The sequence below is a fragment of the Nelumbo nucifera genome, chromosome 3, assembly GCF_055504915.1.
Source record: "Nelumbo nucifera cultivar China Antique chromosome 3, China Antique-T2T, whole genome shotgun sequence".
NCBI lineage: Eukaryota > Viridiplantae > Streptophyta > Magnoliopsida > Proteales > Nelumbonaceae > Nelumbo > Nelumbo nucifera.
In genome coordinates this window covers 14,598,775-14,662,450 of record NC_142651.1, presented here as the reverse complement: position 1 = coordinate 14,662,450, position 63,676 = coordinate 14,598,775, and the positions used below count along the sequence as shown (strand labels likewise).

The following is a 63,676-nucleotide window of genomic DNA, read 5'->3' as shown; positions in this document are numbered from 1 at the left end:
CTCGGGGCCTAAGGGAGAGTTCGGGCTCCTCATAGGGAGTTCGAGCTCTTAGTAGGGAGGTCGGGCTCCTCGTAGGGAGTTCGGACTGCTGGTTTCTTCCCTTTGGTGCTTGCGCCCTGGGTACGCTGCTTTAAGTGCCGAGCTATTTGTTTTTGCCACGTGGAGTGATTGCGAGGTCGGGCCAAATCTTCCTTCATCAATTGCCCCCCACTCCACGTGCTAAGGGTCTTGCCCTGCCGCGGGGAGTTCGCAAGGTGTCAGGTAGATTTGCCCTGTACTTTGAATCTTGGTTCTGACGGCGCGAGGTGCGTTGTCAGGGTTCCTTGGGTTTCTTCGAGCGCCCAAAAAGCGGGAAACGTGCCGACCTGCCTAAACGCTGATAGATGCGACGACGCGCGCTTTATTTCGAAATTTCAAAAAAGCGCGCCACTTGGGAGGCGCGATAGCAGGTGTCTTTTCAAATTTGAAAAAACGTGCCGCTGCCGCTTTTATTGAGGAGACGTGCGTTGGCGTTCCGTCGGTTTCAAAAAGACGTGCGCCGGCACTCTGTCAGTTTCAGGAAGACGTGCGCCAATCACGTCTCGGTCTTAGGGGACGTGCAGTCAGTGTGGCTGTGGGCTGTCGGATTGGCTTTGATTTAAGCCGTCGCTTTTCGATCACTGTGAGTATAAATAGCGGGGGGGGGGGGACCCCAGTCGCTGTCACTTCTGTATTTCTCTCGAGCTCTTGTCCGAGTTTCAGCTCGCATCCAGTTCGCGTCCAGGTTTTTCCAGTTCGCGTTCAAGGTCTTTTGCTCGTCCAAGCTCTTGTGGTCTACAGCCTTTTTCCGGGTGAGTACTTTCCTGGAATCCATCTTACTGCCCGATGTCTAGCTTGGATAGCTTAGATAGTCCTTCCAGCGGGTCTGATGCAGGTTCTACGAACCAAGTTGCATCCCCTGATAGCCTTGGATAGCTCAGATAGTCCTTCCAGCGGGTCTGATGCAGGTTCTACGAACCAAGTTGCATCCCCTGATAGCCCTAGCGAGCCGGAGGTAGAGCTCGAGAAAGAGTTCAAACTCGTAGGCCGAGGCGCTTCGGGTAGTTTGGCGTCAACCTCTCGTCGGGGTCGGATGTTAGATAAGTTTGGCCCTTCGACCATGACGCCCGAGGGGCTCCAATCCCTCATTACCTATTATAACTTGTCCGGGGAGTACGCTTATTTCATACCTTCGGGTAGCTTTCCTTGGGAACACGGTCCTGATGAGATCATGATATTCCGGGAGCAGCTCGCCGCGGGGCTGCGATTGCCTTTCCATCCCCTCCTTGTCGAAGTCTTGAACCACTTCGGCGTGACGATCGGCCAGCTTCACCCGAACTCCATTCGAAATTTGGTGGGGACAATCTCCTTATTTTGCGAAGAGAGCATTCCTTTGGACTTGGAGATTTTTTCTTCAATCTTGATGCTTTAGAAGCAAGCGGGTCTCCTCCCCGGGCGTAGGCGGGCATACTACCTGTCTCCTCACCCGGGCTTTAAGCTTTTACATGAACTCCCCAACAAGGTCCCAGCATGGAAGCGGGACTATTTCGGGGTGCGAAGTGTGCTGGGGTGGCCGTTTTAGACCGAGTGGGGGATGGCCGCTCCTGACTTCGGGGTCACGCTTGACAAAGAGACGGCGAAGGGCCTCCAGCAATGGGCGCGGCTTGGGCTGAAGTGCCAACAGTATCTGACGGAGGCCAAGCTCATTGCGGCCGGCCTGAGCTCAGGTAGGTTCTTCACTTAGAGATTCTGTCTTGCTATCTTTCTTGCTTTTTACTGGTGGCGAACTTCTTTTCGCAGGTGTGATGGACTCTCGAGGGACCTGTGGTGGACACTTGTTCCAAGGCATGAAGAGGAGGAAGTGGGTTGCCAAGCGAACTCGCGCCGAGATGCCCCGGGATGCGGAGCCCGAGGTGCCGGACTATCCGTCAGAAAATCTGCCCAGGGAGCCCGAGATGGTTTCTCCAATGCAGGAGTCGGCAGGGGTCCTTTATGCTGAGACTGCTTACACAGGGGCTCCTACATACTCCGGTGCTCCTGCTAATTCCGGGTCTGCTCATACGCGAGCTGGGCCCTCAGGCTCGGGGGCCCCGGGGGATTTCAGGAGTGTGCTGTCGCCGACCCATGCTCTTCAAAAGAGTAAGGAGGCCATTTTCCCCGAGGAGGTCGCGGCGTGGACTGATCTCCCTCTGCATCAAGTTGCCTGTCGTGCCGTTACCCATGCCATGGTGGTAAGTGTTCTCCCTTTTTTAGAGCTCTTTGGCTTTCGTTTTGTTGGTTCTTCTGATCACTCGGTTCTTTTTGGTAGGTGAATTCTTCTATTCACGCCTTGGCGGCTCAGGTGGAGAGGAGCTCGAGGCAGGCGCGAGCTGCCGAAGAAGCTCTTCGCGCTGCTGAGACGACTTCGCGAGCTGCTGAAGCGGCTTCTTGTGCTGCCGAGGAGGCTGCTCGTTTTTCACGGATCAGGCAGGCGAGGTCTCAGAGAGATACCGAGGCCATGGGAGTGGTGATGAAGCACATGACGGACTTGAGGCTGGATCTGCAACATCAGGTTGAGTACCTTCAGGAGGACATCAGGGAGAGGACGCAGATCTTTTCTCAAGGTATCGAAGATGCCAAGAAGAAGGTTGTCGATGAGTACATTGCTTCGCCGGGCTTTGATGATCTGATGGTGGATTCATACAGGAGGGGTTTTAAACTAAGCTGGTGGATGATTCGGAATATGTATCCCGAGCTCGATATTAGCACCATATCCACTTCGCGCATAACTCAGGAGATGGCCAATGCTGCTGATGGTGAGCCAGACTCCGAGGGCGAGGCGGGGCCTATGGGTATTGTTGAAGTGCCTTCTGATAATGAAGAAATAGCTCCGGGCTTGTAATTTTTTTTTTTATGTACTACCTTACTTTTGAAATGAAATGACTCTTTTGGTTAAGTGTTGGTTGTTCTTTCTCCCGAACTGAGCATATTTTCTGATCTAATCATACGTCCGATCTGTTTCCTGTCCGGGCTACCGCACTCGCGCGGCCTGTTTTGGTGGTGATTTTATCCACTTTGCTTGGCGGTCTATAGGTAGTATAGCCTTAGGTTGACAATGTTCCATGCTCGGGGTACTTGCTTACCCTCTAAGGTTTCGAGCTCGTATGCCCCCCCGAGTGCTTTCTTTACTCTGTAGGGTCCTTCCCAATTTGGTTCGAGTTTGCCCACGCCGTGTTCGGGTACCATGATCTTACGGAGAACCAGGTCACCGACGCGGAAGCTCCTATTCTTTACTCTGGCGTTATAGTACCGAGCTACCTTTTGCTGGTAGGCCGCAGTTCGGATGTACGCGAGGTCTCTTACCTCATCCAGTAGGTCGAGGTTGGTGCGTAACTCGTCTCTGTTTGTCTGCTCGTTGTATGCTTCTAGTCGCAGTGTAGGTACTTTGATTTCCGCCGGGATAACCGCTTCGGTGCCGTAGGTGAGGTTAAAGGGGGTCTCTCCCGTAGCGGTTTTTTTTCGTGGTTCGGTGATCCCACATGACACTTGGTAGCTCGTCCGCCCACAACCCTTTAGCTCGGTCTAGTCGTGCTTTAAGTCCGCGGAGGATGGCTCTGTTCATTACTTCTATCTGACCGTTTGCCTGCGGGTGTGCGACCGACGTGAAGTTCTGACGAATTCCCATATTTTGGCACCATTCTTGGAACTTGATATCCTCGAACTGTTTGCCGTTGTCGGAAATCAGTACCCGAGGTAGCCCGAAGCGACATACTATGTTCTTCCAAAAGAAGTTCTGTATTTTTCGGGTTGTAACTGTTGCCAGAGGTTCAGCTTCTATCCACTTTGTGAAGTAATTTACTGCCACCACTATGAACTTTCTCCCACCTGTTGCTAGCGGGAATGGCCCCAGAAGGTCGATGCCCCATTGTGCAAAGGGCCATGGACTGGTGAGGTACTTGAGGTCGGCAGCAGGCTGATGGTGGATATTGGCATGCTTCTAACACTTGTCGCATTTTCTGACGAGCTCGACGGCTTCTGCGTTCATCGTTGGCCAGTAGTATCCTTGTTGAAGTGCCTTTTGAGCGAGGGCTCTGCCCCCCAGGTGTCCTCCGCACAGACCTTCATGAGTGTCACGGAGTACGATCTCGGCATCGGCAGGTCGCAAGCAACGCAGGTAGGGGAGCGTGTAGGATCGCCAGTACAACCGTTCGTCTATTATGACGTATTTGGCTGCCTGGCGCTGCACCCTCTTGGCTGCATTGCGGTTCGCAGGGAGGGTTCCTTCTAGCAGGAAGTTCGCGAGTGGGTCGATCCAGCTCGGCTCTGCTTCAAGAACGGGAGCGACCTCTTCTGCCCCATCGAGAATGCTGGGCCGAGGTAAGTCCTCTATGTACACAGTTCTCATGGCGTTGTGACTCGTGCTGGCTAACCGGGACAGGGCGTCGGCCTCAGTGTTCTTTGACCTCGGGATTTTCCTAATGAAGTGTGACTGGAAGTTGAGCAGAGCCTCCTTTACTTTTGCCAAGTACGCAATCATAGTGAGCTCGCGTGCTTCGTACTCGCCTGTAACTTGGTTGACCACGAGCTAGGAATCACTGCAGATAACTACGTGCTTTGCTCCGACCTTGTGCGCTAGGTTCAGCCTGGCTATTAGTGCCTCGTACTCCACCTCGTTGTTGGATGCCGTGAACTCAAAGCGTAGTGCGTATTCCAATTTTGTTCCGCTCGGGCCGCGTAGCACTATTCCAGCCCCGCTGCCCTGCTGGTTCGAGGAGCCATCTATGTGAAGGATCCAGGGCTCCTCGTCCCAGTTCGCGTTTGGCCTAACCAGGAGAGATGCTACACTGGCTGCTACTTCACGGGGTTCGGACTCTATTGGCCTGGGAGCTCCGAGCTCGCTCGAACTGGGGATCTCGGGCTCGACCGGCTCAGGGGCTTCGAGGGTAAACGTGCACTCGGTGATAAAATCTGCCAAGACTTGGGCCTTAATAGCAGTTCTTGGCTTGTACTGGAGGTCGTACTCGCTGAGTTCGATGGTCCATTTCGTCAGTCGACCAGAAACCTTGGGCTTGAGTAAAACTTGCCTCAGAGGTTTGTCAGTCAGGACGATGACGGTGTGAGCCTGGAAGTACGGGCAGAGTTTTCGAGCTGCTATCACCAGTGCGTATGCTAACTTTTCTATCTGCGGGTACCTTGTCTTTGCTCCCTGCAAAATTTTACTAACATAATAGATGGGTCGCTGGACCCGGTCTGCTTCTTTTATTAGTACCGAACTGACCACCTCGTCGCTTGCCGAGATGTACAGTTCTAAGACTTCGCCCTCCTCGGGCCGGGCTAAGGTTGGCACACTAGCGAGGTAACTTTTTAGCTCGTCAAACGCGAGCCGAAAGCCTTGGGTCCATTCGAACCCTTTGCCTTTGATTGCTTTGAAGAAGGGCAGGCAGCGGTCTGCTGATTTGGACATGAAGCGGCTTAGAGCGGCTATGCAGCCGTTTAGCCTCTGAACTTCTTTTACTTTCCGGGGTGGTCTCATATCTAGGATGGCTTTTATCTTGTCTGGGTTGGCCTCAATACCGCGCCGATTGACAATGTACCCTAGGAACTTACCCGTGGTGACACCGAAGACACATTTGTTAGGTTTCAGCTTCATGCTAAATTGACGCAAGATTTGGAAGACAGAATCTAAGTCTTGTAATAATTCTTGTGAAAACTGTGTCTTGACGACCATGTCGTCTAAATAACATTCTATCTTCGTGCCAATCAAGGGCCGAAATAGCCTATTTACAAGTCTTTGGAAGGTTGCCCTGGCATTTTTTAATCCGAAGGGCATGACCTTGTAGCAGTACAGGCCGAACTCGGTTATGAAGCTGGTTTTTTCCTCATCGGACTGGTCCATCCTGATTTGGTTGTAGCACGAGTAGGCGTCCAGGAAGCTTAGCAACTCATGTCTCGAGGTCGCGTCCACTAGGCGGTCAATTCTGGGGAGGGGTAAGCAATCTTTCGGGCAAGCTCGGTTCAGGTCGGTGTAGTCGACGGACATGCGCCACTTGCCGCTTGCCTTTTTCACCAGCACTGGGTTGGCTACCCAGCTCGGGTAATGGACTTCCCATATGAAGTCTGCTGCGAGGAGCTTCTCGACCTCCTCGTCGACCGCCCTCCAGCGCTCTGGGGCTAAGTTGCGTTTTTTTTTGTCTAACGGGTCTGACTACAGGGTCAGTATTAAGTTTGTGAGTTATCAGGCTGGGGATAATACCGGGCATGTCGGCCGCGGACTAGGCAAAAATATCTAAATTTTGAAGTAAAAAACTCACCAGTTTGGTTCGTAGTGGTTCCTTGACGGAAGCACCGATCTGTAGTGTGCGAGTTGGGTCTGTAGCCGAAGTCGGGACTGCGACTGTTTCCTCTGTGGGCGAAGCTCGTTCCTCGCCTTGCTCCGCAGGCCGCTCCAGTTCAAGGTCGTCGGCCACCTGGGTTTTTCCCTTTGGGGCAGCAACATAACACTTGTGGGACTCGAGCTGGTCGCCCCGCGCTACCCCTACACCGAAGTCTGTAGGGAACTTCATGGCCAAATAGTAGGTGGAGACCACTGCCCGTAGGATATGCGTGATTGGCCGCCCTATTATGGCATTGTATGGGGAGGGGATCGCAACCACCAGGAAATCATGGTTGAGTTTGACCGCACAAGGCCATGTGCCGACTTTCACAGGTACTGTTATTTTTCCGAGGGGCTTGACTTCCTCTCCGCTGAAACCCACCAGAGGAGTGTTTGTGGGCTTCAGCTCGCTCCTCTGTAACTGTACCTGGTCAAATGCTGATTTGAAGAGGATGTCCGCTGAGCTGCCCGAATCTACGAGTACGCGTCTGACCTCGAAGTCGCTGATCCTTAGTTTAATGACAAGCGCGTCATCGGGGTGGTAGTGGACCCCTCGCGCGTCGTCTTCCGTGAAGAAGATCGGTTCTTCAGTCTTTGGTCTTTTTGGGGGGTTTCGTTCCTCGAGGGTTGCTTCGCGAACTGACGTCCGGGCTGCTGCCGAGGTACACCCTGCTACCACCGAACCTCCCACAATTACATGGATGGTTCCCCGAACTGGCCTCTCTTCCGGAGGCCGTCGTTGCAACGGTTCAGCTGGTCTGCTGCTAGATTCGGGGGCATCCTTTCCTTGCTCCCCTTGCCAACCTGCCTTATTGTTATTATTGTCATGCTGTACAAAATTTCTCAAGTATCCGCGACGGATGAGTCCCTCTATCTCGTCCCGGAGATTATTACACTGTTCGGTACTATGACCGTGGTCTCTATGGAAACTACAGTACAAATTCTTATTTCTCTCGTTCGGATTTCCCTTTAGGCGAGGTAACCACTTTATGTATGGGGCATCCTTGATCGTCATTAAGATCTCGGTCCGCCTCGTGTTTAACGGCGTGTAATCCGTCCGAACTGCTAGGGGAGCTCGGAACGACTGGTTCGGCTTTGGCTCTCGGGCCGGGTTTTTTCTGTCGACTGGGTTGGAGGGCTCGCCTTCCCTCTTTCTTTTCTCGTTCCCGCTTTCGGTTCGTTGGTTGATTTCTTCCTCTGTTCTCATGAACTTGTCAGCGAGCTTGAGGAATTCGGCCACAGTTGCGGGCTGGTTAGCTACCATGTGCCATTTGAACTCTTTGTGCGTTACTCCTCTCTTGGCCACCGCGAGCTGCATCGCGGGGTCTAACCGCGGTATCTGTAAGCATACTTCATTGAACCGCTTGATGTAGCCCCGGATGGATTCTCCTTCCCTCTGGACTACTCCGAAGATGCTTTCCTCTGTTCTGGGGCACCGCTTGCTGGTGACAAAGTGTGCGGTGAAGACCTGCACAAACTGGGCCCAACATTTTATCGACCCGGGGGCCAGGTTCCTGTACCAAGTGCGGGCTACCCCCCTGAAGGTGGTGGTGAAGGCCACGCACATGCATGATTCACTGGCCCTGACGAGGTGCATTTGGGACTGAAAAAGCGTCAACGTGGTCGTTAGGATCGAAGGACCCATCATACTTTTCCAAAGGTGGGAGCTTGAAATCTCTGGGCAAGGGGACCGCTAGGAGTTCTGATGCGAGGGAGGAAGGAACTGAGAGAATCGGGGCAGCCCCTACCTCGTCCGAGCTCGTCTCTTCCTTGCCTCTGAGCTCTGGCAGGACACGGGTGGCAGTTCGGCGACTTCGCCGGCGCCTTCGTTGTTGAGTGGGCCTGATACTAGAGCTGCTGGCCTCTGTGTTGCCGAGCTCGATGGGCCCGGAATGCTGGTAGTCTGCTGCCAGGGCGCCGAATCGGTTTTTCGTGAGTGGGAACTCGGGCCTGGAGCGCCGAGGTGCCGACCTTGCGGGCGAGGTTCTTGACCCGCCTACGAGCTGCGAGGCGGGGATGATTTTTCTCTCTCTTCGGCCGGGGGACGAGGCTTGGCTATTAGGGGGGTTCTGGGGCCGGGAGGCCTTTCCCTGGTGGGGGCGTCCATCCTGTGGGGAGGCCTTAACCGGCCTCGGAGCGGGGTGCCGAGGTGAAAGTAGTAGTTGGTTCAGCGGCAGTTGGGGGAACTGTTGTTGATAGTGATACTGGGAAATGTTGTGCAGTACTTGGTGCTGGTGGAGCTGGTGTTGCTGGAACTGTTGCATTTGGGCTTGCATTGCCCGCATGCACTGCATCAGGTCGTCCAACCGGTTTTGGTTGGCTGCCAGGGGGACGGCAGTTGGTTCAGTAAAGGTTGTCTCGATAGGGGGAGGAAAGGGGATGCTCATGGCAAGAAGGTTTGCGGGCGCCACTGCTTGTGGCGTATTCAAGCTGGGGATCCCATTAACCGAAAGGGGGATGGTGAACGGTCCAATGCACACCACGGGGACTTGAAGTTGTTCCCCGGTGGTGTTTGTCTCCGTGCCACGTCCGGCGTTGCTGGAAGAAGCCATGAGTGTTGGATTTTTTGAAGAAAGGGGGTTATGAGAGTTTGGAGGGAGGCTTTTTGAAGCGTTCCCACAGACTGCGCCAATTGATGGTGCGCAATCCGATAGGTCTTAGCTGTCAACGACCTTGCCTCTGAACTGAATTGCAGGGAACCTGAAACGGAGAAGATGAGGAAGCTCCGGGGGGAACCCGGTGTAAAGGCTCCGAAGCTCAAGTTAGAATCCTTCAAAGGCAAGATAAAACCAGATAGCGCAAAGTTTGCATACCTTGTTCTTGGGGGGTAGAGAGCCTTTTATAACCACCTCGCGCACTCACTCCTAAGCTTCTATCAGGTCGGGTATGATTACTTCTGTGCTTCTACCAGTTCGGGTGTCATCACCTCTGTTGGGGCAGAATCGTCACTGCTCTTTTTGTTGGAGCCGTCTCTGTAACTGGAGATGGCGGTGGCAGGTGGTCGTTGAAATGCGGCTGTCAAGCGTCAGATCCCAAGTCAGTCAGGTGTGCCACCCCTGGATACGGACTCCTCCGGTGTCAGGTACGGTACGGTCTGTCTAGTTCGGCGTCCTGGAGGCGAAGTGCTGAAGTGGTGTGCGAGGTGAAGTCTTGAGTTCGGATAGGGGAGAGTCCCAAACTGCCATGAGGTGGGCCAGTTCGGGTCATTGCTTTGTGTGGCTCGGGGCCTAAGGGAGAGTTCGGGCTCCTCGTAGGGAGTTCGAGCTCTTAGTAGGGAGGTCGGGCTCCTCGTAGGGAGTTCAGGCTCCTCGAATGGAGTTCGGACTCCTCGAAGGAAGTTCGGATTGCTGGTTTCTTCCCTTTGGTGCTTGCGCCCTGGGTACGCTGCTTTAAGTGCCGAACTATTTGTTTTTGCCACGTGGAGTGATTGCAAGGTCGGGCCAAATCTTCCTTCATCAAATTTGATGGAAATTTAACCCCTTCCAATCTAATTAAGATCTAGGTCTAATAAATTATGTATATATGGAATTATGGACATTAAGTATAATTATATAAAGTTTATAAATGATAAGTTTAAAGTTTTATGTTTACATATATTTATTATACATATAAAAGCTAAAAATAATTATATGTTCTTTTAATTTTGTGGTCATTTTAAACACAACAAAATAATTGTAGGTTAAATTTGAATATGGTCCAAAATCCTACATAATAATCGGATTCGGATGTACATGTTGATCTAGAGGCTTCATAATCAAATATAGATGTAGATGCAATTGAAACCGATCCAAATCCAATCCTTTAAATTGAACAAATAAGAATAAAATCCACAATCATCTACAAAAGCCAAGCCTAGAGTTATTTATGCTCTTCAAGTACTCCAAGCCATCAAAAATAAAACCAGGGTTTTGTTTGAAGAGAAACATAGCATTATGGAAACAATTAATGAAGATGACAATCTTACTTTGATAACTAATTTCCAAGGACCTAATGGATATTAGTTTTCTTGCTTTTCCAGATCAATGGATGGTCTTATATTTTTTTAGTTTGTAGAAGTGAAAATACAAGGTAAAAATAAAATGTTAAATGCATCTCTTTCTTTCTTTCTTTCCGCCTTGTGTCTTTCAGGAAGTTCTGAACCTTTTTAGCATAATTTCCTTTTAGCTAAAACAAAAGGTTTTTGCCATGGCTGGACCACCTGCCATGGAAATTCAGACCAAGGGTCACTAGGTAAGGAAACCCCCGTAACATCGAATCGTTCAAAGATGCAAGAGTAATAAGAAACCTAAGCAGTACTACCATGATCTTGGTAACAAACAATACTAGAGTTATTCTTCTATTTTTGCCCCTTGTGAATTTCAAGTTCAATGTATCAATAGAGTACAAATCAAAGTTTTGTTTTGGAACATCCAAAAAATGTCATTTTACTTCATTACAACTACCAACAGATCAAGAAAGCTAGGGATTCAATATAAATTTCCTTGGGTACACGAAGCCTGCTGACCTCCAATGAAACTGATAATTAAAAGCTATCGCTTGGGTTTTAACCTCCAAAATGAACTGATAATCAAAAGTTGCCGCTTGGGTTTTAATTAGACACGATGGCCTTTGCAATTAGCCTGAAATTCTCTGAAAGTGCTTAAAATCTTAATTTATTGAACAACCATAATGCTACTTCAGCGTCTGAGTAGGTGTTTCCTCAATCTCGCTACCTTGAACCAGCTGGCAGATCAAAGAACAGGAAGATTGCATTACTTGAATCTAAAGTGTTTAGTTTCAAGCTTCAACAGAACCCGTTAGTAATAAAATTGCTATGAGAAAATGAGAGAACAGAGTTGAAAAGAAGTGCCTGACAGTAGTGATGTAGGACCAGGTTGCTCCTAAGGTCAATTTTGCTAAAAAATAAGATCCATTTGGTCAAATCACCTAGTCATGTTATCTGAGTCTCCCCTCCCCATCAGGTTATAATCTTGAGCCAGACCTTGAATGTCGAACTTGACATGCTAATTGCAAGAGCATAACCTCGTCAACAGGGGACTCAGCTAGAAACCGTAACGGTTTTGTAAACAAATTATAGTCATAGTTTTTGATAAGCAAATTAGTCATATCTCCAACTTAGGTGCCTTTTAAGTTCTACAAAACCAAGTAAATTTCAACCTGGCCCATCTTAATTGTTCTGCCAGACTGGCTGAGTAATCAACCATTTGGTTGGGCTTTAAAAGGTTTTCAAAGAAAAGAAAAAGAAAGGGGGCGTTCAATACCAAGGAGCCAATTTGCTCATATGCTTCCATTACTTTGGGGTCCTCCTCATCTTCATACCCAACCTGCAGTATACGTGGACCATTCACAGACCATAGAGCTCGTCGACCTGCCTCCTGGAAGGAATTAATATGGAGAAATGTGAGTCAAAACACTTAAAGAGTAACAGATTTCATGAGGTGAAAACCGCACTGAAAAGGATAGGAAAATAGAGAAATCTAATTAATCCATCCATCAGGAAATATAACATGCAATGCTTTTATCTTTCCAAAATCTATTCATTCTCTTTATTGTACTAATATCCAAAAAGAGATTTGTTTGTTTTTTTTAATAGATAAAAAGAGATTGTTTTCTTGAATTAGCAAAGCCAAGTGACTTCCAATATAAGCATTTACAAACAAGACCTGAAAGTTTACCGGAAAGGCCAGTTTGCTTCCATTTCTTTCAAGTTAGTTCCCATTACCTGGCAAAGTTACCATTTTGCCCTTGATCACTTAAAAAGCAAGTAATCATGTAAACTAAATTATCACTTTACGTGCTACAAATTTTTGGGAAAATTAAAACTAAAATCCTGAAAGTTGGAAGTGCCAACTAATAGAAACTCTAATGGAAAGAAGCCCCATGTATTCATCCTGTAGAAACCAAGGTAGTAAATGCATTTCTGTTAAACTTATGTTCTATAAGATTCTAGTCAAATGGAACTTCAAATATCACCAAAGGAACAGTTCTATTGGATATCAAAAGTACGAAACATGATCCATGGGAAATAGTAAATTGGACAACAATAAGTACAGATGGACTGATATTACTATCTCACCTGCAAAGCAATCAAATAAATAGCTTCTAGTGCTTGGACCCTGAGATCTGGATCATCCACTGCCTCTCGTTCGATTGAAAGTGCACTCCCAAGCTCAAGTGGCATTTTTGATGTGTCCTTATAAACCTGAATACAGCTCATCAGATAAAGTACAAAATTACAATTGGAGCACTTAAAATGTGTGCAACACGTAATAAGTAAAGTGAGCATGTATAGAAACTGGAAAATAAGAAGCAAAGAAAACTGGAAAGTAGATCAATAATTATGAATTCCGTTAAAGTATAACAAGATGCCTGGTTTAGCTTTCAAACAAAATTAAGGAAAACCAACTTTAATACAAGAGAAAGAGATGCTCAAACAGCTAAAAGTGAACAAGTATAGACCATTAAATATTAGTAACCCAAACATAATGCAATGTTGACTAGATTCCTACCAACAAAGTAGAATTACTTGGAAGGGCAAAAAATATCATGCCATAAGTCGATAGAGAGAGGGTGTCTCACATATCATGCACAAATGGCTGAAAGTGAACAAGTAAACCATGGAAATGTATCAATTTATGTTCCAGGTATATTTCATGTTTAGGACCCGTGAAAATGGAAAGCTTCAGGGAAAATATTAACAAGGGAAAAGTGTTGGATGAAACTGATTGCATGTTGTGCTCAGTATGTCTAGAGATAGCCAACCATTTATTTATTCATTGCAATCTCCCCATATAGAGCAAAAGGCAAAGTTGCTTGGAACTTTGGAATGAAAGTATACTTCTCAGCTACCATTAAAGCTCTTTTTCATTAATGGCATTTGAAAGGTTCTAGAAAATGAGATAAGTAATATGAAACACAATACCTTTTTCAATTTTTTGGACCATTTGGGGACAGAAATTCTCACATCTTTGAAAACAAGAGCACATAGCAGAAGTGATTGAAAGGAAGGCTGTGGGCACTCTAGGTTCTTAGCTGTCTGTCTATAAGGCCTTCAGAGGACTAGATACAATTCATTTTCGAACTTCAAATAATATATTCACGAGCTCTAACTCTTGAATATATGCTGTTATTACTTGTACATTCCCAATGTATAGTGCCTTGCTGTACATGGGTACTAATCTTTTCTTTTTTTTTTCTCTCTCTTCTGGCTAAGAAACAGGAGACCAGAATGTTGGGTGAAGAGCCTCACATATGCAGCAATATCTTATCCTTTTTCTTCTTTAGCAATAAGGCAATAACTAGATAATTTTATTACAAGAGTGCAGCAAACTTTATTTTAAATAATCATTTCCAAGGTTAGAAGCAAAGTAAGTCATTAACTAATGGGTGCGAGAGCATGTCCACAACCGTCAACAGTGCATTCCTGCTACCATGCTATGATAGAAGTCTGTCCTGCACAAGGTCTATTTCCAAAAAAAAAAAAAAGATTGATTTCAGTCTTTGATGACGGGTTTGAATTTCTGTATCAAACTCCATTAAAAGTTCCTTTACTACCCAAATATTTAACTAAACTTTTCTAGGTTTTAGACACAAGCAACATAAAGTTGAATTGGATGGAAGAAGGTGGGCAAAAGCAATATTAATTTTCGGAATAAAGGAAATGAATCATAACACTAAGGACGTTCAAACAACAAGCTATGGCTTTACTGAAGTTCAATAACAAGTCGAATCACATAAAGTTCAACAGCAGCTGCCAATGGGGAAGAACCTTCTTTCCAGCAACAGGCAGAAGCAGAGCTGGCCAGAGAAATTCTGACATCAAAAGCAAATTTTGTAGCTGCTTCTCAGCTTCAAAACAGCAATTGCGAATGGTCCCAGAAACCTGGAGAAAATGTGCTTCCATCAAAACCAATAACATATACCAAAAATTAGAAGGAAAAGAATATATGTCTCACACTTCATAGTTAGAAGAGAATATTCATGAGAGATCAATAAGTACTAGGAATAGCAGTATATAATATGCAGAAATTTGAAAGTCACCCACATTAACCGAAAATGAGCAGAATGGGGTCTCAGATCACGTGACCATAATTTGACAATAGATATGGCACTGAACAGAACGATATAGTGAAACAGGATTCAAGTAGCCAACCCAATATAGTTGGGACAAAATAAGACATAGATTTGGGGAGAAGTAGGACACCTATATCATATATTGGGCTTTTCTGTAGTCACCATATAATGTAAATTAAACGTATTATTTACACAGCTTCTCATGTAAACCCGTCTTACGAGAATTGTGGATGCCTTCAGGTGTTACTAAAGTAAGAGTTTAGAGGTTTGGTTTAGCCATATCAGAGTTAAAGGCTTCAATCAATGAGGAGAGAGACGTCTTGTTATAAGTAACTGTAACTGATTGTATTAAAGAGAGGATAATATGTAATCATAAGAGTGTAAACCAAAAATGCAAAGGTGTTGAATGGGGATCTATCCTAAAAAAGTATTAGACATAGTTATAAGTACTAAGAAAAGAAACTCCCCACATCCACTCTAATTTATGCATCAACAATTGGACCGGGTTCTATAGAAACCCACTAAATTTGTACTGGCATCTATGATATATTATCTCTAATTTTGTTAAGGTAAAGGATAGGCCTCAAAGAGTTCTCAAGCAGTCCTTTTTCTTATCTAATGGCATGAGCTGAATCTCCTTCAAAAATCAAGGTACAGGAATGCAATCTAAAGTGATCTCAACCTACAATTAGGATAGAGTTTCTAAAAGTGCAGGTTATAATACAAAACTAAACATTTTGAACAAGCACTAATATTACACCAACGAAGTGTTGGATCCTTTATACCTCTTCCTTCATTTTGTATAGGTAAAAAAATAAAAAAGAAAAGAAAAGAGAAGAAAAATGAAAGGAAAGGAGAACACCAGACCTTCAGCAAAAAAGGCTAAAAAGGTTTCCACTCGATAAACCTTTATGTTTCTATAAACTTTTACTTTGTACTTCTATACAACTACACAAAGAAAATAACACAAAAAATGGCTACTAGTTGTATGTACCCAGAAATAGAAACACAGAATGATAACAAGCAAAGTCAAAGAATTTAAAGGCAAATTAGTTTGTGATATCCTGCCACCAGAAGATACTTCTCAAACATACCCCCTTTCTCCGCAATGGACTTGCTGAATCAAACTGTCGAATAATTTGTTTTAAAAGTCCTCTCTTAGGGTCCAATAGAATTTTCCTTCCTACTTCCATCTTTGAGATGTTCACAAGTATGGAAGCAACATGTTCAAAGGGATCTTCTGAAACATATGCAATAGAAGGAAACAGAAGGTCAGACCTTAAAAATAGGGGACATAATTACAGTAATAACAATACATTATGAATATTATGTGAAGGTGTTACTATTTTCCTCTTTTTGGCCACCTGGTGGTGGGGGCTTCAATTGTGGCATCACCTCCTCACCTATGTTAGGTATGATAGATCCCAAATATTGCCAAAAATTTAATAATACGAGCAACAAAAACAAGAACGGGAAAGAAAATAACCAAAAAAGCAGAGCAAGAATTCAACCAGGCATATTAAACTAATTATTAGTTCAAGGTAGAATAACTTGAGCCCCAGTCCGAAGTATGAATCCTTCTTGAGACAACGAATGCAAAACTAATTATTGTTAAAATATTACAAGCACTAAAATAAATAGAGGGGTTATCAATCAAAAATAGGAAAAAGTAAGGTGTCATTAAATATACCTCTCATTTCACTTGATGAAGAACAGAATGATCTCACAAGCTTCATAACATATAATCCTTGTATTTTGTCATCTCCAGTCTGAAAAGCATGAAATCATAATACAGCATGTTCCCAATTAAAAGAAATAAAAAAAAAATGCATATTGTAGATAACAAGAGCATTCTCCTGCTGCTGTCAAAATTCAAAACATATTCATACTCATTTCTTATCTTGGCTTATAAGGTAAGGAGCATTGAATACTGTACTTGTTAATGTATTAAATTTTAAACATGCTTCTGGTACTAATTACATGAACGTTGGCAACATAGCATGAACTTCGGGAAATCAATAACAACACCTGAAGCAAAGATGCAATACCCGCATCCGACTGTGTAAGATTAACTAGAAGCATAATCAATAATCGAGCAATGCTGCAATCTTGTTTATATAGCATCTCCATAGCTGTTTTAATCATCCCCATTGCAACCATCTTTGCTGATAGTTCTGAAATTTGTGAAAGATTTATAAGAGCTTCAGCTGCCCGCTCTGAAACATCCTGAAAGGTTGGCAACAAAAATTAACCCTTGTAGGTTAAAATATTATTTTGACAGTCCTTAAAAATATAAGCAATGGAACGTTCATGTAATGTTAGTTTCCTGCACCATGGCTCACTAATAGTGACTTTATGATTAGGTGGGTTGGCGCAGTGGCTTTCTATCTTGTAAATCTTATTCTTCAGTTATATGAATATGTTGTCTTTAACCTAAAATTGCAACGCTTTGAAGTTCAGTTAACATTTTCTCAATATAAAAGAACCTCACAATTCCTTTTGGAAATGAAACAGGAAGCAGCTCAAAGCACCTTCTTTTCACCTAATAGACGGGAGAGTGAAGGTAGCAGAATCTCCGAGTAGCGTGAAAGAGACAGCATGCCATCATCGGAACCAGTTAAATCCCGAACTATATCAACAGCTGTTTTTTTTATCTGTACATCCTTTTACAATTAGTGCAGTAAAAAAGAAAGCCCTACAATCATAAATCGATCATATGAAAAATGAATCATATAGAGATTCGTCCGCCTGTTCAGAGATACAAAATGAATATATCCACTTCAATGAGCAAGCCATTCAAATATGATTTTTTGACGATTAACGTTCATCTAGAACAGGTTCAGCGGTTCACATAAGCCTTCTCAAATGAAACATAGCGGCTAAGTAAAGACGAGAACTGCTTAACTTCAAAATTTCCATAGATGTTGAAAACATAAGCCTCAATATAAACCAGAACCGGTTCCAGCTTCTATCTAGTGGATTCGATGAACATAAGCTTCAACGTTCGTGTCTGGACTATCAGGGTAAGCTAGGCAGTCTCAAAGTCAGCCTAATGTGCTTATGTGGTGGACATTTCATTCCAAATGCAACCTAACTTGTATGGGTTCTCTCCAATAACTGGTTAAAACCGGGAGGAGTTCTAATTAAATGGATTTAGATTCTGTAATTTTTTTACTTAAACCATGAAAGAGATTGGTCGGAGAAGAATCAAGAAAACACAACGGAACTCTCATGGAATTAATTGATAAACTCTTGAGTAACAGAAGCTTACCTGTGGGGAAGGACATGATAGAAAGCCTAACAATTCCTCGAGCTCCGTCGCCATTGCTGTTACAGTGTTCTTTCGGTAATAGCAGTATTTAACATTTTAGTCCCTTGGAACATCGGTTTTGAAGTGGCCGAAAAGACGAAAAGATTAAAAGATATTATATCATAATATTTATATGTTGTTGCTCATATCTCCGTTGTCGTCCAGCCTGGTTAGGATATCTGGCTTTCACCCAGGAGACCCGGGTTCAAATCCCGGCAACGGAATGTGTTGATAATTTATATTTTTGATTCCCATGACTCGAATACCCTGCCACTGTGCGACAGTGCGAGTGCCGGAGTGTCACGGTCTGACACAAACTACCCCCGTGACAGGAGTGCGACACAAATTTTCGGGTTGTGGAAGGATATTATTAATAATGTAGTTTGAAAACGTTTTATTTTTGAGACTCCCTGCGCTAGGTGTGTAAATGATCCGATCCTATTTGGTCGAATTCGGATCATCCTGTTCGGATTTTCGGAACGGATCGAATAATAGGATCCGCTTAAAAATCGGGTGGGGTTCGGATAATTTCTATCTGATGTATATTATATTTATATATATATATATAATACATATATACGTTATTTTTTTATTTATAAATTTATTATATTATTTATTTTTTTATAAAAACATGTATATATATGATGAAAATAATTTAAAAAATATTTGTATTTTTGTTTTTGTGTTATTTAAATTAGTATATTTAATTTTTCTTTTAATAATTTATTGATTTTTAAAGAAAAACAAGTTGGATTGGATTAGATTCGAAGACCTGACTTATTGATGGGATTCAAATCCAAATCGAGTCCTACCAGATCTGATCATATTGGATCCGACATGGACAATGTCAGATCGAATTCGAATGTACCCTAATTCAAATCTGATTGATCTGTTTGCATCCCTCGCCACGACTACAACCCAAACTTGTTGTTAGGGCCTTAGGCTGTATTTGATAGTGGAGTAAATGCAAATATGTACCATGGAAATCAATCACACGTAGCGGTGATCATTCAGTTTGTTCGGTTAAAAACCGAACTGAATAAATCGAAATTAAAAAATGAAAACCGAGTTACAATAAAACCAAGATAACCGAACTGAAATTTTTGGTTTGGTTTTTAGTTAAAGACCGAATTTAATTAATATATAATATTATATATTATACCTATAATATATATTATGACATTTAATTTCATTATAATATATTAAAATATAAATATATAACATATTATATATTACATACTGTTGGTTAACCGGATTTCTAAATCTGAAACTCAAACTGAATTACCCAACACCGAAAAACCAAAACTGAAATTTTCGATTAGATAATATGATTTTAACCGAATAATGCTCACCCCTAAATCACACGCCTGTTTAGGTGAATGCAAACGGAGACCGGATTAGCATACCCATTTGTATCCATTTCATTTGATAATCAACAAAAGGTTCATACTGGGCATCGCGGAAGAACAATTGCAGATTATCAGACACATTTTTGTTGTAGGTAGAGTCGCAAGAGATCGACTGACGATAGGGAAGGTAGATGTGAGGTGACCGTTGTATTATATCCGGTGAGAAGAAGAGAGGAGATGAAACAAGTTTTTATTTCGATAGAGAAGAAGGGAAAGTTTTACATAAATTTTATTGATGTAAACTTTTCATGATTTATATTAACACCTCTACCAAATGCCTGCAAAACCAGAGAAGAGTGCAATATTACATTGGTCCAAAGTTCACAATCGCAAAAAAAAAAAAAAAAAAAAGCCTTAGGGGTGCAAGTTCAGTGGGCCGATTTTTACCTCAATCCAGCTCCAATCATAAGAATTGGGCCTGAAGCCCAAGCCGAGCCCATGTCCGAGATCAGGTCTGAAGTATTCAATCTAAACTTGGTCCACAGTAAAATTTGATGCATTCAAGTTAGGCCCAGCTCTAGGTCAGGTTTGGGTTAATCAATCAGCCCACACTAAAAATTGATAATGTATGTTCATATATATATATATATCATTGACTTAGAAATTACCTTATTAATTGTTTTTTTTTTCTTTTTTATTATTTAATAACATCACAATAAATTGACTTGTTAGATTACGAAGAAAACGCGATTCCAATTGCTTTTTTCTTGTCAGCGATTTGAAAATGCTAAAGGTTGATCAGCAGAACCTATATATAAAACCATGTTTGCAATGATTAAGGAGATTAAACATAGAGCTTTTTTGGTACGATGTATGAAGTTTTGAATTTTCTCAAAAAAAAGGGTTTTCTCTTTACTCGAAGAAATAATTAGGGTTTTTTCTTTAATGTTTTCTTTTGTTTCTTTTGTCCTCTTTGTCGAACTGATCAGCCAAATCTATTTTTATATATTTTTTTAATTTTTATATTATATAAATAAAAGTATAACGGGAGGGGCAATCAGCCGTTTAATGGCTTCACCCGTATGCGACTTGACTGTTGTAGATAAATAACGTGTAAAACAGTGAATGGAAGAGCACCCCATCCCACACTAACACTATGTTTGGTTTGAAGGAAAGAGTAGGAAAAGGAAGGAAGATGCAGGAAAACCTATACCAGATTTGTAAAGGTTTCCCTTTCCTTTTCCTACTTTTTTCTTTAAATCAAACATAGCCTAAGAGAATGGAGGAACAGGCAAGTTGTTTATTGTATAGCTTATGTGAATACCAAAATCACTGGAGATAGAAAGTGATTGTTGTGTGTTTTGGGTTGATGATCTGATCAATCTTCAAGAATACATCATGGACAATAGCCAAGATCTATACGTGAGGGTGGCAGCTTTAGATGCTTCGGCATAGTGGAGAAGAAAGTGGGGACTTCGTTTATAAGCTAAGAGTAAATAATAATATGAGTAAAATTATCATAAGGGCAATTTAGGAATTACAAAATATAATAACTGCAACAATAAAATCTTTTTCAAATATATTTGATGAATGCTGACGAAGAGCGATCTTTGTCTAGCAACCAAAGTTTAAGGGGTATTTATCACAGAAAAAAGTATTGGGGGATCTTAGTCACTGACCTCATAATAGAAGGTCTTTATAATTTACCTAAGAAAGAAATAGTGAAAAGATACACTTGACCCTAGGCTGCCTAGCTCAAATCATCACTGAATTGGCTACTTGGCCTCGATCAGACTCCGGATCCACTGGTTGGTTCTAAATGACGACCAATATACCCCATTTCTTTTCTTTTCCACCACGTGTAAAAAGATTAAATATTTGATATTTCTGACTATCTTACAAGTATTGTAAAAGTAAGCATGTCAAATATTTTACTCAGAGCGAATGCGGTAGAGATCGTGCTTTTGGGACACGGTTACGAGTAGAGGTTTCAACTTTATTAAGGATAGGATTTGAACTTGGGACACCACCTAAAAGATTCCCAGTTCTCATAGGTGGGACTCAAATCAGGTGGGGAGTTTTTTTGAAATGTGTATATATCCCTTCCCCCCACCCCCCCAAAAGGGCCAAAGATCTATGATCTGCATGTTTTTTCTGAGTCTGGATTTTTTGTTCACACAAACTTTGCCCACGTTTATCTACATAAAATCGCAGTCACATGTGGAAAACATCTCATTCTCCTACATAGTATTATGTATGGAGAGATATTCTCATTTCACGGGGGTAGTGTATTATAGGTAGATGTGGGCAGAGTTCTTGTGGACAGGTGATCCTGAGTTGTTTTTTCTCAACCTAAAAAAATCTATTTCGTTGTTTTGTAATATCTTTTCACTTAAATTTCTGTTCCTCTCTTATTTTTTATTTTTCTGATAACCAAACACAGTTCGTTTCTACTATGAGAAGGAATTTAATCGCCTCTAACAACTCAACATCTTCTTAATTAAAACCCAAGGGCTAAAACCCTAATTGTTGTTGTTTTGTAAAAACAAAACCATACATGCACACACGGTTCAAAATATCTATACACCCTAATATGTGTTAGTTTAGAAGGGGTGTATCAATACTTTAAACCTTGCATTATTTATTTATTTTTTATTTTTTAAGTTTCAGCTGGGCTTTTTTATACGTTTTAGTTTTTCTAAAAAAAGTTTATTGAAAACACCCTTTCAATAAGTGTATAGAACCAAAAAGATACTGGATATTAGGCATACTGTATCTAAATTTTGAACCTTGCATAAACATTGACTTATACCTTCTTGGGAATATAATCAGGAAACCTGTAGAATATAATTATGTCTTCCGTGTTTCAATTGTCTATGCTTACTTCTTAATTTGTTATTGATTCATTATTTTAGCAATATAGCTGGTATGATAATTTTGCATTTCCTATATATACATTGTTCTTTCATATTATCTCATTTTGACTAGTCTTCAAGTTATTATTCTTGGCTTCCGCCATAATAAAAATAATCAAAACAATCAATTATAACTAAAAGCTAGAAGAGTGAATGAACTTGCTTTTAATTAACTTGTCCTCTTCAAAATACAATCGACTCAGTTAATTTACATCTTAGGCCTTGTTTGTTTCCAGTGGAATGTCATTTTCATTGGTTCAAAAATATTGAAGTGCAAATGAATTAAGAACCCAATTTTGGTTTAGTTTTGTTATGGATTTCGCTTTATTCTGTTTATTTGGCATTTGGAGTGCAATGAACTAAAATGAAAAATTAAAGCAGAATAATGTAAAAGTTGAAGAAAAAAAACCCAAATTTTGCAAAATTCTCATTTGCACATTGCACTCCCATCCATTTGTATTAGTACATGCAAATGAAATTGCATTGCAAACAGACAGTGCCATAATAATCATCACTAAACGTACAAACACCAGTCTTTTCAAGCCACGACTTTACATTCTACTTTGTCACCATTCTCAGTCCCTGCTATGCCTACCTTAGCTCTATTCACAACCTTTCTTCTCAACAACCAAGCTCCCAGAACAAGCCCACTAAGACAAGCAACTCCAACAAACCATCCCCAAGCTACTTTGACTTTAAGACCCTGCCAACCATTACCGTTTTCACTCTCATCATAACTCACGATTCCTGACCAACCACCGGAATCTGACCCACCGGCATAAAACATTTGACCTGAGAAGAACTGGTACGTCTCAAATCGAATTACACAATCCCCAGCTACAACAACCCCTCCCTCCCTACCACCACAGCACTCATAAAGCTTTTCTATTCCCTTATCCATACAGACTTCACACTCCTTCAGCGGCACTGACCGAATGCATTCCGCAAGCGCGTAGACCCTACTGCTGTTGGCTCCATATAGAATCTTTCCATTGAAAAACCCAAGATGCGAGGGAAGACTGATTCCAGCTCTAAGCTGCAAGAGGAGAGTCTGAAGGGCAAGTTGAAACTTAGCCCTGTCCATGACATAAATCTGGCTCGACTGGGTCGACACTGGAATGCCAATCCGGCGAGAGAACTTGTAATGGTTGTAGTAGTGAAGGTAGCAACCGTCAAACCAAGCGGTGACAGCCTCGGAGCTCGGGCATACCCCGGAGATGGAGCGTTTAGCGAATCGAACACAGAGGGCGCAAGCTGTTGGGGAGAGATCGAGTCGGCACTGCATGATCCCGTCAAATCGGTTTGCATTGAGACTCACAGTGGAGATCGCGAACGACGTCTTTGTTACTTGAGTGGTTAGATTATGGAGGAGGGCTTCGATGGCTTTATTGTCTGTTGAGGTGTTGTTGGTAGGTGGTGGGTTGCAGTTCAGAGCAAGAAGAGAAGGGAGAGGGGAGGCTGGTGAGTTGCAGCAGTAGAGGAAGAGGAATAATGAGAGAACAAGTGAATCGAGAGAATGAACAGAATCCATGTACACTCCTCTACTCTCACGGCACACCAGCGTGCGTCTGTGTTTTTATTGGAAAATTTATGTTTTGACTTTTATATTTTCCGTCTTCTGTTGGTGGACAAAATTACCCCTGTATTAATGATGGGTAGTCCTGAAATTTCTACTGCATCTCCATCACTTATGCTTTTATTTTATTCTATCTCGTTTGCACTCTAGCTAAGCTGAATGAATGATTTCGTTTTCATCTCATGTTAATGCTTCGATGATGTGGCTGAAAAATATATTCTACTTATAAGATGACTGATGAGCGATGACTTAATAGCAGATCTGAACCAAAACACGGATCCACATGACACGTGTTTTTAACAAGAGTATAAATAAGAAATCGGATTCGGTCCTCACTCCTCGCAAAACCATCCTCTCACGATTGCAGCTGTATTGGGAACATCTGCCTTTGAGAAAAACAAACAAGTATCGAGATATTTTAAATGCACTGATGCAAAAGGCTGTGATGACGGTGTGAACGATGGTTCTGTGAGGATCAAATCCAAACTCGGTAAAAGTGGGCCATTCTATTTGAAGGGTAATGTAGTTATCCTCAATCACTCTTAGGTTTACTCTATTTCTAGCTAGCCCTTCTCCTTAGCTGAATGATTTGGTTTTCAATGATTGTATCTTGGAATTGGGATCTGCGCCTCACAGCCACATCCCACTGCCCATGAATAATAAATACAAATATGGGAGATGTTTCTGATGTGCGGTCAGAATATACTATGAGGTTGGTGTGAGGCATGTACTATATGAAAGAGCAGATTTAGATTATGTATCTTGTATCTCATGTTAATTTTGCTGTAGTTAAAGAGAGAATGACAATTTCTATCCTATCTGGTGGGTATATCATATATGTTTTTATTCAAATGGCGGGGTGGTGTTTTTGATTGAAAGACAGATTTTGGTGTGGGATGAATGGGTTTTGGGGTTCTACATTCCATATGGGTACATGTACCGCTATGCTACGATATTAAAGCCTAACCCTCATTGACCTTACAGTTGGAAAGAATATGAATTTTATTTATTAGGTGTTAAATTTAATAATATTTTAAATTTTATATGGAATATAATTGATAGTTTATATATTTTTTACATATAATTGAAAATTTTCATATCTATTCATGTTATTTTATTTATTTATTATTTATATATAAAAAATAAATAATAGGAAATTAAGAGTTAACTTTGGCTGTTGGGGCCCAACAGCATAGGCTGTTGAGACAGTTTCAGGGCTGGGCACCTTCTGGACAATTCACCTATTTACGCCTATAGTTTGGTTTTTAGTAAAAAAAAAAAATTAAAATGTAATTATTAATTTATCCAATTCTCATAGTAACATAGCGTTTTCAGAAATCCTCTCAACATCATACTGTTGCCCCCAACAACTAAAGTTTTTCCAGAAGTTAGATATAGATTTTAAACCTAATCCACCGTAATCTTAAATACGACGAAAATGAAAATTGGAAAGGGTTTTGCGTTTTCATTTCGAAGGGTTTAGTGAGGTTGATAGACTTTAAAATTTACAAAACCCTCTTCGAACCTGCACTAAGGCCCATATAAGATGAGCGGTGACGTTGACTTAATATTGCAGCTGGACCTATTTTAAGAGCTTCTTTAACACTCACCCCACATGGCCACATGAAGTGTTTGTAAAAGGGAGTTAAATGAAGAGGGCCATGGCGCCATGCTCAGGCCCATATTCCACGTGTTGAGACATTGAGACGTCGTCGTCCTTTTAAGGATGGTAACGTAGTTATCGTGAATATGAGAGGGCAGTATAGAACTTTCGAAGGTTTGGCTTTTAGTCCAGATGGAGCAATCTAGGCTAGAAGAATGCAGAAACAGTGTCAGAGTCCACTTCTAAGCAAAACGTGCATATGTGTATATGTATAGTGTCAAGTGGTGGCATCTGCCTGCCATGATAATCCATTTCCGTTATCACCAGCTGTGGCCTGTAGCCTATAGCGAGTCTGCGTCTATCTTAGCTGCTAGCTACTGCAGGAGTACAGTGTACAGACTAACAAGTAATAGAATCTTTCTTTCTTTTCCTCTTCTTCTTCTAAATTTTGATAGGCGACTAAACAATATATAATCTGATGTACAGAGTACAGACTAGTCACGGGCTTGAGGCTTTATTACGAGGCAAAGATTCTTCTTTACAAGACAAGCTCGTAACCTCATCCAAACGAGCCCCGATCTGCTAATGACAATACATTGTTGATTATGTTCATCCAGTCGTACATCAGGAATATAAATGATATAAAACATAATTAATATTTCTAATAGGTAGTTAGGTGAATGTAACCAGCAATGCATTATGATCAGTAGATCAGAATTTCATCCAAATGGCTATGTTGGACTCCAGTCTAGGGTTAGGGCTTCAAATGGATGGGATCCCATCCAAAATTTGATTTGTTAATATTCAAAATCTTATCCGTAATATATTGGACTCCGAAGATATTAGATATTCAATAACAATAATAAATTGTATTAAAAATAATCAAATATTATATTTTACTGATAAACGACTTTGATATCGAATAAATGGAAGATAACTTGTGAAAAGTTGGAGTAAAAACAGATCATTCAAATCGATTTTACTGAAAGATGCAAATAAAAAGTATATAAGCATTTCTGGTTAAAGCAAATCAAATATGTTCTTGTTGGATAGACAAGGTGGATCCATATTTGATCCAATTATAGGCTACCTGACCTAACTGAATTTTGGTCCAAATTGGGTTGAGATTTTCAGAAATTGAATTGATAAAACCAGTTAACACTGGAATAAATCCTTTTTTCCCAAAGTGCTGGTTGCAGGATTTGATTCTATGTCAACACTGGAACAAACCAGCTAACACACCACCGAGTGGTGTTCAGTTGGTTAGTCCAAGTTTTTTTTTTTTTTTGATAAATGGTGTATGATTGTATTACCATAGATGTAACTCATTAATAATAGCAAAACTTTGGAGAAGTATTATTATGATGGTGGAATCTATTAGTATATTAAAACAAAGATGACCGTGCCATATGGCCTCTACTTTCTCCTTTACCCCAAATCTATAATTCTAGAGGATCTCCATTATTCCCTTTCTAAGTCTCACAAGTTGCCAAATCAACAACTTTTTCTCCATGTATTTTTTGTTACTCTTCTAACCTTTTAACTTTTATGCTTATAGAATACATGTCTCATACATGTAAATCCAAAGCTTAGAAAATGCACCTCTTATGCATGCTTTTCTACCTCTTCTCATCAACATACCTATTCAATTAGCGCTTCCATTGTCCCCATCAACAATCCAGCAGGTACAATGTCTAGGATCAAGAAGTAGAGACAGACTGGTAATATCAAATCTCCATGATTCTTTTTCTTGCCAGTCTTTTTATGGATCAGAGTCGACAGACATCAATTTCTATAGTATGGTGTAATGGGTTTTCTTTTCTTTGTTCTAAGAAAAGGTTTTTCAAAACTTCATGGGTTTCACTTGAAAAGAAGATTTGGGTTGCGTTTTGCAAAAGAATGGAAGCCAAAGGAGGAGGAGCCATAGGAGAGATGAGGTGAGTTCATATCATTTACTTCCTTAATTGAATGGGTTGAATCACCTCATCCGTGTTCATCACCTGAGTTAGAAAGGTGTCCATTTGCGAGGTTTAACATTGTATATCTTATCTCTCTCTGTGAACTATTTATAATTTGGTTTTTATTTTTCCTGAGAAGGTGCTAAGAGACGGCTCTCGAATTTGTGAGGAAAAGACATGATAGATTCGTTTGTTTGGTTGTATAAAACTGTTAGAAAACAACATAATTTTTCTGTCCTTAATTTTCTCTGGTTCTCATAATAGTTTTAAATTTTAATGGCTCTTATTCAGCAACATTTGCATTACAGGAGATTCAAGATCGATTGTTTATGACAAGACTTGATGGACATCTACCTCATAACTCTAATTGCAAATAATGAATATGTCCTTGAAGGATTTGAAATCTCACTCATCTCCTTTTGTAATCTATTTAAACCTCAATTCAATTCCGATTAATATATGAAGTTTTAATCAATTAAATGCCAGTAATATTGCCTTCTTTTTCCTGTGCTGATCACTAATAGATACATGTTCAATCAATGAAAAGATATCTTTAGCACAAAAATCCAAGCAAGAAAGCTACAACTTAGGATCCAGATCCCTCCCAACATAAATCATGAGACCTTGAAGAAGGTCATGCTCGTAGTTATTTAAGAGGAACGCATATGGAGATGCGCACTACCTATTTAGGTGGGTTTCTTGACATTCCCATTCTCTTCATTATGACTTACCATTTGTGCAAATTAAGTCTTCGTCGCTTTTTAGTGAGTTATTTATCCAAGTAAATGCATTTACCAAGTAAGTGTTTCACATGAAAGACTTATCCGAGTATGTGTATTTACTCATGTTCTTTTTATTTCCCATATAAATAAGGCAACGTCCATTTTAGCCATAAAAATCTAATATTAAAAGGGGTATTTTTGTTTCATTCAAGTGTTGACAAATTTTCCCCCAAGCGGGAAAGTTATTTATCCAACTAGGAGGGTATTCTCTAGTCCTCACATAAATCTGAAAAAATAATATGAATTTTTTAATCAACAGGAATCAAAATCCCATTGACCAACATTCCCTCTCTCAAAATCCAGAAAAAAATGCCCCCTAAATGGTTTTGCTTCAAACTTTTTGGGTATAGAGAAATTTGAGAAAATTGTTTGACATGGTTGCTTTGTTTTTCATTACTTATAGAACATTTGTTGGAGAGAGGAAACTAATGCCCACAATTAAAGAAGAGGTCGAGATGCGACAACCTTCTGATGCTTGCGGTCATGGATCAGTTTGTTCCTAGTTTAGGCCGAGGCAAGGGAATCCATTGGAAATTCTAATTCATACATCAGATATCAAGAATGTTTCTAATGTTTGTTTTGTAAATTAAAAAGAGAAAAATGATTATTGGTGCTACCCTGTCATATAAATGTGATTGTAATTGTTTTCTTAATTTTTTCATGCATACCTCTTTCTTTGAATTTCTAGGTTGCAACTGTGTTTAACAAATATCAATTAAGCAAGGTCCCCGCTAAATTCCATTGTATTTTTATTTGTTTATTTTTTCCTACTCTTAAACTGATGCCGAATTTGCACAATAACAATTTGTGGTTGAAAGATATTGGTTTTCATTGATTTTTTACTATTGTATTTTGATTTTGAAAGGAAACACCCAGGAAAGATTAAATCAGTGTTTGGAACTGTGGGCATTTATTCAACAAGTGCTGCCACATAGGCACCACTTCAACATTATGCCCATCGTGCGGATCTATATGCATAGAGACTTGCAAAAATAGGCATCGATTTATATGCACACCCACTCTTGAGGGAAGCTTCACTGTAGTGCTTCCCCCCAATAAGTAGCCAAATTTCACTGTTTTTATCATCTAATGCCTAGTGACGCGTAATGATGTCTAATTGTCAATAAACGATTTTATTATTACTTTTCTCAGTTTTGCAAATAAATCAAATACAAACATTTAATAAATAAATGAAAGCTATACCAAATACATACTAAAAGTATCCTGAGGATTTCTTATTTTAAACGTTCTTGGGTCCAATGTGTTGTCATTTTTTAATGCTATTGCTGGTTTTCAGCAGTGTCTTTGCCATCGTATGATTGATTGTTAGTCATCAATAATAACCACAATGGAGGTATTGGACTATTGGTTTCATTACCAAAAAAAATGGAGGTATATGTCTGTATAAAGTTACTAATGGGCGAAGAAGATGAAATGGTGGGTGTCAACTTGACATGTACCTATTTAGTATTTACAAATCTAGGTAAGAGAAAGTTAATCACCTTAAACATAGATACGTGGGTCCTTTTATTTATTTATTGTGAAACATGTCAGTTAAGCCATATGACACTACAATCTCATACATAATTTCCTTTTGGTGTTAACTATTATATGAATGTCAGTCCATGCATCCTCCAACAAATAAAAGGAAAAAAAAAAAAACATTTGTTATACCACGAGTGCCTTTTTGATAAATTAGAAAATTTAAACTTTAAAATTAACACAAATTTATCTGATAATACATGTTACATAACTGCAAAAAATGCTTAGGTTAGATTTAGCCTTGTCACAAAGCTTCTTATGCCACTATTTCTTTTAACAAAGTCCATGCATCTTACGGGTCACAATTCACAAGTAGTATATATTAGAAAAACAAAAGCGGAAAACAGAACATTTGGATTGTTCCCACTGAATGGGACGCATAACATTATTCAATAATAAAAACCCACATGGCGTATTGCCCACAATTACTCAACATGGCAATACAGAAGTACAGAACCCAAGGCGAGTATCCACAATTGCTCATAGTCCTAGTTATGTGATTTTAATTTTTAATGAGACAAAAATAGAATCATTTCACAAAAACAAAATTGGGTCTTTGTCATGGCTAACTCAACCCAACCTAATAATGAAAACTGAGTTATTTGGGATGGGTTAGGGTTACATATTATATTCTAAGATCAGGTTGGGTTAGGGTTTGGCTTAGGTTACTTGGGTATGGAGTTGATGTACCGTTACCTTGAGATGGACTTGGGTTGCCCAAATTACATTCCCAAAACTAGGTGGAATTCCCGCCTTCACCCTCGTTACCTTCTAACCATGGCTTGATAATTACTGAGTTAGGGCCTTTATGTACTGCTATTCAAGTATTTGAGCCCTTTAGACCTGGCAATCCGTGGTCCCTTCCTCTACTAAACTGATTCCAGTAGGAAAAAAAAATCTAATAAAGGATAGTGGAATTAACTGCCAATGAGAGTTTAGAGATAGGAAAGTAATTAATGTTGAGAAGCAAAAAACGCTAAAGAGAAAAAATAAGAAGACAAAGGGTGTTATTAGTATAGACAAATATAGACAAGCATAACTGAATCATGTATTAGCAGCCCCATCTTGTGCAGTGATGTAATTTCTCGAAGCTTGATAAGTCAAAATTTATTAATCAACTGCTCATAGTACAATCATTGCCAATAGTAAAGTTTGGACCACCCAATAATACTTTATCATGGTCTACCAAATGGATTATGGATCATGTGATGCTTGTATGTATTATTTGGACCACCCAATAATACTTAATCGGCCTATATCGATATTTTTTAAAAATTTTATTTATTTATTTTAAAACCACTTTAAAGGTATCAGTTTAAGGCCCAACTATCCTCTGAACCAGTGGCTGATCCAATATAATTCCTAAAAGGACATATTGGGAAGCCATTGGCACAATACGTATCGGCCAATAAGGCCGATTCATATTGATACTTTGAACCTTGATTTTACCCAGGTTCTTTGCATATGGACTGCCCAACTATATTGCTGACAAAGATCTCCAGCTAATTGTAGCAGAGGCCTGGGATCTAATCCCCTTAAATTGGGCTTGTGGGGTTCTACAGGGATGAGGGCACTTCTAGCTAATAAATAAAATCTAAAATATAAATAATTAATATCCACCAATTATTTCCTTTTCATATATGACAATTTTACATTGACATTTCCAAATTCCAACTGCCCAGGCCGTTGGCTCAAACAGCCAAAATCACCCCCCCCCCCCCCCAGCCCAATTCTGCTGCAAGATTTAACATGTACCACCTTCATTTTCAGTCCGGCACATTCAATAAACATTTAAAAAATATTTTAACACCTGTCCCTTAAAATACTCTCAGCCTACCTTGAAAAAGATTAAAAACTTCGAAATACACTGCAGCCCACTGCAGAATTCTAAAATTATAGCCCCCAATAGTCTACTAGTAGCCCCCTTATAAACCGCATCCTGCCCGTGGATTTGACATCAATCCACAGTCAAGATTCGTCCCGCCTGTACAGTGGGGCTAAAATTCTGAGGTTGGCTGAACAGTCATTCTCGCTAAAAACTTTTGACAGCTGTCAAAATATTTATTAAGTGATCATTGAACGTGCTTACTGTGTCGTAAGTAGATCCTGTCCCATTCATTTTAACTCTAATTTCAAAAAGAGAATTCCACTTTAATACCCTGAACTTTGGAAGTAGTGTCAAGTTAGTATCCGAACTTTCAAACATGTCACTGCAGTACCTAAACTTTCAAAATGTAATTGATCCTCACTTTTAACCGTCGTTAGTTATTTGTTGAAAATATCAAAACTACCATTCAAAAGAAGACATTGTTTATTGTCTTCTACCTTTAGACTGAACTGGTTATCTTCAAAGAAAGAAAAAAAACATGAAATATGATAGAAAGAAACAATAATTGAAAACAAAAGAATAACTAGACAAGAATGTGTATCAGATCTAAAGGTAGAAGACAAGATTTTCATTAGTCTAGAATCTTAACTTTGGCTGTTGGGGCCCAACAGCATAAGCTGTTGAGACAGTTCCTGAGCTGAACACATTCTGGGCAGTTCACCTATTCACGCCCATGCTTTGATTTTTAGTAAAAATAGATTAAGATGTAATTACTAATTTACCCATTCTCATGGTAACGTACGTGGCATTCTCAGAAATTCTCTCAACAGCGTAGGCTGTTGGGCCCCATCAGCTTGCAGTGACACTTTTGATAGTTTGAGAAATAGAGTGGAATTTTCCCTTGCAGGACTTAATCCCAACCCAAGTCTCCGCAGCACTGTTACAAGACTACAACCAGCCCGAGTCCTAAACAACTTGGCCAGTGCCCAGTTGGCACCATCAAACTTTCAAAATTACCAGATCATCCATTTGCATTTGGGGAGCTCTCATTTTAACAGAAGCCCTTACAATAAGGTGGAGACTCCTCTATACGAAAGTTTGTGCGAAGTAGAGGGACAAGACAAGAACTAACTACAACTGTCCCAATTTTATTGAGGATGCAGCAGATCCGGACTCTTATCCAACATCCACCTGGGCCCTCATTCGGTCATTCCAACAACTAGCTTGAAATGTCTTATGAAATAATACTCAGTTCAAACCAACACTCTCTTTTCCATTTTCTTCCATTGTTGGTCTTTAAAAAGCACCCACCTTTCTTGACAAAATAAACAGGCCTTTTAAGATTAGAAAATTTGTTTTTTAATAATTTTCTTCCTTTCTTTTTTTCTCTGATTTTTTCTAGGATAGAGGGAAATCAAGCACATATTTTTACAGCAAACTGAACGTTCCAAACAGCTTAGCTGTAATGCTGTATGGAGTGGAGCCACATAAGGCACTCCAGGGGAGAGGCCGTCATTCAATCATCCCACAATTTGATCCTCAACACCGGAACTTGAGCAAATGATCAAAACCATCTCATCTCTGACATTCTTATTTGTTGTCATGAAATGAGAGTTGTGGATGGTCCTCATTGCTCCTGAAAGACAAAAATCTCGTGCTTTATGATAATTTAATTAGATCAAATGCGGGCCAAAGAAAACTCCTAGGTGAGACCTATCAATCGTGTTTACACTTTACAAACCTATAAAACAGGCAATTATTATGATACCGATGACATGGTTGTCTCTCAAGATAATCTACCAATTCATGCATCATACTATCATAGTACCAGAGTTGCCAGATTTCATGAAGACTACCTGTTGTTCCGTGGACCCACCAAGCGGGAGATCAGTGCTTCATCAACGAAACAGGCCAAAATGCCAAGACAACTGTAGTGATCAAGGTGCAGCAGGTGGAGGTGATAGCGTCGTCCGATGCTGGAATAACTTAACTAGTGCCCTGCGCTCACAATCCTGCACAAATACAATCAGTCAACGAAAGCAGAAAGTTTCAAAGAATCCATAACATGCATATCAACAAAATCGTTTTTCTTCTCATTCTCTTTTAATTATTTTGAGAGTTAAAAATAGTATCCCAGTAGAGAGGGATGAGTGTTAGATTGTTGCTTGCAATGTGTTTAAACTCTAAATTGACCCCACGGCCTATTAACTGTGCTAAGTTGAGAAAAGGGTGTACTCCAAGAAAGAACTCAATAATGTGAAATAACACTGTTTCTAACCAATGGTATTATTAATAACAGTAAAGTAGAAAAAAGGTGTTATCGCAGCCATATTATTTACAAGGCATACAAATTACAATCCTTGACGATTGAATACAAATTTTCTACGCATTCTTTTTTTTTTTTTTTTTTTTGAGGGGACGTGCTGGTTTAAATGTAACGTCTCAGAGAAAATTGCTCCTTGTACAAGTGCTTGTCCAGAAGTCACCAAATCAAATGCCAAAGAAAAACAGATATACAAGCAGGACAATACTAGGAGGTTCCTAGGGAACAAACTTTACCTCGAACATATTGAGGGAAAATGGCCTATCTGGATTCATTCTCCTCAGTTTCAAGTATGTATATGCAAAGCTAAGTTGATCACGTGAGGTGAAGCGGTCAACTTCATTGAACCAAAGGCATGAAAATAAATTTGACATAGGCGTATGAGCCCGCACAATAAAGGAACCTTCAGGTACATCTGTAGGAAATAGTTCAGTATGATAAATTTGTCCTACTTTAAAGGAAAGGAACCAAAGGAAAAAGGCACATCTTTGAAATTAATATAAAAGAAAAAAAGAAAGTAAGTCCAAATGCACGCACAACTTGGAAGAGGAGTATTTGGGTCTGATGGGTCAAAGATGTTCAAACCATCAGACTGATAAAACGCAAACTGTTCATCAATAGCTGTGTGATTGTACTTATTTAGGCGCTTATTTTGGAGTACTTCCTCCCAGACAGAGTGGCGACTGTAATGGTTTGAAATAGCATACTCTGATCCCTTTCGCCACAAAAAGTATTCAATAATTAGCATTGGATCAGTGTGAAGTCGCATTTTGCTGTCAAGCCAAATAGAATACCTGAAAAATAATTGAAGATACCATAAGGACTAAAACCAATATATAAATAGATGCCTTAGGTGCATGGAAGCAGGATGCAACATTTTATGGATCCAACTGAGGAAATCTCTCTTACACATCAATTAGTCAATCGGTTTAACTCTATTGCATTATTTCTTCTAATAAAAAAGTAGCCATAAAACACATAGATTGGCTGATTAATATTGTCTGAGACAATATGGTCTATGAGATGCCCCCAGGCAGGACCTGTCAAAATTTGGATGAGTTCCCCTTGTATGTGGGCTAACATATGTGGTCCATAAGGCTGTATTTGGTATGAGTGCAAATGCAGAACTAAGGTGAATTTGTACTCTGGTTCAGTTTTGCAGGTGTTTGGCAAGAATATGTATTTGTACAAAGAAGGTAGAAGAGGTAGATTCCGGTCTTGAAATTCGTGTTTCTACCCATCACAACCAAACACAATGCAAAATCTATCAATGCAACAATGAACCAAGTTTGCATTTTACTTTTTGACCAAATTTGCATTTATATCAACATATATGATTTTTGCACTCTTACCAAATGCAGCCTAAGCCCAATTTCCAAATTACAATTTAGTGAATTAGTGCAACATGCATACCAAGAGGCTTAAGTAGTAGCTTGTAAAGAGCACAAAGAAATGAAATTAGGAAATACAAGACCATGAATAACAAAAAGAAATTAGGAGAGAAAATTATGTCTATCCAGGTAATATACTACAGGTATAACACACATGGCCCACTTATTTCTAAGGCATTTATTGACTCTACCAATATCACAAGGTAGAGTCAATAAGTGACTTAGAAATGAGTGAAGAGTGTGGTCATAAAGTTAACATGTTCAGGCAATAAATATCAAGAACATGTTCTTCATCATTATCATTATCATTTTTTATGTTAAACAGCCTATTCATAATACAATTTTGATAAAGACAGAATCTACAAAGAGGAGATTCGTCCAAGAAATTGTAATAATCCAGAATAAACTCAACAAGATAATACACATGTTTACCTAGCCGATGGGAAGAGCCGGTGTGATAAAAATTTTGGCACCTTTCCAGATCTCCTCATGTCCACGTATGGTAGATTCCGCACAACAACTGTTCTCCATAAACCAATGTACCCTCTATCATTGGGAACATGTCCCTCTGAGGACAATGTTGCCATGGTCTGTTCATCCAGAAACATGACGAAACAGACATTGTTCTTGGAATATTCACTTATCTGCCAGAATAAAGGGATGCTTCCAAAATATGAGAATCATGGACAGAATCTATCATTAGATATAGCTAAAAAATTTAGAGAAAATTCCATTTTAGTACCCTGAACTTTGGGGGTAGTGTCAAGTTAGTACCCGAACTTTCAAACGTATCACTGCAGTACCTAAACTTTCAAAAAGTGTCAAGTTGGTCCCTGCCGTTAACCAACCGTCAGTTATCTGTTGAAAATGTCAAAACTACCCTTCAAAATAAGACACTGTTCATTGTCTTCTACCTTGAGACTGAACCAGTTATTTTCAAAGAAAAATAGAGAAAAACAAGAAATATGATAGAGGGAAACAATAATGAAAGCAAAGAAATAACTAGACAAGAATGTTTTCAGATCTAAAGGTAGAAGACAATGACTTCATTAGTCTAGAATCTCAAACACCTCAACTGGTTCAGTCTCAAGGTAGAAGACAATGATAATGAACAGTGTCTTGTTTTAAAGGGTAGTTTTGACATTTTCAAGATAATTGACGGTTGGTTAACGGTGGGGACCAACTTGACACTTTTTGAAAGTTTAGGTAATGCAGTGACACATTCGGGCACTAACTTGACACTACCCCCAAAGTTCAGGGTACTAAAGTGGAATTTTCCCAAAAATTTATCTACTCAAACAAAACCACAGCTATGAATTTGCACAGAGCTCTGACCAACAAACATAATAAGTACACAACTGTTGCATAACATGAATGAAATATTGTAATCATAACCAAGGTTTATGATTTTTTAGCTTTATGTAGCTAAAAATTTATCTACTCAAACAAAACCATAACCATGAATTTGCACGCAAACAAACAGAATATGTACACAATTGGCGCATAACATGAAGGAAGTATAGTAATCACAACCAAGCTTTATGATTTTATCCAATATAAAGAACATTTCACCATATTTGAAAAAAGGGCCAATTCCATGCCTGATTCAAGACAATTTCATGATAACCCTAACTCAACTCCCCTACCACTAGCACTGCCTGATTGCATAGTTAACCAATAAGAGCTCTATCTGGAGAAGAATGGAGTGCTATATCAAGCATCTCTTTGATTTAGAACCCTTCAGAGTATAACCCAGTCCATAGAAGTTACAACCTTTAATGGAGTTAGCTGCCATTCACCAGCAAGTTTTGATAATGCCATCTGCCTTGAAGATCTAGAACTCAGCTGTAGTTTTTTAAACAGTGCATTTACTAAAGTCAATTGCATCCTTCATTATTCTGTTGAATCTGTCCTTATTACAGAAGACTCTTGGATTCCTTTCTTCACATATTGACCACAATGTAAATCTCCATTAAATTCTTCCCCCTTTGGGTGAGTTGGGGGGTGGGGGTGGGGGGATAGGCTCTGCAAATCTTTCACAAAAAAAAAAATAGATACTCCAACCTAAACGAAAAAGAAAAGCAGTGCTTCCAAACACCAGAACAAAGTTATGGCGCATTAGTTAATGGAAAGTGGTCTCACAACTAGCCTTGCACAGAAGCACCTACAAGTAAAAAGGCAAACTGCAGTCTTAAACATTTGAAGACCTCACAGATGTTTATTTTCATGTAGAAAACCTCCTAACCAGATTGTTTGCCTCTATGGATAAAGAATGGCTACTGTGATATAAGGCATTCTACCCAAAGATAAGCACCACTGAAACCAACCACCACCCTTGTGAATTGTGATCAAGTGGAAGCCCCAACAAAAGAAATGTAGACATGGTGTAGAAAGATCTGATCAAAATTTTAGACCTGAGAATAATCTTCAGAAACACAGCAAGCAGTGTCGTTTCTGCCCAAACCAAGGAAACAAGATATTTCTCAGCTAAGCTTGGAGAGGAGTTGGCCATTTGAAAAGCCATTGATATGGCTGTATTGATGGGTGTCCAGATCATGGAAACCAAACATGATGTTTTGACTGTACTAAATCATTTACATTAGTTTAGTAGTTGTGGTTTATCTCCAATTAGGCACACTGCTGTTGGCCAAAGTTAGGATTGTCAGGTTCAGCTTGCCACAGTCATTCATGGAGGGAGACCTGTCCCTGTGCTTTTTGAGTTGAATGGAAACAGGATTTTCCTATGAATAATAATAATAATAAAAAGAAACACACACACACATCCACCTCACTATGCATCATAGTTTTGAAAAACGACCCAGAAACGGAAACGTTCTGGCCACCGGTTTCCGGGTCGACGGTTCGAGCGAATGGCCCATTCTGACAACAAAAATTAAAAAAAATAATAATTAAAAATAAAAGGCCAAAAACCGTTGAACAGGTCGAGGTTTGGCGATTCGACCACCCAGGCCAATGGGTCGTTGATCAATTCAACGGTTTTGGCCAGGGACTGGGTTTGGGGTAAAACGGAACCGGTTGCCTAGACGGTTCCCGGGCCGAACGGTCCGACCGTACAGGTCAACGGTGGTACGAAAACCATGCTATGCATTCATTAATCAAACCATTGGCAATATACCAACCATGTAGATAATCAATGATAACTATAACGTGTAACCTAAGAAGTTGTTGTTATTTTGCAATTATTTGTTATCAGCATTGCAGCACTAGGATATTATAATCTGCAAAACACAATTCAGAAATAGAGAGAAAAATGATATATGCTGAACTAGATGGGCAAAGAATAAAACTGAAGTCTTAAAGAAAGCACTAAAGGTTGTATTAATCAGTATACACTTGTGAAATTTCTAGGGGCGTAAGAAATATTTTCCATATACGAAGATAAGTAATATAAACAAAAAAGTTCATGGACCCTAGACATCTATAAGACTATAACCATGATTGTTATAAAAAAAAAAAAAGAATTCCCCTGCAAAATGAAAATTGAAGATCACAAAACAGGGAAACAAAGGAGACAACTCTAAAAATCCTAATTGAAAGTCAAAAATAGCACTACACTTGTAGAAAGCAAGGTTCAAAATTTCAATATGTACCGGGGGCTTCCCATACACCCCTACAGGGGGTGTTTCAGGGTTTAACCCGGTTCAGGGGGTAGACAGGCCTTAAACCGAGCGCTCTGAACCAGGTTTAAAAAAACACTAAAAAAAAGGGAGTGAGCCCCGATACAGTCCGATATGTCCCTACTGGCATATCGGGCTGTATTGATATTTTGAACCTTGGTAGAAAGTAATTTATGCATTCCTTAAAAACAAATACACACTTGAACAAAATTTAACCAATCAAATTAATTTCTAATCTACAATAATGCATACTGTAAAATAGCTCAGATACCTTTTTGCTTGTTGGTCTCCTCAAATAGTCAGAACTTCCGAAAATGCAGGATGATACAACAACATGGCAGGTAGACATGTACTCCTTGTCATTCTCACACAAATCAAACCCAGTGCTTGGGGATCCCTCTGGTCCTTTGACAAAGCCACAGTGAAGTGTTTGATTTCTTGCATAGAAGGATTCCTCTCTTTCTTCAAGGGTCTGGTGTCCTCCAAATCTGGCTTCAAAGGCATCATGACTATGATATTTTTCCTCTCTATCAATATATGTCAGGGTAAATTTTGTGAAATTCATGAAATCCTTGGGCTCCACAAGATTATCAACTGACTTGACAAATCCAACCTCACAAGGAAAATCTGAAAGATGTGGAGTTGAATTATCTGAGAAACGAGTATTCTCAACCACAAGCAAATCAGTAATAAGGGAATAAAATCATGCATATGACAACAATCTTGAGTATATTACATGTAACATGAACTTAAAGCAAGGAATAACATTGTATTCTTATTTTATGATTGCTCAAATCACTCTTTAATAAACGACAATTTATTTTCTTCTTGACAATTCACTGATCAAATATGGTTTAGGTGATAAAGTTTGAGTGTGCCTCTTCCTAACTTTTGTTTTCTTTTTCTACAAATAAAATGTCAACCTTGCATGAAGCAAGGGAAAATAAAAGAACGTAACTTTCTGGTAGGCAAGGTTACTAATCACAAAATTAGTTATAACTTATTAACTATAAGATAAAGTACCATGTTGTCTGAATTATTTTTTTTTCTTGCCTGAATTGTGAATTTATCACCAGAACTTTATGGTGTAGTCATCTAGGGAAAACTAACCATAAAAGACCATAGAACTTTCATTAATACAAGGCAGTTTTAACTTGGTAAACAAAAGAACATTGTCAAATGAAAAGGCCAAGTTTAGTTAATTTTTATGTTTAGCCCAAGTAGCATGGTTCATAAATGCTTAAAAACGCATTGCTTCATGTGTATGCGTATATTATGGAACCTTAACTTGTGTATTTAGCATAGAAAGAAGTGCCTTATTTTTACTTTTGTAAGGAAGGATGCAAAAGGCAACTCAACTCAGGTCATGGAAGAAAACCACCACAACAACTACCACTTGGATATTTTAATTCATTAAGAAATAAATATTTGAACAAGAAGAATGCTTAAATATACTAAGCACACAATCAAAAGAGGCAAAAGTAAACCATACATTTCTTCCGATGTTTTGGCTTTTCTAAAACATCCAATCTTGAAGTGTTGTGGTGTACATCCCTTGTAGATGAAGTGTTTCCCTCCATTTTACCTAAAAATAATAATAATAAATTAATAAATTGCAATCCATGGTGCCAACTGCCAACAAAAGATAATAAATGTTTAATGTACTTATGAAGAGATCGAGTTCAAAAATATATAAAGAATTATAGCTCAGTAATATTGGCATTTACAACTATGTACCTGATGATCTCTCAGGTGTCTCCACAGAGCTTAATGTAAAAAATCAAGAGCATTCTTAATAGACTCAATTCAACTCAACCTTAATCCCAACCATTGGAATCCACTATACAAATCCCATCCAACCATTGTGCTCTATTAAGAGCCATGTTTTCTGTCAAACTATAAGCCTTTAAATCCTTTTTTACAACTTTAAACCACAATATCTATTTGCACTAATTCACTCCTTTTTGTGTAGCAATTGATCATCTACACACGACTGAACCATCTCAGTTGATTTACCTTGCCTTGTTACCAATTGGAGCTACTCCTAAGTCCCTTCTAGTGCACTCATTTCTTATTCCATCCCTTCCAGTCTTACCACTCATCCATTTCAACATTCTCATCTAAGTCACAATTTTTTCGAGCATGTTTTTTTATTGCCCAGCACTTTAAATTACCTTTTAGTCTCATTGGTATATTCTAGTCGCACATCACATTGGATGCACCTTTCTGTTACAACCACCCTGCACTAATTCTATGAGAAACATTCTCTCTAATTACTCCATCATTGGATGGTTCATCCAAGGTACAACATTTTATATGTTGAACAAGAATATAATTAGAAGAAAATTCCAAGTTAATAAATAAATAGTAAAAATTTAGATGAGTCAATGTTGTGTAATTCAACTTCTAGAAGCAAACTTGGCCAGTGAAAAACAAACCGATGTTTCTAGATTTTATCTTTGAATCATCTTTGTTTACATTGTCACCATATACATGGATTACAGATTAATGGCCAAAAAGAAAAAACTGTTATGCATGAGGTTGGAAAGATTCTAAATTGAAAAAAAAAAATACAGAATTCTAAATAAAAATCAATGCCTTTAATTCTCACCATGAAATGGCAAGTTTGTGCCAAAGACCGATAAATACATCAGAAAAAACAATGCTACCAAGGACGTCCAAAATGAAAGCCTCTGCCTAGTGACCCGACCATATTTTCTTCCTCGACGCACCCGCAAACCATAATCATTTCGATCATGTGTCCTAATAACTGCACCAGTGGTATCTCTTTCTCTTCCTTCCGGCAACGGTTCGCTACCACGCCTAGAAAGCCATCGCAACATCTCTCCCAAGGCTAAGGCTCAACTCAGCTCATAACCATTCGTCTGAAAAAAAAAAACAATAAATACGTATTAGAAACAAAAAAGACTGGTACTTCAAAATTCATGGATAGAATACATAATATCTTTAAATTTAAGCACATATAATTGCCCCATGCCATTAGTTTTCAATAAAAATGTATAGAACAGAAAACCAATTTCATACAAGAACCAATATATCATTTGGAAAATGCAATCTAACAGGTGAAGAGAATTTTTAATCACTGTCTTATTAATGGAACGCTATTCTTAGATCGAGTCATAACATTCAAAATCCATGGATTGCCCACAATTATCGCAATTTATTTTCTACGGAACATAAAAGTAAAAACGATTGACGTTTTGATCATAATGATAACAGTAAATGATAAATTAGGGCCAAATGAAAGGAATTAAACGTACTACAAATGGATTTCACCATTTCCGTTGTAAGTAGACGACCTGAAATAAAGAAAACCTAAGGTTTTAAAGTTGCAGTATTCGTGAATCTTCAGGATGGTCGGATCTCCGGTTGATATCTCTTCGTTTCTGGCAGTCCGGTTATCTGAGTCTCTGAGAACCGTGAGCGTTATAGTTTATAATCTCATGGAGTCGCTCGTGATCTAATAAATTGGGGAGGTACCTCGTGTTATACGATATTCCCGGGTCCAGAATCCAGTTACCACCTGCGAAGAGCGTCTTCCGTCTTCCACAGTTCCACGGGTGCGCGACGGGATTCCCTGCAAGCAAAACTCTGCATACACGGTGAAGATGGGAATCGAACCGCTCATTGCGAACATCTCCCCGTGAAGATGTTATGTAAGCAGAGCTTTTGCTCGCAGGAGGTCACCGATTCACCGTTTACCTTCTCTTTTACGTCTTTTATTGAAGGGCAAATATCTTAAAGTATCCTTCTGGTTTCTTTAATTGACTGATTCTATCCATACTATTTATATTTATCTAGCTGTTAAGCCGAATAGTACTCTCCACCCGATTACTATAGTTAGTGCAACTTTGGTCACCGAATTTTAAAATGTCACGATTCAATAAAACTTTTAAAACTTAATATGCTTTAAGTGATTAAGTGATATTTAAAAAAGACATAAATATCTTTTAAGTGTTTTTTAATTTTCTTTATTAATTATTTAAATGTTGACAAAAAATTAATAGTGTCAAATCTTTATCTTTTCTATACAATAAAATTAGAGTCATGTTTGAATGAGCATTTTGGTGACTCTAATTTTTTTGAATAGAAAAGGCAAGGCAAATAAGACTGCAATTGACAATCGGATAAACTATTCAGTGATCACTATCCAGGTCAACAACGGTAAGCAGTTGTAACGGGCAGCAATATCTATTCATTTGTTTCAGCCACTCCTGTACAATCGACTATGATCACAAATGGCATATTCTATGGAGACGAAAGATTTGGATCCACCCATCTGAAATCCAATCAAATGGGGATATAGAACGTGAACAATCTGAAGCTGCGTGGACCTGATTGGCTATTGGAAAATGAGAACAAAAAAGAGAAAAGAAAAGTGAGGATGCGGGAGGTTGAAAATTGGAAGAGAACAAGGACCGTTTGGGGCAGGGGAGAATGTGCAAGGCTTGTCTGAGAATATACGTCATGATCCACGGAGATGTCTATGCCATTTCCAATAAATGAATTTGAAGTTTAATCGCCATAAGGAGTATCATAGTTCTTATATTATGCTATTCTAAATTTTGGCATATGTGGATGGAAGTGTAAAATTATTCCTTTAGGCTGTGTTTGATTTGAAGGAAAAAAATAGGGAAATGAAGGAAAATATAGGGAATTTTATACAAGATTTATATAGGTTTTCCTAAATTTACCTTCCTTTCCCTATCTTTTCCTTCAAACCAAACATAGTCTTATAGATTCTATATTTGAATTCCAAATCAAGGTCTAAAAGCTTTTCTCTATGCTAGATGTGCATCCTACTAGGTTCAATTCATTTACAAGAATTTGAAGCAAGCTATGCAATGTGAATGGTTGTGACAGTGTTCAGTGGGTTCCAATAAGCAGTCTCTTTGTTTACTGGGTAACCTCAAAATGGAGAGGGTCAGGATGATTCTAGCATCGACTCCATATCCACATGAACATTCCCACCATGCTATAATTGTTGTAGTTGTGGGGTGTCTGTTCTTTATATCACCTGATAGCATGCATAGTCTTATTCTTAGAATTGGAACTCTCAGATAATGAAAAATTAACGATAAGAGAGGTTTTAGACAATATGTACATATTAAACAGAGTTAATCAATTAGCTAATCGATTAACTCTATAATTGTTTTCTCATCCTCTCTCTTCATATTTTTCTCATTTTTTCTTTAACATGTTTAAATCTTCTGAGGATGAATAGGTGGGATAAATCGTAAAGAGAATATAGGTTTTGGAAGTTCGACTCTCCTCCACACAATGTCCCAATGGCAACAGAAGCTGCAGACGTGCCACCGCGTGCCATTCCCACCGGTCGACTTCCCTAGATCTCACCATCTCTGTTCTACGTGCCTATATTGTCAATTTCTCTAACAACAAATCCTCCTTTGTTTCAATTTATTGTATTTTTCTGTAAGTTTGAAGCACCATCCGTCCGAGTTTAGGTTTTTATGGATCACAACGTGGAGTGCTACAATGCGTACATTTGTAGTCAACGTCTCCATTTCTTAATATTTTGTTTAAGGAATAAACAATTTTTTTTTCTTTACTCGATTCATGGAAGGCACTTGTATTTAGGGGTGTGAATGGTATTCGAAAATTCGATATTCGACATAATCAAATCAAATTCAGATAATTCAAATATTTAATTAGTCGAATTCAGATATCCTATTCTTACCGAATAGTTAATTGGGTTTGAATTCGGATATGATCTTAATCGATTCGATAAATATCTGAATTCGATCGATTATTTAATTATATATAATATATAAAATATTTTATACAATTTATATATAATAATTAAATTATATAAATAATTTATATATTTATATACTTTATATCAATAAAATATTTATTTTATATATTTATTAATTATCTAAAATAATTAATTAATCGATTTCGAATCTAATCGAATTGAATATTCAATATGATCTAAATCGATTCGATAAATATTTGAATTCGATCGATTATTTAATTATATATAATATATAAAATATTTTATACAATTTATATATAATAATTAAATTATATAAATAATTTATATATTTATAAACTTTATATCAACAAAATATTTATTTTATATATTTATTAATTATCTAAAATAATTAATTAATCGATTTCGAATCTAATCGAATTGAATATTCAAATACTTAATCGGATTCGAATTCGGATATTAATTTCAATATCTGTCAGATATCGGATTTTTTAATTGGATTCAAATTCAGATATTGCCTGATCCAATTCAAATTCGATCCATTTACACCCCTATTTATATTATTGGAATGGTTTCCCCTATATTACTCGAATGGTTTGCTGAAAACACACCATCCACCCTATTCTTCTTTCATTAAATTGGAGAAGTGGGATGTATAATCGCACACAACACTACTTGGCCCACTCCAAGCCGCTCTCCTTTGTGGTTTCTCTCATTTCGGGGAGGTAAAGCCTTTTTAAATGAGAAATCTGTTATTTTTTATTTTTTATTTTTTTTTTTTGGGGGGGGAGGGGGGAATTCCAGATTAGTACCTTGTACTTTGGGTCTAGTGTCACTTTGGTCCTATAACTTTAAAAATGCGACAATTCAATACCCAAACTTTCAAAACATGACAATCCAATGCATGCCGTTAACTAACCATTAATCAGCCGTTAAGTGACATTTTAAAAAGATAGAAATACCCTTCGAGTGTTATCTAATTTTCTTTATCAACTACCACACATTGACAAAAAAATTAATAGTCTCAAATACTTAACTCTTCTATTCAAGAAAGTTGGGGGCACCAGAATGCCCATTCAAACGTAAACCCCAACTTTCTTGAATGGAAGAAGCAAAGATTTGATACTATTAATTTTTTATCAATGCTTAGATGGTTGATAAAGAAAATTAAATGACATTCGAAGGGCATGTATGTCTTTTTCAAATGCCACTTAACAACAGATTAACTGTTGATTAATGACAGGTACTAAATTGTCATGTTTTGAAAGTTTGGATACTGAATTATTGCATTTTAAAGTTGGGGGACCAAAGTGGCACTAGGCACAAAGTACAGGGCACTAATAGGAAATTTTCCCTTTTTTTTCTCTGAAAATCTGTGTTGCTCCATTAGTAATGAGACATGTGTCTTCTTCTTCTTATTCTTCTTCCATGTCAACCTTTGCATGTCATGTAGTAGAGTCATGACCCACCAGATCACCAATAATTTTGTATTTCGTATTGGATCGGGATGCACCTCAGCCCCAATACGTGGTTCTGACGAAGAGAGATTGTCATTTCAGCTTTATTGGGTCCTAATGCTCTTGAAGGAGCGGGTTTGCTGCCAAGGCAATCTTAATTTGATGAAAGTTTGTGTGGAAAGGCAGTGCTTGAGCTATGTTCTATACAATTTGATTGTCGTATTTCAAAGAAAGGTAATATGGGTTTTGCACGAAGAAAGAGAGACTCAATAGTCTGGAATTTATAGAGAGCAAAGAACAACCTCGCCCATTATTGATTGGTGCATTGCTCCATTGCTTTCATATAGAGGTGGAGGCACAGTGGACTTAGAAGTTGGTTTTCTGAGATCTTTTCATCGATTAGGGTTTATTTTGAAATTTGGATGAATAATAAAGGGTAATTTAGATATTTCATTTTTTTGTTTATTTTTTAATGGCGATATCAATTGTTAAAAAACTTGGGTTACTTTAAGATAATATATAAGTAATAAAGGTAGAGTTGGTCAATTAGCTAAACCATAAGGGTAGTTTATGAAATTTGTCCTCTATTGAAAGATTTTTATAGTTTTATAAATTTACTAAAACCGTTTATATAATTTGCATTTTATTAAAATACCCCTATATTATACAACCGACTTACTTAATTAACTTTCCGTTGGACGGAAGTGAAAAGTGACAATTTTGGCCTTAATGTCTATTTGAACAAATTTAATGAAAAAGAACAAGAAAATCTCATTTTTGACCCTAAAGTATTCCGTTTGATCAGAAATACAAACAATAATTAACAAATAATCAATTAATTAAATCAATTGCAACCTACAAGTGGTGTTCTAATAAAACCCAAACTATAGAGTAAGCTTTTAGTGATTCATGAAACTACAAGAGCTGTTTTAATAAATTATTTATTTTATTTTATTTTTAAGTAAATTGCTAAAACCTCCCCCAAAGTTTGGTAATTGAGACTACCTCCAATAAACATTGTAACATGGGATGCCAACAACAATACAAAATTTCTTCCTTATCTCTTTTGTTCACTTATACTTCTAATGAAGTATATTAGGTTGTTGTTAGCATCCCATCAACAAAAACTCCTTATAAATATCTAGAAAAAAAAACTATAGCACTCTCACTAAACACTCTTAGTTGGTTTCTTGGTGAGTGAATCTATTGTAATCTTGTGTGGTTGCAAAATTTGTTGGAAATTGATGTGTCTCTTACTTGATTTTGAACCAGTCACGGGCATATGACTTGTTCATTCTCGTGTTGAAGTTTTCCACTATATATTTATTAAATGTTGAGGTCGGTCTATTGTGAGCCTTCCCACTTGATCAACCATAGTTCAATGAAGGTCTATTCTTCAACTTCACTCTATGTAGTCGATTCATTAAACCTATATTCTTGTGCTACTTTTGATTGGGATGCCATTAGATCTATTCATGGGCTGGGTAGTTTGACGGATTGGCCCAACCTAATCCATCATAAGCTGTGCTTGGACAAAATTTTAAGTTTGTAGGCTCAAGCTCGAGCTTTCCCAAATAAGCTTGCCCCGAGCCTGAGCCAGGTCCAATAATATTAAATATATAATAGAAATATGATATATGTCTTAATAATATATAATATATATTATATAATAATAAAATTAATAGCAAAAAAGTATTATATATATTAAATGTATAAAATATCATATAATGTGTTATTTAATAATATATAATTAATATATTATAAAATACATGTCAAAATTAGGCTTCGGGTTTTATATAGGGTCGGGCTCGAGCTCAAGATCTAGGTCCGATGGTCAAGCTGGGCTCGGACTCGAGCTTGGTGACTTTCTATTTATAAAGAGACAATGCTTGGCCCACCCCGGCCTATGAACAGGTCTAGATGCCATAAATGTATGTGGAGGAATTGTGATTTGTTCCATACAGAGTATGCATTACACCGACCTCATAGCCACATCCCACCCTGAATTGGGAACATCTCCCCTGAATAATAAATACAAGTAAGGGAGATGTTCCCGATGTATGATCAGAACATATTGTGAGGTTGGTGTGAGATGCACTTTGTGAGGAACAAATCCAAAATTGTGTGAAAGATGAATGGGTTAGGTGGAAAGAGAGTTGCACTTATCCATAGAGGGGGCAAGATTAGTGAACGTTTCACTTAAGTGAAATAAATAAACATGCTCCCAAGAAAAAAAGGTATGGTTTAAAACATACACACATACATAACAGGTCAAGTCCAAGTAGAATCAAAACTGACATGACCTAGAATTAAATCAGACCCTATGATTGCATTTGTTTGCGGTGTAAATATGGATCAGTGTCATTAAACACTCTTATCCATATTTATAGGCATTTGGATAGAGTATAATTAAACATCGATAATCGATGTAAATACACATTTGGGTCGGGTATCGACAACCGTAGTAGTTCATATATAATACTTTGGTGTTAAATGATGACCGGATATGCTACCCACATTATCAGAGGACAGTATAGCAGTCCCTGATGTGTGGCTACAGTGTAGGTAGCGTTCTTGTATATCTATGTTAAATTTTTAATAACCAAGGGTTAGATTTGTCATTTTAATGGCTGCAAGGTGTGAACTTGGAGGTTGTTGAAGATTCTTCCCTCAGGAGATGCATGCATCTGGGTGATTTTCTTGTTTGCCATGCGGCTCAGGGGGGGGGGGACGGGAAGTGGGAAGAGCAAGTAAGTGAAGAGGAGGCCGTAAGTAAGAGTTGGAGGATACTGAACCATGACAACAGTAATGGGCATGGGGCGTCCTTCCTCCCACATCTCACTTCCGACCTCCACTAAGGAAAAGAGGAGCGAGCATCAAGAAGAATGACGGAGTAAAAGTCCTGAGTTGGAGGAGACTAATCTGTAGATTTGGTTTAGTTTCCTCCGATATATCCTATACCCACACATGCAAGATTATTTCATATTATATGGATATGAGCCCAACTATTGCATCGATCACTTAGTTTGGGTTCAATTTTTCAATATTCTTGGGGCGGATCGTATCCAGTTCAATTTTTCAACCCAAGCTCAGTCCATTTTAACGGCCCTGTTATCAATCAAAATTTGGAAATTTTGATAAATACCTTTTAGAAGTTTTGTACACCTCATACATACTCCTAGCCTCCCATAACACATCTCTCAGCATGTATTGAAAACATTTTTCATACATGTGATGGTCAATGCACCGTTGGGATGTTAGAATGTATTGTGAGCTACATGTGAGAGCCAATATGATCATATATGTTAGAGATATAGGGTCCGTTTGATTTATAACTGAAATTGGAATCGGAATTAGAATCGAAATACTTTTAAAATTGGAATTGGAATAATTTATTATTATAATTTATTTGATTCAAATAATAATATAAATAAAAATTAGAATCAGTAGGGATGAAAATTCGCAAGCGAAGGGTAGGAAATGACCATTCCCTAGAATGCCATTTTACAGGAATAAAATTCCAACTCCGCCCAATCAAATAATTGGAATCGGAATATCCATTCCATTCCGATTCCGGACCCCTGTTCCTGCGAACTAAATGGGGCCTTAGAGTTGTGCACCAAGCCACCAACTGGTACTACTCTGGTTTTTATACGGATCGAACGGTTAAGGTATGTTCCTTTTAGGCTCGTTGTTTTCTTCCCCAACTGACAGAGATGGAAGCTTTCTGGACGAAATGCTCTGCAAGAGCACTCCTGCTAGGAGAGAAACCTTTGAAGAATATTAAGCTATCGAAATCGATTGTATGCTCTTCCATGGCGGTTCATACAGGTTGGAACCCTTCAACTACAGGATTCTCTAGTTTTCTACTACTGAAAAACGTTCAACCATTTGTGTCACTTTATGAAAAAGATTCGCTTTTCCCCGTAACAAATCCATCTGAACGCTGATTCTCTTTGTTAATTTTTCTCAGCTCGGTCCTTGCAGCACACCTTTAACTAGGGATTCTTACCATTTTCTAACTGAAACCAATCAAAGATCCTAACTTATCAGGTCTTCAAATTGCCCCCCTTCGTATCAGAATTCACCGCAATCTAACCTGCATCGGAGAAGTCCTGGGCTGTTGAACCAAGCCGATCGATCTCTGGTTATAGTTGCCTACAGTCCTCGTAGTACACTTTACCATCCATATTATTATGACGACCTAACATGCGCCACTCTCTTTTTGCAGATGGAGGATCACATAGGAAGGCTTATGATGCATTGTTATTGGATGCCGGGGGTACCCTTCTGCAGTTGGCAAAGCCTGTTGAGGAGACGTACGGGGCTATCGGGAGGAAATATGGTCAGTAGAGTTGCTTACGTACTCTTGGACTGTCGCCTGGTGGCTTTTTGTTTTCAAGTTTCAGAGACGAAGGAACTTCCTATTACCGTTTTTTACTCCAAATTCAGTAATCAGTACTACAGAGTTCAGATGCAATGTAGTTCTTCTGATACTAAAGTGATTTTCTCTTTTAACCATTACCCCCAAAACAGGTTTATTTAAATGTTAGTCCTACAAAAATTACATTTTCTTCCTAACTTTTTCTATGCTTTCAGTACTTAAGATACAATGTAGTTCTTCTGTTACCAAACAGATTTTTTTAATCGTTACCCCTAAAACAGGTTTATTTAAGTGTTAGTCCTACAAAAGTTACATTCTCTTCCTCAAATTTTTATATGCTAATATTTGTTGTGATATGTTTTGATTTTAGGGTATTATATATTTACATATGATTTTATTGGAATATATATATATATATATATATTATATTATATTATATCCCTCATTCCCTCTTATGATTTAAAGCCCTCTTGATGTGACTTTTGGGTGTTAGACCATGGGTAATTGTACTGATTCCTTGTGTCAGGTAAGCCCTTTCTTTATTGCCTCTTTTAAAATTATTTTTCTATGCAATTGTTGAGTGGAACTGCTTGGTCTCGGTGTCAAATGGCTTGACATGTCCCCCCCTCCCTCCCTCAATCTTTATAGGTTTGAGTGTGACAGTGGCAGAAATAAAGCAAGGATTCAGGAGAGCCTTTGCGGCCCCATGGCCTGAAAAGCTTCGATATCAGGTATTGTTTTTACTTTGTTGTGTATGGTGTGGATATATGAACATTTTTTTAGTAATAGGATCCACTAGAAACATCAAGGATACAAAAGGAGCCCGTTTTACAGAATTGAGGGGATGATCTTAAGGGGGTGGTTTTGAACAAAAAAGGTAAGTTCTATTTACGTTCACTTTCTTAGCTATGTTATGTGCCTTAGTAACATCATCCCTACGGACATATAGCAGATTTATGTCATCAAAAAGAGTGAGGAGATAGTCAATATGATCCAAGAGTGCATGGCCATTCCATCTAATGTTTCTTGTGGCTCCTTTTAACTGCATCCAAATGTCTTTAGCATCAGAAGTTAGAGCTGCTTTGTGAATCCCCAAAAGAGCTAGTTTCCTTAAGCCTTTGACGATTGCCTAGAGTTCAGCTTTTGAGGCATCATTGGCATGGCATCCTTCTGCAATGCAAACATTATGTGTATAAGATAATAGATAGAGTCCTGTAGAAGTTGTGCGGGTGCCTGTGTTCCAAGAGCCACCCACTACAACTAGTGAGTGAGAAGAGAAAGAAAACCAATACTCAGAGAGAGTGAGATTTGTAGCACTCTCTAACATCGTTCCTATGATCCCAAAGGCTGCGAAGGATGGCTAGAATTCTAGCCATAAAGTGATCCCTCAAGGCTTTTGGTTCAAAGTTTTTCTTCGACCACCAGTCTAGAAAATCCAAGGATGCTGAAGAGATAAATTCATTAGGATTAAAGCTAACTTGAGCTTCTAACCAGACATCTCTTGCTAGACTACATTCAAAGAATAGGTGAGATTGTGTTTCAGGAGCATAATTGCAAAAGAGCAATATACATCTCCCGTCTGTCTTGAATGCCAGGTTGCTTGTTTTGTTTTTACTTTGTTCATCAGAATCTTCTACCCAAACATTTGACATTTATAAGGAGCTTTCACCATCCAAAGCTTGGGCCATCGAATGAGGGATCTTGAGGTTCCTTCTCCATCATCTGGATTAAAGCTTCTGTAAGCAGAGCAGACTGTGTAAACTCCATTCTTTGATCCTTTCCACAGCATGGTGTCTTTGGTCTGATGGGGAGAGATAGGGATATTGCAAATTGCTTCCACTGTACTAGGTTCAAAGAGTTGATGTAGGATCTAAGTACCCCATTCCCAATTTTCTGTAATGAGGTCTTTTACAGTCCAAGTCCGATGTTCTTGACCAGCTAGCAGAGGGGTTTTTATTCGGCAGCCATGGGATCCAAGGGTCCACAAGAGGGTTGATTTTATCTCCTTTCCATATCTTCCAACATGGGTGCGAGGATATTTGATCTCTTACTTTTAGTATATTTCTCCACCACCTCGAATGAGACTGTTTTGCTTTAACCTCAAAAAGACTTGTTTTTCAAATATTTTGCTCTTAATTGTCTTTGCCAAATTGCTTCCCCTTCCTCAAACATTTTCCAGAGCTGCTTTGCAAAAAGCGCTTTATTCATAGGTTCGATTAATCTCAGTCCCAAGCCACCTATGTTTTTGGCCTACAAATTTTTCTCCATGAAGTGTTGTGGCCCGAACTTTTCTCTTTATCTCCTTTCCACCAGAAGTTCCTCTGCATTTGTTCATGTTTCTGTAGAACTTTCTTAGGTAGTATATTTGTGAGCACCAAATAGGCTGAACACTTTGAATTACTGATTGTAACATTGTGTTCCAGCCAGCTTGTGATGGCACCTTGGCTTTCCAAGTTTCAAGCTTGTTCTTCACTTTCGTAAGAACTTCTTTGTAAGGCTTACTTTTGTTTCTTTCTTCATCAATCTAAGAACCTAAGTACTTGCCACTAAAGTTCATGATCTTCATGCCCATAAATCTGCAAAGAATCTTTTGGTGGGTTCTGTGAACATTCTTTCTGAAGATAATGTCGGATTTATTGTAGATGATTTGTTGACCATCAATCTTCTCGAAAAGAGTTAGTGCCTGCTTGATGCCTGAAGAGAATCTGGAGACGCCTTGCAAACTAGGAGACAATCATCTGTAAATAACAAGTGAGGGGTTGAGAATTTTTGGCAAGTTTAATCCCCTGAAGTCTGCCTTCAAAATTCTTCTCTTTCAAGAAGTTTGGAGAGAACCACATTCCTATAATGAAAAGATAAGGAGAGAGAGGATCCCCTTAACAAAGTCCTCTTTTAGTATGAAAGAAACTAAAAGAGCTGCCATTTAGTTTGATTGAGAAAGAAGTTGTAGAAATACATTGACTTATTAAGTTACACAATTTTGCTAGAAAGCCCAATTTTCTAAGAGTTTCAATTAAGAAGCTCCACACCATCCTATCAAAGGATCAATTTTTAAGTTTTAACATAGCCCATTTTTGTTTCCCTTTCTGATGCTTCAATTTATGGACTATTTCTTTGGCAAGAATAACATTATCATAAATGTTTCTTCCTTTTATGTAGGTTGCCTGTTTTGGAGAGATTAATTTTGGCAAGAGAAGCTTTAGCTTATTTGCCAGGACTTTAGCAATTATCCTATAGATGACATTACAGAGACTAATTGGATAGTAATGATCTGTAGATTCAGCTCCCACTTTTTTAGGAATGAATACCAAATAAGAACTTGATTTCTAAGCTAGTGATTAACGATGCAATACTGACTCGGCAAGAGGAGATTGAAGAGGCCTTTGTGGACCATTTTAAATCAATCTTTAGAAGGCCTATGTCTAACAGATTACAGATTGAGGGTTTGGAGTGGCCAAGAATCCTAGAAGAATCAAGGGTGTGGTTGGAGAGAAGCTTTGAATTGGAAGAAATAAGGGTAGCCATATTTTCAATGAATAGATCTAAAGCACCTGGTCCTGATGGATTTACGGTGGCTTTTTATCAAGATTGCCGGGAGATACTGAAGGAGGATATTCAAAAGGTCTTTTCTGAATTCTTTGAAAGAGGGGTGATTAATCTAGGTCTAAACTCTACCTTCTTGGCTCTGATTCCAAAAAAGGGAGATGCTTGTCATCCCAAAGAGTTCAGACCCATTAGTTTGGTACACAACCTCTATAAAATCATTGCTAAGGTGCTTTCTCGGAGGATTAGAGAGGTACTACCCTTAATAATTTCCCCAAATCAGGGTGCCTTTGTGAAGAACAGACAAATCGTGGATCAAATCCTAATTGCAAATGAAAGTGTGGAAGATTTCAAAAGAAGCGGGAAGAAAGGGCTCGTATGCAAATTGGATCTCGAAAAGGATTATGACTTGGTGGATTGGTCATTTCTATTGGAAGCCTTAGAGTATTTTGGATTTGGGCAGAAGTGGTGCAAATGGGTGAAAGGATGTATTAGGACTTGCCACTATTCCATTTTAGTGAATGGTAGGGTGATGGACCATTTCCAGGCTACTAGGGACATCAGACAAGGATACCCCCTTTCTCCTTTTCTTTTTACCCTAATTGCTCCTAGGAAAACTCATTGAGAGGGCAGACTCTAGAAACTTGGTGAAAGGTTGGAGGGTAGGGAGGAATAGGGTTCCAGTAACACATCTACAGTTTGCTGATGACACAATTCTTTTCTGTGGTGGGGATGAGGTAAGTTGGGTGAGTAATCTGAAGCAAGTGATCAATGTCTTCGAACATGTGACAAATCTTAAAGTGAATCTAGAAAAGAGTTGTGTGATTGGCATTAATTTGAGTGAAAGTGAGGTGGAGGATAGAGCCCGAATTTTGGGTTGTGAGATCGCTCATTGACCATTGACATATTTGGGGCTGCCACTAGGGGATAACCCAAGTAAAAAGAGTTTTTGGAACCTGGTGATTGAGAGATTCACTAAGAGGTTAGCATCTTGGAAGAAAAATTACCTATCCATGGGAGGTAGAATAACCCTGATTAAGTCCACATTGACAAATCTGCCTGTATACTTTTTTTCGGTGTTTAAAATGCCCAAAGGAATATGTGGAATTTTGGAAAAGTTGATGAGAGACTTCTTATGGGAACCAGGAGAGGAGAAAAAGGATCATAGGGTCAGGTGGGATATAGTTACCAAAACCAAAAGTGATGGTGGGCTTGCTTTAGGCAATTTGCAAAAAAATAATGAAGCTCTATTGGGGAAATGGCTTTGGAGATTGACTTTGGAAAGGGATAAATTATGGGCTCAAGTTGTCTTAAGTATTCATGGGCAAGCGGCGGATGGCTGGGACTCTGGAGTTTCAACTAGGGCTATGAGAGCTTCTCCTTGGAAATCAATTCATGCCATACTTCCTTCTTTTCTTCCTCTTATCAGGTATGATATGTGCCCCGGTAACTGCGTGAAATTTTGGGATCATGTTTGGGTGGGAAGCACTCCGCTGAAAGAACTTTTCCCTTCCTTGTATTCTTTATCACGGTTTAAAAATGAGTCGGTCTCCACTGTTTTGACCACCTCTAATTCAACCATTGATTGGAATTTGGGTTTTAGAAGGGCCCTTAGAGAACTGGAACTGAACCTCATTTCTAACCTGCTAAATATCCTTGAGGGGGGTGGTTATTAACCCCCTTAGGAGGGATAGTAGGATTTGGGCTCCTTCTCCTTCGAGTATCTTCTCTTGCTCCTCTTTCTTCAAGGAACTGGCTCATTCCCCTCCTATCTTTGGAATCCCTTTTCCAATTTTGGAAGTCTGCGGTAGACCAATTCCTCCCAGAATTAGTGTTTTTGTTGGGAAGTTTTCCTTGAAAAGTGTAACACTTGCGACTTACTTCAAAGAAAAAGACCTAATTGGTGTTTATCCCCACATTGTTGCATCCTTTGTAAGAAGAATGGTGAGACTTGCTACCACTTATTGGTTTCTTGCCCATTTGTTTCAGAAATTTGGTGTTGGTTTTTCTCTCTTTTTGGTGGCAGGTGGACCCCTCCCCCAAATGTTCAAAGCCTATTTCAATCTACTACTGTTAGGGGGCTAAAGAAGAGAGGGAAAATTCTGTGGAGGTGTGTAAGAGCAGCTGTATGTTGGACAGTTTGGGAGGAAAGGAATCAACAGACCCTTCATGGGAAAGAAAGAAATAAGGGTGTAATCATTGAACTGATTTCATAAGGGTGATCCATTGGGTTAAAACTTTGCAAAGTTTTGAAAATTATTCAGAAGGAGACATCATCAGGAAGTGGAAAGAAGTGGCTTGGTCAGCTCCAAGAAAGAATGTATCCCACCCAATTTGGTCCCCTCCAGTTTCAGGTTTCACTAAACTAAACTTTGATGGTAGTAGTGAAGGAAATCCAGGTCTGTCGGGTATAGGGGGAGCCTTCAGAGATGATGAAGGTCGAATTATTGCATTGTATTCTGGTTCTATTGGATGGGGGGACTCTCTTAGAGCTGAAATATTGGTTGTCTTGGAAGGGTTAAAAAGAGCGCAAGAGTTAAATATCAGAAAATTGATAGTGGAAGGTGACTCTAAGTTGGCTATAAATTGGTTGATGAAGGATACTTCTAGTCTGTGGAAGTTTCTGAATGAAAAAAAGAAAGTTAGACATCTCACCCAAAATATGAAATCAAGTTTCAATGGATAAAGAGGTGCGCCAACTCCTTGGTAGATTCATTGGCCAAACAAGGGGTGGGAAGAGTTAATTTCTTCTAGGCAACATTGTAATCTGAATTGCTTTCTTGGGAGGGTTAAGAATTTTTACCCCTTCTTTTGTACCTTTTCTATTATTATCTTTTAATAAAAGTCTCTGTTATTTATCAAAAAAAACCAAATAAGTATGATTCAATTCCTTAGCAAGAATTCATTGTTGAAAAAGTTCTGGACTAATCTTGTAAGATCTGCACCAAGGATTTGCCAGTACTTCTGAAAGAAGGGGTGAATCCATTTGGTCCTGGAGATTTATGGGGGTTCATTTCAAAGAGGGTTGCTTTCACTTCAGTTTCATCAGGTACTGGCACCAGATTTGATTTTTCTTCCTCGGAGATGAGGGAAGAGATTAAGCCCTCCAAGAGGTCATGGTTAAATTCCTCCTCTTGGCCACTGATTAGTAAAGTGTGATCTCTGAGGATTTTCCCAATTTGCTTTCTACTTGAAACCCAACTTTGATTTCCTGTTTTTAACCAATCAGATTTGCCTTTTCTTCCTCGGAGATGAGGGGAGAGATTAAGCCCTCCAAGAGATCATGGTTAAAGTCCTCTTGGCCACTAATTAGTAAAGTGTGATCTCTGAAGATTTTCCCAATTTGCTTTCTACTTGAAACCCAACTTTGATTTCCTGTTTTTAACCAATCTATGTTGTTCCATCTTCTTCTTTGATTGGGTTTGAAGGTGAAAAAATCTCGTGTTTCTATCTCCATCTTTTAACCAAAGCTCTCGAGATTTGAGTCTTCAGTCTTTTCTCATAAGTCAGCTAGTGATTGAATTGTTGTTCAAGATCCTTTGGAATAATGTTACTCTCCGGATCTAAGGGACTTTGCTGAATAGTTTGAATTTTTGTCTCTAACTCATTAATTTTCTCCCTTATGTTACCAAAAGTCTCCTTATTCCAAGGTCTTGGACCTTTCCTGATGAATTTTAGCCTTCTGGAGATTTTATAGGCCATCGACCCTGAGACTTGCTTTTGCTAGTTCTGTGAAATTAACTTTTCACAATCCTCATGTTCAGCCCACATTGGGAGAAAGTGAAAAGCTTGTCTCCCTCTCGAAAAAGAAAAGCTTGTATCAAGGATACGAGGGTTATGATCTGAATTAATAGTTGGAAGGACTGTTAATTTGGTCTCTGGGAATAGATCTAGACATTCTAGGCTAACAAAAGCTTTATCCAGCCTTTAACTAGTTTTCGATCTGGTTGCTTATTTGTCCATGTAAAGTAAGGTCCTGAGTTCCCTAACTCAGTTAGAGAATAGGAATCAATAACATGTTTTAGAGAACTTGAGATATGGTGAAAATGACTTGGACCTTCATAATCTTCAACATGAATAATGTCATTCAGTTCACCCATCATCATCCACGAATGATTTCGAAGATAAAGCTTACTTTGAGAGAAGTTCTGCCAGAATAGAGCTTTGTCACTTCTGCTAGGATGACCATAAAGAAAAAACAAGATGCCAGTGTTTGCCTTGAGGTCCTTGTAGAATTTTCAGTTCAATGAGTTGGTTATTTGAGTCAGTAATTTCAACTTTTAGTCCATCTTTCCAGTAACAAATAAGACCTCCTCGTAAGCCTTGGGCTTCTACTATTCCAAAGTTGAAAAAATTTAGTCTTTTTCAAAGTTTTAAGGCCTCCTGATGACAGAGTTTTGTTTCACAGAGAAAGCGGAAGTCCGGGTTGTAAGAGTTTGAAAGATTTTTAATAGAGCGTTGGGTCTCTTTTCCCCCACTCCCTCTAATATTCCACGATAAAATTCTCATTTGCAGAGCAACGAATAGTATGAACAGTAAGTAAAAGTAAAAGTAGGTGCAATATATTGAAACCAAAAGAGAGAAATACACTATATTTAGGATGTCAAATACCTGAAGGAGAATTGAAGCTATCGCTGCCAGCTGTTGATCAAAATTTGGTAGAGATTCCCAGTATTTCCACCAGTCCAAGTCATCCAGTTTATCAAGAGGATCCATGTGCTTCAGAGTGACTTCTATTCCAGTGAGAAGAGGAATCAGGTCCAGGGGCAGCTCTAGAAGTTCACAAGTAGGTTTAGTTGCCTCGCAGGTGATGGGCCCTATGTTAGATTGAATGACATGATTTGGATTGACTGGTTTCAGAGAAGAGATTTTTTTTATTTGTTTTTTGATTTTCCTTTAAGATGGTCCTATAGGGAGTTCTCACACTTAAACGGACACCCTCTTCTTTTGGCTCCTGTTGTTGGATCTATCAAACTTAAGCCTCCTGAGATTGTCGAGTAGATATGCATATTTTGCGAGTCTGACTTATCTGACTTATTTGGCTCTGACTTATCTGACATATTTGAGTCTAGCTTTTCTGATAGGGTGGCAGCTCTTACTTTTTTACGAGTTGCACTGTAACTAGACTTAGCACGCTTGCGTTTTGAAGAGGAAGATTTGCCCAACTCGCCACCTTCACTTTGCTGGTTCTGGCTCTTCATCTTGTCTTTGGACGAAAGCTTGATCTGCTGGCTGGAGCTTCCCAATAATCTTTGCTTCTTGTCTGCATTGCCCTCTTCTTCCAAATCTTCATCCGAACTCCAATCACGACATTTCAACTGAAGTTGTTTGCAAGGAGAATAATCTCGTTGGAGAACTCAAAGGTTTATCTGGTTTAAACTCAGCCTTCAACCATTCACCTGGGGCATCCATCTTTTGATCTTCCATCTCTTTTGCGACTTGATCGGGTGAGGTATTCGGAGGTATCTGTCTACATTTCTTCCACAATTGACCAACCAGACTGCAGTAGATGCAGAGCTTTGTAAGCCCCTCATATGAGAACTGAACCCAAACAAGCCCGTTGTTGTTTAGAACAAATCCCTTGGAAAGATAATTTCGAAGGTCAACTTCTAGTCGCAATCTTACTATTTTACCTCTAGTGGGAGTGCCTGTAGAAATCTCCTCGTTTTCAGGTAGCACTCTTCCTGCCACTGAAGTAAAAAGCTTACAATGCTGATTCGAGATGAACTTGCGTGGGATATCATGCATCTGCACCCAGAGTTTTTGGTGCCATATCTTCATCTTCTCTCTTGGTTTGGCGTCTTTCAATTCATCTATCAGCATCCAACTGAAACATATGAATATGAACCACGGACCACCATCTATGACTTTTTGCTTGTCATCTTTGTCTTCGAATACGAACTCCCATCCACTGCTATTATCATGCCCCACCCGAACAGGATTTTTTGGAGCCCAAACATTTTTAACAAAGGATTTTACATTTTCCTTCGTTACTTGGATTCTGGGGAAGATACGGCCTTTGAGAGTTCTTTGGATGAGGTCTTCCACTTCGGGTACAGGATCCACATGTATTTCCACAAAGGGTCCTGCTATTCATGAATAGCTAGGTCTTCACCAAGTTCGGATATCTGCTCCACCAGATGACTGTCAATCACCCGGCTCTCTTCATTTACTTCTTCAGCCATAGAGTTATTTGCCATATTGAAGAAGTAACAAAGAAGAAACAGACTGGGGAAAACTGGTAAGAATACCAAGAGACTGAGGAACAGCTATGCAGCACCCGGGAATTAAAAGCTCATAGGAGCAACAATGAAAAGCATGCCAATTGAGGAAAAAAAAGCTATGAACATTGATCAGCATCATTTTGAATAATTATTAGCTGTGTAGGGAAGCTAGTGGAATACAAAACCATCTCAGCCCTTTCTGTACAACCAAACAGTTACCAGGTTTCCTTTTCTTTTTTTATTTCTTTTTTAGTTTTTGTTTTTGTGGCCATTAGCAATTTCTGTATCAAGTCTGAACTCTGAGTGTTTCCTTAGCAACCTTCGAGGGGTTGTTCAAAAGATAGTTGGAGGGGGTTACGTACTTCGGTTATTAGTCTTTTTTTTGTTTCAATTCAGAACACCATTCTGGGAGAAAGCTTGACATTGTTCTCAACCACACCTGTAGCACACTGACATCATGGGTAATGGCATCATGCACTGGTAGCATTGCTTTTGTCAAATCACTGAAAAATCTTATCCAAACAGTACTTGCACATTTTTACTATTGGCAGGGAGATGGGCGGCCATTTTGGAAGTCCATTGTTTCTGAAGCTACTGGTTGCTCCAATAATGACTATTTTGAAGAAGTATATGAGGTGAATTTTCTTACAGTACTTAAGATTCTTGGAATTGATCCTCATGCTTCATTTTCAAAATACATTTTAGAACTATATAATCAAGATTCCCACCATTAATCAGAATCTAGATATTTCCATCTGAAGTGCCATTGATTGCTTTCATCAGTATTTTGCAAATGGTGATGCATGGAAACTTCCCAGTGGAGCTTTTGAAACAATGTGCCTACTGAAAGATGCTGGAGGTCATAACCACCATATATTTTCCTTCTTTTTCTTCTATTATGATGCATCATGTCAAACCCTCCTTTCTTGTTTTTGCCTTCTTGTTGACTTAGTGAACAATACTACAGTTAAATTGGTCGTTGTGTCCAACTTTGACACCCGCTTAAGGAAGCTATTGAAGGACCTCAATGTTGCAGATCTGTAAGCTTTATCACGTGTTTTTTAATAGGCTGTTTCCAATCATCTTATGAAACTCATACCTTGAGTTCTGGAGATTAATATTCTTTGGTTGAACGATAGAATTCCTGGCACAAGATCCATTGTGCAATCTTTATTAGGACATCTTTGGTTTTTCTATTGATGGACTTACCGATGATGCAGGAAAAGTTTACCCTTGTTGGTGTGCATATGTTTGTGCATTGTGTTCTCTTTTAAACTCCTGCCCTCCAAACCAATAGAAAGGAAAAAAGATAATTACATAGAAACAACACTTTTGCTATAAACAAGGATAACCACCATTGATGCTGATAAAAAAAAGGATAGCCACCATTGAACCAAACATATTATCATGTTTTTATGATTGTATCAAACTAATTTTCTTTTTGTTTTTTTCTTTAGGTTTGATGCCATTATCATATCTTCAGAGGTTGGATATGAAAAACCAGATCCAGAGATCTTCAGAGCTGCCTTAGGTTGGAATTTGGGTTAACTCACCTTCCTAATGTAAATAGAGACATGTTGATATACTTTGTCTAGATTGGTGGCTATGTCCTCCATTTATCCATTTGTTAACCAGTTTGAATGCGTCTACCTTGTCTATATATGTCTTCTGAGCTCAGGATGATGGCACTTGGTTTCATATTTTTCTTTATTTGTGTATGTGAATGGTGGTGGTTGTATAGACCATATCAATGTGGAGGCTGACAAAGTAGTACATATTGGAGATGATCAAAGGGCAGATAAGGTGGGAGCCAATTCCATAGGAATTGATTGCTGGTGAGTGAATGTTATATGATGCATGTATTATCTCTTTGTACATGTGATTTCTAATGTTGCCTTTTTTTGGAAACTTCAATAACATTCAGACTTGGGTCTTTTTGAAGTAAGGCAAGGCATGCATGTCTAGATGTCAAATCAGTGGTTCATCTTGATTTATGATAATGTTATTGTTCTGTCATGATTATGATTTCCATTTGAATGGCAGGTTGTGGGGATCAGATGTGAAGTCATTTGCAGAGATACAAGATCGAATTCTCAGATAAAATTCATGGGTTCCACAGAACAAAGGGGTCAGGATCTGTTGAGATGCAGCTTGCCTCAGAAATTGGCCATTAGAATCCCTCAAAATGGGCATTATGGGCGTCTAGAAAAGCATCTCAGGCATATGATAGCTCCAAGTTGGAAAGGGAACTTTGCAGCATTGATCTTAACTACAAGGTTCTATACAAGTCGCTGGTGTCCTTGTCTTAATCTTTTGGCTGAAAAAAGAACAAATGTGTCTAATTTGTCAAAGGGCTCTTGCTGCAAACCCTATTTTTATGCACTAAAATTCAAATAACAATGGTAACAAATAGTTTTTACCAAAACAAGAAACATGTAAAATAGCCGAATAGGATTAAAGTGTAGAAGATTATTGGGCTATAGACACGGCAAAATTGTTGGATTGAAATCCCCTGTATAAGATCCAAGGTTGAAAGTTTCGGGAGCTCCCCGATACGCCCCAGGGGATGTATCGGGGTTTGACCAGTTTCGGGAGCTCCCCGATACGCCCCACTGAACCGGTTTTGAAAAAAATAAAAAAAAGTATCGATATGGCCTAATACGCCCCTACCAACATATCGATATTTTGAACCTTAATAACATCATCAGACTAATTTCTTATGTGTCCCTGCTACGAGTCGCTTTGGTGCAGCCGGTAGCCCTTGAATGAAGCAAGCCTCTCAAGAATTGTCGGCAGCAATAAACACACCGCAAGAGTCGGGGACTGGGCAGTAAAAGTAGCACTAATCTCTTTGGTTCTGTAATTAATTGAGGGGAATAACATTGATCTCTATTCACATAAGAGATGCTAAGGATTTGGGTCTTTATGGCTTTGTAACACGTCCAACGAGAGGGAAAAGGGAAAAGATAACTAAACTGAAACAAACGAATTCTTCTTCAACTCAACTTAATTTATGATATAAATTTAGTCTTTATATCCTGTATTAAGAACTAAGTTAGTTAAAGGGATGGATCATAAATTACTAAGGAGAACCTGCATGGCCCAATGATCTTTTATCTATTTTTTAGTAGTAATTCTAAGTATTAATGCATGTGACGTAGGCTTAGCGGTTATATAACCATCAATGATACGTGAACAAGCAGATCCACCTGGCGCCCAAAACAAAACATAGAAGTGAACAAACAAAAAGGTGGTTGCAATGATCAAGCACTCAGGCTCAAAATGGAAACTAGCACCTTAGTTAAGAGTTAAGACTAGTCATGCAATCTGGCTGTCAGGGATTTAGTGGTTGTTCGGCCTGATCTTTCGTCGTTGATGGGTCGGTTTTGTTGTGGCCAAGAGTTGGGAGTCGAGTTCGGCTTCAGTCCAAGCTGAATGCGTTTGAACACCATTCGAATATTACGAGAGAATGACATGCGTTCATAAGTGCGTGTACATTTTATATTCGTGTGAGGATGGTAAGCGGGCGTTAAGTGTTTTTGCGAAACCCTTTTGTCTCTCTTCTTTCCCATGTCTCTCCAGTCTCCACCCAAATCGATCCATTTGCTATCCTTTCCAGCCGGCAAAGGCAAAAGGCATCACTAGCAGTAGAATC

General features: G+C 39.1%; 4 protein-coding genes, 1 long non-coding RNA gene and 1 other non-coding gene across 12 annotated transcripts; 3 read left to right on the top strand and 3 right to left on the bottom strand.

Moving 5' to 3' along the window:
- Window positions 1-10,676: 10,676 nt before the first annotated feature.
- LOC104597401 (ARM repeat superfamily protein) lies at window positions 10,677-17,862 on the bottom strand. 3 transcript variants are annotated; one of them, XR_016084405.1, is made up of 10 exons: window positions 17,715-17,862; window positions 16,975-17,097; window positions 16,472-16,669; window positions 16,134-16,212; window positions 15,538-15,683; window positions 14,139-14,252; window positions 12,447-12,572; window positions 12,046-12,092; window positions 11,632-11,745; window positions 10,677-11,092 (listed from the first exon to the last, which is right to left on the bottom strand). XR_016084405.1 is itself a non-coding variant. In XM_010258902.3 (9 exons), the coding sequence occupies exons 1-9, from the start codon at window positions 17,766-17,768 to the stop codon at window positions 11,042-11,044; spliced, it is 1,005 nt and encodes a 334-aa protein (XP_010257204.1). In that variant the 5' UTR covers window positions 17,769-17,861; the 3' UTR covers window positions 10,677-11,041. The 3 variants fall into 3 exon arrangements, 2 of the variants coding, with proteins under 2 accessions (XP_010257204.1, XP_010257213.1); XM_010258902.3 differs by lacking the exon at window positions 12,046-12,092 and having other exon boundaries at window positions 17,715-17,861; XM_010258911.3 differs by lacking the exons at window positions 12,046-12,092; window positions 16,975-17,097 and having other exon boundaries at window positions 17,715-17,848.
- Window positions 17,863-17,903: 41 nt separating this feature from the next.
- On the top strand, window positions 17,904-17,977 carry TRNAE-UUC (transfer RNA glutamic acid (anticodon UUC)). Its single transcript has one exon. It is a non-coding gene; the product is annotated as a tRNA-Glu (tRNA).
- A 4,578-nt stretch (window positions 17,978-22,555) lies between these two features.
- LOC104602917 (antimicrobial ginkbilobin-2-like protein) lies at window positions 22,556-23,548 on the bottom strand. Its single transcript, XM_010266786.1, has one exon. The coding sequence runs from the start codon at window positions 23,546-23,548 to the stop codon at window positions 22,556-22,558; it is 993 nt and encodes a 330-aa protein (XP_010265088.1).
- A 3,245-nt stretch (window positions 23,549-26,793) lies between these two features.
- LOC148800968 (uncharacterized) lies at window positions 26,794-28,603 on the top strand. Its single transcript, XR_016084760.1, has 2 exons — window positions 26,794-27,133; window positions 28,340-28,603. It is a non-coding gene; the product is annotated as an uncharacterized LOC148800968 (long non-coding RNA).
- A 3,955-nt stretch (window positions 28,604-32,558) lies between these two features.
- Window positions 32,559-42,411, bottom strand: LOC104597382 (transmembrane protein (DUF616)). 3 transcript variants are annotated; one of them, XM_010258865.3, is made up of 9 exons: window positions 41,940-42,411; window positions 41,270-41,543; window positions 40,151-40,243; window positions 38,930-39,285; window positions 35,453-35,664; window positions 34,167-34,423; window positions 33,866-34,044; window positions 33,163-33,318; window positions 32,559-32,942 (listed from the first exon to the last, which is right to left on the bottom strand). In XM_010258865.3, exons 2-8 carry the CDS (start codon window positions 41,499-41,501, stop codon window positions 33,244-33,246), a joined length of 1,404 nt encoding a protein of 467 aa, XP_010257167.1. In that variant the 5' UTR covers window positions 41,502-41,543; window positions 41,940-42,411; the 3' UTR covers window positions 32,559-32,942; window positions 33,163-33,243. The 3 variants fall into 3 exon arrangements, with proteins under 3 accessions (XP_010257167.1, XP_010257178.1, XP_010257194.1); XM_010258876.3 differs by having other exon boundaries at window positions 41,979-42,393; XM_010258892.3 differs by having other exon boundaries at window positions 42,160-42,300.
- Window positions 42,412-49,417: 7,006 nt separating this feature from the next.
- On the top strand, window positions 49,418-62,453 carry LOC104597366 (Haloacid dehalogenase-like hydrolase (HAD) superfamily protein). 3 transcript variants are annotated; one of them, XR_016084213.1, is made up of 9 exons: window positions 49,418-49,701; window positions 50,102-50,215; window positions 50,903-50,985; window positions 60,573-60,656; window positions 60,805-60,880; window positions 60,989-61,061; window positions 61,479-61,583; window positions 61,700-61,856; window positions 62,065-62,119. XR_016084213.1 is itself a non-coding variant. In XM_010258837.3 (9 exons), the coding sequence occupies exons 1-9, from the start codon at window positions 49,587-49,589 to the stop codon at window positions 62,120-62,122; spliced, it is 771 nt and encodes a 256-aa protein (XP_010257139.1). In that variant the 5' UTR covers window positions 49,426-49,586; the 3' UTR covers window positions 62,123-62,453. The 3 variants fall into 3 exon arrangements, 2 of the variants coding, with proteins under 2 accessions (XP_010257155.1, XP_010257139.1); XM_010258837.3 differs by having other exon boundaries at window positions 49,426-49,701; window positions 61,479-61,552; window positions 61,763-61,856; window positions 62,065-62,453; XM_010258853.3 differs by lacking the exon at window positions 62,065-62,119 and having other exon boundaries at window positions 61,763-61,856.
- The last annotated feature ends 1,223 nt before the right edge of the window (window positions 62,454-63,676 follow it).

What these genes read in the sequence shown, in the direction of transcription:
- LOC104597401 (XM_010258902.3), bottom strand. Translation starts at nt 17,768, where the DNA reads ATGGCGACGGAGCTCGAGGAATTGTTAGGCTTTCTATCATGTCCTTCC. An exon ending in TATCATGTCCTTCCCCACAG is followed by an intron (nt 17,098 to 17,714) that starts GTAAGCTTCTGT and finishes AAGGATGTACAG; the next exon opens with ATAAAAAAAACAGCTGTTGA. An exon ending in GTCTATTAGGTGAAAAGAAG is followed by an intron (nt 16,670 to 16,974) that starts GTGCTTTGAGCT and finishes CCAACCTTTCAG; the next exon opens with GATGTTTCAGAGCGGGCAGC.
- LOC104602917 (XM_010266786.1), bottom strand. Translation starts at nt 23,548, where the DNA reads ATGGATTCTGTTCATTCTCTCGATTCACTTGTTCTCTCATTATTCCTC.
- LOC104597382 (XM_010258865.3), bottom strand. Translation starts at nt 41,501, where the DNA reads ATGTTGCGATGGCTTTCTAGGCGTGGTAGCGAACCGTTGCCGGAAGGA. An exon ending in CACAAACTTGCCATTTCATG is followed by an intron (nt 40,244 to 41,269) that starts GTGAGAATTAAA and finishes TATTATTTTTAG; the next exon opens with GTAAAATGGAGGGAAACACT. An exon ending in AAATACTCCTCTTCCAAGTT is followed by an intron (nt 34,045 to 34,166) that starts GTGCGTGCATTT and finishes TATTTCCTACAG; the next exon opens with ATGTACCTGAAGGTTCCTTT.
- LOC104597366 (XM_010258837.3), top strand. Translation starts at nt 49,587, where the DNA reads ATGGAAGCTTTCTGGACGAAATGCTCTGCAAGAGCACTCCTGCTAGGA. An exon ending in CTGAAAAGCTTCGATATCAG is followed by an intron (nt 50,986 to 60,572) that starts GTATTGTTTTTA and finishes TACTATTGGCAG; the next exon opens with GGAGATGGGCGGCCATTTTG. An exon ending in GATCTTCAGAGCTGCCTTAG is followed by an intron (nt 61,553 to 61,762) that starts GTTGGAATTTGG and finishes GTGGTTGTATAG; the next exon opens with ACCATATCAATGTGGAGGCT.